This window comes from Dermacentor silvarum, chromosome 6, assembly GCF_013339745.2.
Source record: "Dermacentor silvarum isolate Dsil-2018 chromosome 6, BIME_Dsil_1.4, whole genome shotgun sequence".
In the NCBI taxonomy this organism is placed as follows: Eukaryota; Metazoa; Arthropoda; class Arachnida; order Ixodida; family Ixodidae; genus Dermacentor; species Dermacentor silvarum.
Window position 1 is genome coordinate 184,792,650 of NC_051159.1, and position 71,780 is coordinate 184,864,429.

The 71,780-nt window shown below is 47.7% G+C and overlaps 3 protein-coding genes across 3 annotated transcripts; 1 reads left to right on the forward strand and 2 right to left on the reverse strand.

Annotated features, from left to right (window-relative positions):
- Nucleotides 1-308: 308 nt before the first annotated feature.
- Nucleotides 309-39,428, reverse strand: LOC119457102 (alpha-(1,6)-fucosyltransferase). Its single transcript, XM_049669211.1, has 7 exons — nt 39,253-39,428; nt 33,871-34,207; nt 26,022-26,286; nt 9,942-10,131; nt 8,531-8,695; nt 3,011-3,289; nt 309-547 (listed from the first exon to the last, which is right to left on the reverse strand). The coding sequence occupies exons 1-7, from the start codon at nt 39,426-39,428 to the stop codon at nt 334-336; spliced, it is 1,626 nt and encodes a 541-aa protein (XP_049525168.1). The 3' UTR covers nt 309-333.
- Nucleotides 39,429-50,296: 10,868 nt separating this feature from the next.
- On the reverse strand, nt 50,297-53,218 carry LOC125946464 (androgen receptor-like). Its single transcript, XM_049669956.1, has 2 exons — nt 53,105-53,218; nt 50,297-51,421 (listed from the first exon to the last, which is right to left on the reverse strand). The coding sequence occupies exon 2, from the start codon at nt 51,320-51,322 to the stop codon at nt 50,567-50,569; it is 756 nt and encodes a 251-aa protein (XP_049525913.1). The 5' UTR covers nt 51,323-51,421; nt 53,105-53,218; the 3' UTR covers nt 50,297-50,566.
- Nucleotides 53,219-59,021: 5,803 nt separating this feature from the next.
- LOC125946372 (uncharacterized) lies at nt 59,022-67,862 on the forward strand. Its single transcript, XM_049669212.1, has 2 exons — nt 59,022-59,175; nt 66,915-67,862. Exons 1-2 carry the CDS (start codon nt 59,022-59,024, stop codon nt 67,649-67,651), a joined length of 891 nt encoding a protein of 296 aa, XP_049525169.1. The 3' UTR covers nt 67,652-67,862.
- Nucleotides 67,863-71,780: the final 3,918 nt, after the last annotated feature.

Below are 71,780 nucleotides of genomic sequence, written 5' to 3' on the forward strand. Positions count from 1 at the left end.
CTCAGTAATTCTTTGGGCACACAGATTGTTACAGGAGAGCTGATGCTGGAAATCAGCCGCCGGTGGGAATGGAATACTGCTTCTTCAGGTGGCAAGTGGAGTTACGGTTCACATTAATTCAGATTTTCATTATAATTTCCATAATTTCAATTAAAGAAACAGTAAATTTTTTTAATGGTTTCCTTGGCTGAATTGTCTATTGGTCTCATGTGGTTATGACCTACACATCTACTCTAATTCGTCTGCTATATGTCCACCTTATTTTTCGCCTAATATGCTTCTAAGACTTACTTAGTCTTATCTTTTGTTTCATTTCCAAGGACGGTGTCAGGTCTATGAGGTGAGCTTTGAGGCTGCAACGCGTAACTGCGGCACGGCCTTGTAGGTTGGGTAGAGCCCAGTAAGCACGGTGCCGGGCAATGTGCCAACGGAGACGCCATCCAGGAACTTCTTGCGGCGTGCCTCGCCAATGACCGAGTGGTCGCCCAACCTCTCCACAGCGTCCCCTTCTCGCAGCCACAGCTCCTTCGGGTGCAGGGGTCGGTGGCTGCGCGGAAGTAGCCTGACACACTTAGTAACACTTTCGGTCAGCTTAGAGCGCCAGGTGTCAATAAACGCAGCGAAATAACACGCTTAGAACGACTGAGAGTTGACAAGTTGATAAGGATTCATGCTACTTAAAGGCAGATGTGTAAACATGGACACAAGTAAGAACGAACGGGTGCTTGTATTGTACTGTTCAGAGACCAGAGCTCCATGACTTCTCAGGACATCTCAGGAGAGAGAGAAAAAAAAAAAAAAACAGGGGGCGGGGGGGAGGTTGTGGGATGGATCGATGGACGGATGCATGCTTTGAGCTTCTCTTTTGAAACGGGGTGGTGAGTTGCGCCACCACGCTCTTTTTCTTATTTTGCGTAATGTCTTACCTATCGTATTATTTTTCTTTTGCAGAAAAAAACTTCCTAGCGTCAAATTTTCTGAACCATTATTGGGAACTTTGTTTTTGTACGCTTCCGTTGTTTGTGGTCTCCCTCGTTTAACGCGAAAGCGTTAAGGGCCCCGTGTCGCGGAAAATTCGGTGTCCACGACGGCGTCTTTGTCCGTAAGCGAAAATGTCCGTACATATTTAGGTACACGTATGTGCCACGCCTTCTTATATGACATGCGGTATATGCGGGTTATATTGCCACACCATCCTATCATTAATGTTGCTCATACCTTGTTTTGCATTCTTGGCAAAGCTATTCCTCGGAATTTTGAGAATGACAATCCATAAACAAATGTCATGAAACAAAACACCCACAGTGCATGCCTTTTATTGTAAATCTTCTCAAAAATATTAAAACTACGAAACAAAAACGGAAACCAGAAATTTATGCAATTTTTGGGGCGCGGCTGTGCAATATCTCCGGGATCGCCCCACGCAAGAGGCCACGTTTCTACCAGAAAGCTGGCCTTCGGGCATAGCGTTCGCCGCCAGTGTTTCCCGGTAACCATTACGGTTGCTTAAGCTGCAGTTGTCGGGAAGCGTGAGAAGCAGTCAGGGATCTTTGAATGCTATCGCGTTCCACTCTTGAAAGCGAAGCTTAAGCGTTCTCCAAGTTTGTCTGCCACCAAAATCTCCAATAGAATTTTACTAATCTTTATTGCAGACATGTTTACTTTCGCCCTGCTATAAGTGAACCCGAGAAGCCAAGTGTAGTCTAAACCGACAGCCGGGCAGAAATCTTCGCACTCAGTGGGCGCCACCGAGTGCAGCGCCCAAAGCGGCAAGCAAACCAAGCGGACAATGTGTTTTCCTCGCAATAAACTTCCAGTTGCGAGTCAGCGCTCGGACTATGTCGTCCCTCCTTTGTGTCCAGTTTGTTGCGTTGGAGCTGTAGGTAAATATGCAATGGCAGAGACTTGCCGCTACCGTTCTTTGCAGTCAGCGAGTGAGATCTGGTCATGTTTGTCTGTGTGAGCGCGACACCTCGCTTGCGTAAGAGAATGTTTACTTAAATTTACACGGCATATAAAACTACGAACTCTATTTCGTTTAACTGTCTAATACTTTGCTATCGCTATAAATGTTTCGCTTTTCGGGCAAAACTGCTACTTCTTTACAGAAATAATGCGCATACTATGCGATCCAAAAGCCAGGCATGCCACAGGAGAGGGTTAACACGAGCGACCATTGCAATAAATGCTTTAGTCATTTCGAGCGAAGGAAGAGGCCAGAACAGCTACCCGTGCAAACAAACTAGAGTATGTGATGTCAATGAAAACTTGTGTGCTGGTGAGTTGCGAAAAGAAAAGAAGCGGAATTACGCTGACTACGCGTTAGCCCTGTGCATGTTCTCGGGCTTTTCGCAGAATTTCCAGTATTAATAACAAGACATAGAGCCCGATAATGTGTGCATAAAATCCGTGGATTGTCCAGCAATTGTAACATGCTGTGCTGTGTGGTGTTTCGCATAACTGGTAAACTTCAACGGGGTGCGCACTTAGGCTGCGCTCGTCGATAGCCGTCTGAAGAGACTTGTATTTAGTCCTGCTGCCGAAAAACACTAGCCACCGTAGTGCCAATGCGCTGGAGTTTGCTTTCGCAAAAAAATGTTTGCCGCGTATTCTACACAACGTACGTCAGCACGCACTTGTTATCCCAAAGCTGGGCTCTTATTGCACAGTTTTGGGAGATAATATATCGTGATGGATGATTATACTAAACGGCGCACGAAATGGTTTTATAGGTTTGCAAATACTTTAATTTTGTCTTTCGTGTAGTGCACTGAATTGAAACCAAATGAAATATGTAACGTAACAACATGAACCGCTCTGCTCCTAATTGTAAAAGTTAATTGTCATGAACCAAGCATTTCAGCGTGAAGATTGCTCACTTTTGGGTGCTATTGGATTTTAAGCTGTGCGCCGCTCTGCTGACTGAAAAGAAGCGGAATGGTGTTTACAAGTCAGATCAAGCTGGAGCGTTGCGAGAGGCAGGGCTCACACTGGCTGTCATCAGGCTCACCTGTAGATAACCCTCCTTGCCGGGAACTGGACAAATGCGTAGAAGTAGTCAACGTCCAGCGACACCAGATGCGCCGAGGCATCAGTGCGTCGCGCCTGCATGAGCTCGTAGACGACGCGGCAGACGCCCGACGAGAGCGTGCACACCACCAGGTCGCATTCGGACAGCAGCAGCACGTCCCTGGCCAGCGGCAGCAGCGAGCGCAGCGAGTAGCGCGTGCGGGGCTCCCGCGCCGCGGCCGAAGCCGCTTCGTCGCCCACGAACGAGTAGTTGGCGAACCTGCGTCGAACAGAAGCAATTTCTTTCCTCCTTTCCGCGCCACTGTCACGCGAATGATTTTCCCTTTCAACGCCTTTACTTTGGCGATTGGGCTCTCAATTCAGAACCAGTACGCTGAGGGAAAACAGCTGTCCTGCAAGTACAGCGGCGGGTTACGCTTGCAGTCTTTAGTGTATTTCAGTGTTTGACCTTATAATGACCGACGCAATATTATTATTATTTTTTGCTACGCTGGCTTTGACTCCAAGGAATCCGATTAAGCATGGAATAAAACACACAGCCAATAAAACACATAGCTTTCGAAAGGCTGGAGCGCATTTTCAGTTGTGTATAGCTCAGCAAACGAATTACTAATAAATTAACTACTATACTAATTAAGCTTTTAGTCAAAAATCCTTTCATAGCTTTTTTGTGTGTGTGCAAATGTCCTCTTCATGGCCAGAAATAAAGGCAAACGAGTTTTATTTTTCCTATATGTGGTACTGCACTTGGGCTTTAGAGGCTTAAAGCGAATGCATTCATACCTAAGACTTTCCTCAGCTACGACAATATTGTGGTGTGATAACTGTACATTGATGGAACAACCAATATTCCTGGGATAACTAGGAATTGAAACAATGTATCAGTGCGTCGAGGCTGATCAAGCAACGGTAGTAACTGCGGAGAGGAGAGGAATATCGCATTGCCGTCCATACTCTTCAAATAAACCCTTTTACACCCATATTAGTTTGCTGGAGGTGCGGGTTACTTACACACCTAACTACGGAATCTCTAGCACCTCAACCTTGTCGCCTTGTGTGACCGCAACCTTCGTCTCGCGATATGCCCTGAGATGCCGTTTTGGCAACACAACGTTTCTCCAGAACTACCGATGAGGACCAGGACGAGTTGCTCGTAGAACACTGCACGGGCTCGGGCTTACCCGAAAGCCCGGGCCCGGGGCGTGCTCTACCCGGCCCGGGCCGGGTCCGGGCCGGGTCCGGGCCGGGTAGAGCTGTTTTTTCACGGGCTCGGGTCGGGCTCGGGCACGACATGTGCTTTTTGACCCGGGCCCGGGCCGGGCTCGGACTTTCTGGTGGTGTGCATGTAACGTGCAGCGAGTAATCCTCGTGCGTCTCGACTCAGAAAAACCTGTTGCCCCGGCGCAGCTGGCAGCTAGCAGCGCTACTCCTGCGTACTTCCCTTTTCTTCTTCCGTCATATTTTGCTCTGTTTGAACAGAATGTAAAAGTCCAGAAAGACCGAAGTCGCCTCAAACCAAAGGATGCCCTTGTATTCTTTACCTAAATCAATGTAATTAATGCTTTCATGCGGTGCTAGCCAGTTCGCGACTTGCTGATTCTTCAAAGGCAAATTGGTAAAACGATGACTGGTAAGATAATTCGGCACGCGGCTGAGATATGGCATTGCGTCCATCCATGATTGCACGCATGTTCTCAACCAGCCGCCTAGCAGCACTGCATTACACTTCACCATGGACGAACGAGAAGCTTACTTTCCCCATTTACTCCATCCATGCGCTGCGCTCACGACCGGTCGTGGCTGCGCTTCGTCTATTGACCCTTTTCGCGGAGCAGTTTGTTTTAGAGAAACGAGATGGCGCTCACGGCGGCGCGCCATACCTCTCCTCAGCGACCGCGCACGAATACGAAACCATTACCGCTTCTACCTTGCTTCTGTGCGATCAGCTGTCGGAAATGCAACGGAGTTTTCGCTAACACACTCTGCTCCAATCATGCTAGATTGAATCATGTGGATTGAAGACGTGTGCAGTAGCTGGCTGCAAAAATATAGTGACTGGCATGTTAAGGAATAGAATGAATCTGTGTGGCCAAGTTCGCGGACCGCTGCTGCAACTGTCCGAACGTGTTACCAGCACTTCGTGATGTACGGCTTTCCTCGAGGATACAGAAATTTGCTCATCCGCCAGCCTTGTATCGCTAACCTTAAAAGAAAGGGATTCATCCCAGGAACGTCGGCAACAGTGAGTACCGCTCGTTAAACAATGACGAAGGGAGTAGCGCCGCTTCCTGTCATAGTAGGTTTCGCGCGCAGTTTCTGAACACATCTACCCCAACTGGCACGGAAACTTACTCCCACTCTTTCACCAACGTGTTAAGAATAAGTGAATGGGTGCACACTTGAATATATGCGCACTATATACGCACAATAAATGACGGACTACACCGATGGCGCACGAATGGTCGCAGCTGAATGTTTCGTGATGGTCCACAAGAGTAAGCGAGTTACTAGCTGTAATATATATTTGCTACAAGGTATTACAGTGTACAAAACAGCTACGTTTCAAGTCTTGTGCGCAGCAAGAACAAATCTATTGGAACTGAGCACACCCGCGAGCGATTAGGCAGAAAATAATCAGATAGTGGCCGCACCGAGGAACTTCACTGAGTCAGAAACTGACAAGCCACTGCTTCAAAATATTTGCTGAATAAAGAACAAAGAGCAAAACAAACTAATCCTGACTGAATTCATGAGCGGAATGTTTGGATAGCTTGGAATACATATTTAGCCCCGCTTTTAGAACAAGCACCATATACGCTGCTTGCACCGTTTTGATATAGCTTAATCAGCTCCGAAAGCGTTTTTGCATGTTCTCTGAAGCTGTGATCAAAGCTTCGTGTCGTCCACCTAGTCACCGTCTACGATATCGCCGAAAACAGAGGTTTTCTAAGCCGCGCCGGCGTCATACACTTCCATTGGAAACAAGGAGGCAACGGGGGCAGTTGAGGCAAGCAATGGACGCGTCACCACGTGATCAAACATGGCAGCGCCCACGGGATCGCCGCGAAAAGGGTCAATAGTGTACTAGAATACGGTTGAGTGGAACGAGCGGCTGGGGCGGCGCATGCTTTGCAGTGACGCGCCCGACGTGGAAAACTAGTGTGGCGGCGCTGCGATAGAAGTGGATTGGGCCGCATCAAGGTGAGGCCGTGCTGGCGATACTGCTCGCCATTCGTACTATACTTCGCGCGCTGGTATTTGCGTTCAAACCGCTCAAATGGTGTTCAAAATTGCATATGACGTGTATTTATGTCTTAAGAATAAATTCCTTTTATTCTATTCTTTATTTTATTTTTTAATGCCGCTCGGTAATCTTTTTCGGTATCGGGCCGGGTTCGGGCTGGTTTTGAGTCGGGCTCGGGCCGGGCTCGGGACTAAGACAAAAGGGTGGCGGGCCGGGCCGGGCGGGTAGCGTAGATTATTTTCGGGCCCGGGCCGGGCCCGGGTCTCGCCATAAAACTTTTGGTCGGGCTCGGGCGGGCAGCCCAACGTAAAAACTGGCCCGGGCCGGGCCCGGGCTGAGAAAATCGGCCCGTGCAGTGCTCTAGTTGCTCGAGTGCTATGAACGTGTCTGCAGATATAACTGTTGGGACTCCATAGCTCAGCTGTCACATTTGTTTTCTCTCACGGGAACGGTCCTTGTGTGGCCACCCCCAAGGACAAGCTAACTAGTACTTGGTATAGCTTTGTAGAGGAACTTAAGAATTGTTTGCGTGATTCAGCTAAAAGAGACAATCCCAGCAGACTCTGACTCAGAAAGCTCGACTCCCGCGCAGGCGGAGACAAGGGCGAGGACAAGCGCTTAACGAGAAAAGTTTACATTCTCCTCGTCCTTATTCTTGCACCCAGTGAAATTGCGTCATGGATCGTAGCCTATAAACGAGGATAACGTGACGAGAGTAGCCAGCGTGGACGCCTGTTTGTTCTGCGACCAGTCGTTAACCACACGACGTATCGCCTATGCGAGGAACTGCTTCGATGTCCAGAAATCGGCCACTGAGGTGATGACATTCCCCGCAGAGTGTGACCGCTTCCGTGTCAATTATCTGTTAACGCAGTGAACGTGGCTAACTACCGAAATACGCTGTGGTCTACTTAACCCACATACCGACTGCGCTTCAACTTCGAACAATGGTTCCGTTCCACTAATCCACCGGCAAGTGACTACAGCGATGATGACGATCGGAGCAGCCATCTCATGTCTCCCGACTCAACGATCGCTTCGAGCAGCCGCGTGGAGACGTCTTCTGTGCCACACCAGCCAAATGGTCAACTTTTTCTTTCTACGCCGTGGCCGACCCTTTTGGCCATCGATCCGGCCAGGGCCTAAACCCGTCTGATCGCAGTATAACGACATCGTCAGCTCCACGATCTCTATCGTCGTGGCGTCACTCGGAGTCACGACATCCGGAAGAATACACGGTGCGGACGATGTGGGTGTGGTCGCTGGATATCGTTTGCAGTCAAAAGATACGCCAGGTATAGGGCTAAACTAATTTGCGTACTTGTTGACCTTGTGCCTACTATACATCTATAGCTCTTATGGATACTAAATCAACTGTTGCCGTAATCAGCCTTAGTTTTAAAATGCACTGCTACGAAAACTGACGTTCATTTGGAAGAATGTTGCAACGTTTTGTGGTGCTAGACAGTGGACGTTGTGTACTGTCTGCGCAATGCAGACGTATCTTTGTACAGCAAAGTATTTGCCACAGAATTTGAAAATATTATTGCTATATTGACACTCCAGGCGCATTTTCGGTGGTGCCTGATGTTCTTTTTAAATAGACGTAAATACAATAGTACGATGGCCGGATTTTGTCTATGTCTCTCTTACCCTCTGTCATTTCATACACCGACTAACGAGTATCGCTTGCGCCGCCAGCTTTCCTAGACCCAGTTATTCTTTTGCAACCCTTCCCGTACGAAATTGTCACTAAAAGGTGGTTCCTCCGAGTCTCCGAGTCAAGGCATTAATAGAGAGTTTTAGCGTGTCTGGTATTTCGGTAAACGTAAGCGGACTGGGCGTTTCACCGGATGAGTGGAGGGGTAAACGTGAACGGCCTGCATGGTGAGGCCACCTGGTGGCGCAGAGCTCAACCAGACAAACTCAGCTAATATTGCGAAGCAAGATACGCATAGTGTATTTTGCTTTGCTGCTGGCGTAAACTTTTGGCACCAACCCGATTACGTCGCTCCCTAAAATTTACACCAGCAGCAAAGTAAGATACACTTGGTTACTGCAATATTACCTGTGTTTGGTTGAACTCTGCGCCAGCAGGTACCTTCCAGGCCGTTCACGTCTGCGCCTCCGCTCATCTGGTTAAACGCCCAGCTAGTTTGCTTTTACCGGGATACCGGACACGCTAAAACTCTCTATTGACGAAATGCCGCCGCGCCATCTATAGACGGTGAGAGCAGTGGCATGATGTGAACGTACCTGTGGCGCAGCTCGTGAAACACGTCCGGCTCGTCCGTAGCCACGAACACCCTTCGAGGGACGTGTGGTCCCGCGGCGGCAAAGAACGCCTCAGCGTGTTCCATGTACTCCTCCGATTCATGGAACGACGCCTCGCTCTCCTTGTCCGTGCGACGCACATGCAGCCTGCGCATCGCCAAGCGGCACATCCGTGTAGGCGCACGTGCACAGGTCATTCGCTTTGGCCATTGTCTTTTTTAGAAAAGTCTTTAGCTTATCACTGCTATTATTGCAGTACACGGAAGCAATCCAATGATTTTTACAAATGGTTGTCAAAGTGTTAGCGTGCGTTATTTGCCCCGCGCGCAAACGAGCCTAAGACGAATAAGTAGTAAAGTATGGTGATAGTATTCGACAAAGGAGCCGAGCAGGCAAGAGGCTTCTCTGCTGCATCGCCTCCGCGTGGGGGCCGGGTCAGCGCGTAATGGCTATGCGAGCTCGGACTCGCCTCGTCACCCTTATGTGTGACTTGTAAGATTCACCGTGACGTTGAGCACTAGTTCTTGGAGTGTCGTGGACTCGTTACAGAGCACGAAAGGTTGATTGAAGCCCTCGAGCGTCTAGGCTCTCCACACGTTCATGTGAGCGACATCGCGTTTCTGCGTGGGCACTGGACATTCAGTAGGGACTAAAGCCCCGGGGAAAAAAACTAGTTTTTTTTTTCAGGGGCTTTAAGTAGGGACGTGCCTAGATTCCTAATGGAGCTTTTCATTGTTGTAGACTTAGCGGAGGCAGAGTTATTTCAGGGTGTTAATGCGTCGGGGGAGGGCCGGCGCGGCCGTGTGCACGGGATGGCTCGCAGGTTGCGGGATTTCTTCCTGTTCCGCCTGGCTGTGCGCGTCATCTAGTTCGTCCCCTTTCGCGCTGCGCCTCTAGACAGCGACGAACTTTCCTGAAGGGAAGCGCGATCGGGCGGAGCAATTGCCGGCAAGTCTTGTAAGGCCGCCTGCAGCCAACAACATACTCTTCCTAAATGTTATCATAGTGTAATATAGTTTACCTACATTTAGCGGAGCCTGTCGAAGGTTACGTTTAATAATGCCAAGAGTCCGATTAGAGGACCTCAGAGTGGTGTGTCTGTGATGATTGCAAGTTAGATAATTATATGTGAAATTTGCTGCTTTATACGAGAATGGGCTTATGTGCTCGTATAACTTTTTTTTTAAATTTCTATTTATGTTTCTGTATCGTGACTTGGTCTACCTAACGACGTATACTTTCACTAGCTGTTTGTGAATTTCGATGTACACCACACGAAACTAATAGCCAAGTATGTAACAATATTTATATGATCCTAGAACTTAATTGCAGATGATTGCGCTATAACTACGAAACATATTTTATTTTACCAGTTCCGCGTGGCGCAACTCACCCGACAATGGGTGATTGGAACTGCAACTTTCTCTTGGCTTGAGAGATGAGCTCCAGCAACCTCTTGGAAGGACGCATGATGTAGGCCATCAGCTGACCGAACCACCAGGCGTATGGATCACCGTGCAGTTCAACCAGGGGGTCGGCCACGTCTCGCGGAAGCTCGAGAAGGGCAGCGCGGTTTGCCGACACTAGAGTGGAGCGAGACAAACTTTGCAGCAACCAAATCAAATCAGGTTTATTTTTTCCGTAAAGAAATGGAGGGAGGCCTGAACAAAAAGTGAAAACTAGTTCACTTGAAAAAGGCCCATGCCTCCGTTTACATGACAGACAGCAATGGTGACCAGGAAAAAAAAAGAGAAAAATGCACTTAGGGAAAAAATGCACCTAGTAATATAATTCAGTTGCAATTATTATACAAGTGTGATACAGATATAATGGGATGCAAAACAACATAATACAATAATATAATGTAATATTTCACTGTAATTTAATATTATTACAGTAATGGGATGCAAAAATAGAATATGAAGCACATATTGTAAATCAATGTAACTTAAATTAAATTATGGGGTCTTACGCCCCAAAACCACGATCTGATTATGAGGCATGCCATAGTGGGCGACTCCGGAAATTTTCGACCAACTGGGGTTCCTTAAGGTGCACCTAAATCTAAGTACACGGGTGTTTTCGCATTTCGCCGCCATCGAAATGCGGTCGCCGTTGCCGGGATTCGATCCCGCGACCTCGTGCTTAGCAGCCCAACACCATAGCCACTAAGCAACCACGGCGGGTTCAATGTAATTTGAGACAATTGTACAAAATAAGTACAATATAAGTAAAAGGTGTCCTACAAAAAATACACGGTGCATAACAAAAAAGGCGCGTAAACTTTTTTTTCATTCACATTTTCTATTTCAATCTCGTTCACACGCAGATAATTCAGGAGAACAGGAAGAGTGTGTCGGAGCATCTGCGTACCATAAGATGTTCGGGAATACGGCACGCTCCAAATATCTGTATGACGTTTAGGGTAAATGCGTGTCTTCAATGTTAAGTGAGCAATATAATCCAGCATGTGCGTAGAAAGGCTCACCAGCTATGTGTCGAAGTGCTTTCTTTTGAAGCGTATGCAGACGGTTTACGTTTTTTAAAGTTGTTTTTTGCCCCAAACAAGCAAGCAATAATTCAAGTGAGAGGAAAACAGCGCGTAGTAGATAAATAATTTTAACTCTAGACGGTAGAAAGAAATGTAATTTTGCTAATATGACGACAGCTTTGGATATCCGAGTAATTATATGGTTGATGTGGGTATCCCAGGACATGTTTTTATGAAAGCATACTCCAAGTGTTTTAACTGAGTCAACCACTTCCACAGCAGAATTGTTAAGAATAAGATTTCCTGTTAGCGCGGCGGCCGGGGATTGCTTTGGAGTGAAAAGAATGGCTTTGGTTAACATTTATTTCTAATGAATTATGAATATTCCATGTGCTCAAATTTTCAAGGCATTCATTTATGTCAAGTTGAAGCAATTTGCAATCAATATATGACGAAATAAAAGTGTTGTGTCATCTGCGTACATGAAATTGGTTTGGTTTCCGGTGTGGTGCAAGTGATATCACTGACATAAAAATTGAACAACAATGGCCCAAGAATACTTCCTTGGGGAACCCCAAAGACAAGCGCTATTCTGTCGTCCATGCCTAATTGATCTGGGTACTTCTGAATTGCAGATTTTTATTGCGAATGGCATTCCTGTAATTGTAAGTCCAGTTTTCTTTCCGGCTATATAACTGTAACGATCCCTAGGATAGTGCAGTTTAGAAATGTCGTCCTAACATCGTTTACGGCGCTCTTCAATGAAAAAAAAATCCTTTAAAGCTTCACGGCATTCATAATCTTCCCAAGTGAATTCTATTCGCATAATTGAATTGCCATCGTATATGAGTTCAATCCGAATTTTTACACTACTCCATTGGGAACAACACAGTTGGTGGAAATCGATTTCATTTTTTCATTCACTCATTTTTGAAGGCGTAGCATCAGCACACGAGGGACGAAGGACGGTGGAACACGGACGCTTATTCACAAATAAAATTTTATTAAAGAAGCACTAGGAACCAGGAAATGCAAAACAATGAAAAAAAAAAACAACAACAATATTTACCGGATAATAAAACATTCACTTGCGAGTCAGCGTCTGTGTTGTGTGGTCACTTGCACGCTGCTACTAAGTTTTCAAAATTTACCAACTCCACAAGCTCTTGTCTGCATTAAACTCCGTGTGCATTACCACAGAAAGCTACCGAACAATGTCAGTTCTTCTCAGTTGTCACATTTTGTGTCTAACAAATAATATCACCATGCATATGCCAGTTACAGTCCTAGCGATAAAATAGGTTCACTTCGTCTTGTGTCATATTTCTTGTGCAGTTCCACAATCTAGTTTAGTGCTCTCGCCATATCTGAGTATCATGCGTATCATGAGTAATTGTTACGATAATGTTGCCATACGCCAAAGATACGCCAAACCTAAGCAGCACATTACCTTCCATGCTTAAAACTAACCCTAAAAAATTTTCGCGCATTGGTAACTTTGAAGACGATAATATAATAGTGACCTTAATGGTGATGCTATACCGGCCAAGCAGTGTCCCGGAGTACTAAGTGAAGTTTTCGCGAAGCATTTTTCGTTACCCAGCAATTCCACTCCGCCACACCTACGACCATATGCCCATGATGAAATGTTCCCTCTCATTATCAGCTATCATTATCATTATCGCAAGCATCATAAAGGTCACTAAAACCATACTGTGTGCCTGGGTAGTGATCAGATTAATGTGAAATTTCTTCAAAGCACAGTTTGCTACACATCAATCATCTTAACTAAAATTTTCCAGCAATCACACGATGGTTTTCTTCCATCCGAGTGGAAAGTCGGGAAGGTAATTCCAACCCATAAATTGGGCAATAAGCATTCCCCTCTAAATTATACACCAATTTCTCTCACAAGTATACCTTGTAAGATACTGGAGCATATCTTGGCTTCTCACCTAGCTACTTTTTTGGACTTTACTGCCCCTGCCACGATTGCTAGACCAAATCGAAGGAATCGGACACGCGTTCTACGCGGACGATGTTACAATATGGACGGAGCAAGCGGGCTCCGACGGCTGGATGGAGCAGACACTCCAAGCGGCAGCACTCACAGTGCACGAGTACGCGAAGACCTGTGGACTCAGCTGCGCGCCGCAGAAGTCGGAACTCCTCGTAATCCAACCAGGAACGCCCCGCAAGCAGCCCCCACCAGACATCTGCATCCAAATTGACGGCACCACAGGCAAGCCGACGGACACATGTAGAATTCTCGGACTCTTAATACAAGACAATGGCAAAGCACATGCCGCCATCGCCAAGACAGCGCGGAGAAGATCCTAGCCATGCTGAGAAGGGTTTCAACTAGAAACAGAGGACTCAAGGAAGACGACGCCCTCAGACTAGTGCAGGCATTCATAATATCCAGGATAACATATTCGGCCCCGTATCTCAATATAGACAGGACTCAAAAGAATACACTCGATACCATCACCAGAAAGGCCACCAAGCAAGCCCTCGGCCTACCCATCTCTTCGTCGACCCAGCGCCTTCAAGCCATGGGGGCACACAACACAGTCGACGAACTCATAGAAACCCATCTGTCTAACCGGCGACCCCGCCTGAGCCAGACAAATCATGGCCGCGCGGTGCTGGATAAGATAGGGTGGCGCAAGGAGAGAGCAACAATCAAGAGGTACATCCCAACTGAATGGATGACGACAATCACCACCAAGCCCGTACCCCGAAACATGATGGCAGGGGAGACGCCAGAGCTCAGGCGATTAATTCCAAAATGCAGCGATTGGAGGGAGTCCTATACGTGGATGCGTCCCTCGTCAAGGGCAGCAGCAAAGCAGCGGTGGTGGTAACCGACGGGTAACGGTTGATAAACAGCGCTGCAGTCAACACCAGAGAGTCAGCGACAGCAGAGGAAGTGGCCATAGCCCTGGCACTCGTCCAACCGGGCGCCAGGGTAGTGGTTACCGACTCCAAAAGAGCTTACGGCGGCTACAGGAAAGGGGTGATCTCCTCAGAGGCAGCCGCGATATTAACGAAGAAAAGGGCACCGGAGCGAGCCGTAGAGCTCGTATGGGTGCCTGCCCACACAGCGGTAGCCGGCAACGTCATAGCCGATTACCATGCCCGAGCGATGACCCTCCGGGCAGGGCAGGACGCCGACACCACCAACCCGGTGCTCACGTACAAAGAGATTACCTCCGAGTATAGGGAGGATCGGCGCACCTTCCCCGGGCCGCACCGCACCCTGAACAGGGAACAACAAACAATCATCAGTCGCATTCAGGCGGGTTCGCTTACCCACCCTGCCCTGATGAATCCGAAGAGGACATTTGTCCATTTTGCAAAAATAACACAGGCACCCTCGCACACATCCTGATGGAGTGCACGTCACTCAAATCCCCTATACCCCCCATCCCCCCTCCGTCCCCCACTACCCCACCCCATGAGCGATGGGAGACCTTACGGTCCAGCCCCGCCCTGTCGATCCAGCTTGCGCTGGCGGCTAGGGGCCAGGAGCTGCTGGCCGTATATGGGTCCCGAAACCAGGGAACCACCCCGTCCGTCGTCTGAGAAGACGCCGTCATTTTGAGCTCAATAAATGTTTTCTCTCTCTCTCTCTCTCTAGCTACTTTTTTGGAGTCACTTCATATTTAGCACCGTCGCAGCATGGGTTCCGCAAATTGTACTCGTGTGAAACTCAATTAACACTTTTTGTACACAAACTAAACACCATTCTTGACAATAGGTCCTTGGCTGACTGCATTTTTCTTGACTTTTCTAAAGCCTTTGACAAAGTGTGTCACAAACTGCTAATTTATAAATTACGACTACTTGAACTCAATCCCTGCATTTTAATCTGGATTGAAAGTTTCTTGCTAACCCCTCTTAGTTTGTTTCAGCTAACGGCGCGAATTCTGAAGAATGCACAGTTTATTCTGGTGTACCGCAGCGCTCAGTCCTCGGTCATCTTGGTTTCGTCACTTATATTAACGATTTACCATCTTGCATTTCCTCATCCGTTCATTTATTTGCCGATGATTGCATAACTTTCCGAGAAATAACAGGTCCAAACGACGCCGCTCTTCTTCAAGCTGACATTAACGCCGTCTTTGAGTGGTGCAATACATGGCTTATGAAGCTAAACATTAAAAAATGCAAATTCATGCGAGTGTATAGAAAGATTACTAGTTTACTCATTTATCACTTAAATAACGCACTACTCGACACCGTATCTTCATATAAGTACCTCAGAGTTCCCATCAGTAGCTATCTAAAATGGGATACTCACACCTCTCACGTTGTCTGCAACGCTAATTGCATGCTCGGAAATCTTCTTCGTAACTTTGCAAAATCGCCTTCGTCTTTCAAACTAATGCTATATAAAACACTCATTCGTTCCAAGTTAGAATATGCCGCTTCGATTTGGGATCCGCATCATAATAATTTGGTGCCTTCGCTAGAAATGGTGCAAAATAATTCGGTCCGTTTTATATTTTCTAATAACAACCGAATCGCGAGCATCACGCTAACCTTAAACTTGCTTCTCGACGTGCGATGCTTCGCTTAAGCCTTTTTCGCAAACTGTACCCTACCTGCGCGAATACTTCCTCCCCATTACGTTTCGCGCCGTCTGGATCATGCTCAATACATTCCGTTGTGTAAAACAGAATACATACCACGCACATCAAATGATTGGAATTGCCTTCCCAAATTGGTAGTAACAATTTCGGATCATGAAAAATGTGTGACTTCATTAACCAATGCATTGTAACATCTTGTTATATTCTGCCTATTTATAGCTATTATTGTATGATTAGAAACTCTGCACTGCTTCTTTGTATTTAAAATTTTGTGGTTTTTCTTTATTTTATACCATTCCCCGCTGCAATGTCTGTTGACCCTGAGGGTATAATAAATAAATAAATAAATAAATAAATAAATAAATAAATAAATAAATAAATAAATAAATAAATAAATAAATAAATAAATAAATAAATAAATAAGTCAGCTCATTTTCGCAAACTACTCGCTCAAATAACTTTCCTGTTTTATGCATGCAGGAGGCAGGCACACGAGATGACTTTTGCATAATTACGTGATATATAAATCACCGCGCCCACTTGGCAACAGCAGAGCGACTTGATGCGTTAGAAAAGGCCTACCAACGTATTTATCAAAGTAGAGCGGCTCAGACAAGTTTGTCGCCTATAAAATCTTACTTAAAATGCATAAGCTTTTATATGCAGTCTTGTTTTAGATTTTCTGTAGGCAGCTTGGTGAATGTGTTTAGTATCTGGAACTCATCTGTACTGGTCTGCGGAGACTTCAATGCGCGTAACGTTATGTGTCGCGGAAAAGTGCGCAGCCGAGAAATGCAACAGCTCTCCGTCGTTTCACAACGCCTCCTTGGTGGGCACCGTAGATATAGAAACGCATTGCTGCGATCATTTTTCCGGTTCTGGTAAAGCTGACGCGATAATGCGATGCGCGCTCAAAATATATCAACTGACAGAATTTTCGTCCTTGCATAACTAGCAGAGTGGGCAAAAATACGTATTTTAAGAGCATTCCATATATATTAAGTGACTCTTTTAAGACTTCTACGAAACAAGTCCCTGTTCTAAATGAATACGCAGCATTTGACGGTGAATACGAATATCTAAGGGCCCTTAGAAGTCGGGAAGAACGTTGCGGACGACTCGAGGAATACAAAAAATGTACTAAAACGCTCACACAGGCTCACGCATACAGAAATTAGACTAGAGACGATGCCGTGAATATTGCGCAACATTGTTTTCTTTCACACCAGTTCAGGGAGTATGGTTCGTTGTCCGCTCTTTCCCAGTTACGCAGAGTCACCTTTTCCGAGCCCTTGAAATAGCTCGCAGCGCCTCATAAACAGTCGTTGCTGACGTCAGCTGATAACCCGACCAGGAGTTTCAATCACTTGCCAACAGTTTACAGGTTCCGTAGCACTCGCAGACAAGAAAGCTAGACCATGCTTTTCACCACCACAACCTCAACTTGATTGAGAGTTCACTTTAGATGAGCTAACATGTGCTCTTACGGTCTGTCGTACGAAGACAGCTGGAGGGTAAGGCGGCGGTACGTATGTGACGCTAAAAGAATCAGCAGAATGGACCCTGGTGGCTAAAAGAAACTCTACCGGATTCATGGAAAGTCGTTCGTGCTATGCCAGTCCTGGAAAGACTTTGTCTTGGCTCCTTCCGACCCGTAAGCCCCACAAACTGTCTCTGTAAGGAAGTGGAGAAGATGGTGGACTGTCGATTGCTGCAAGGGCAGTGTGAACAAATGAGGGTGCTTTCCGACTACATGGCAGGGTTTGGATAACGGCGTTATATACTATGGATACGGTGTTTAAAGTTGTCACATGCGTTGAAGATGAACGCATATGTGGAAATATAACAATCGCACTATTATTAGGCATTCAGAGGGCATTCCACACTGTAGTCGCATAGATGTGCTTGCTAGTATGCTAGAGCTTGGCCTATGTGGCCGATCTCTGCGATGGATTGTAACATTCTTGAGTGAAAGAAAATATTGTTACGAAGAAGAAGCAGTCTGTTACACAGGCTAAAGCAGCACGACCAAAAGGGAATTTTTTTATTTTTTTATTTTTGCCCAAATCCCCAAAGGGATTTTAGGAGGGTGGAAGTACAATATATCAGCGTACAAATGCAGGCAACAAAACAAAGCAATACGGAGTACATTGCCTATACAAACAACATCGGTTTGAATAAACGTGGCAAAAAGAAATGAACGAGGTCACATTTCAACTTGTAGCCCAATCAACAGATGTTAGCACCAAATAAAGACAACGAAGGCTGAGTAACTTCTGTATTAGTCCAATTATTCCATTCAATCACAGTCCTAAGAACAAAGGAATCTTTAAAACAATTATTTTTTACGCGGAATGGTGTCACTGTTAGTTGATGCCTTTGTCTTGTGGCATACCCGGAAGAAAATGTAATTACATCAGAGATGTTAATGTTTTAATGTACATTCACAAGCTGATATAAGAATTTTATTCGGGAAATTCGATTTAGCTCTGTTAGTGCAGGCAAGTTAGCTTGTTTTAGCAGTTCTGTTACTGAGGTACGGGATAACTTATTGTAAATGAAGCTAATTGCCTTTCTCTGCACCCGTTCGAGTGCTTTGATGTTAGTTTGCGTAAACGGATCCCAGATAATAACTGCATAATCTAGTAGTGGGCGTATAATTGTTTTGTACGCTTTTAAGAAGGCTGAACGCCTTCTTAAAGCATGCCACCGACAGCTGATGGCACAGAACATCGTCATCCTCGTTTCAGTTCACTAGTCTTCTTCACTGCGGAACTACGCCGCTGGTCCCGGAGGTGGGGCACTGGAGGCGGGCACGTAGGGCTTGAAACGAGCAGCGTGAGCAGCGTCCGTATTATTGCGATAGCAATTATATGGACACTCCAAGCGCATGTCTGCGTCGCCGTCACCGTGAGATTCCGTATAAAGTCCAACGGAGATAAAATCGTCGCCGCGCGCCGTACGCTGTGTGTGCGAGTGAAAGCGTACGAGGGTGAGCCGGCAATCGCGGCTCAATGTAGCGCACGCGAGGGAGGAAGGCCGGAAGCGCGTGCGAGGCCTGGGGGCTAAGCGATGGAGAGCGAGGGTTGCGTTCTGCTCCGTCGGCTGCTGCTCACAGTGCGGCCGCGCGGGTGCCCTATCTTGAAAGCGATCTGCGATGCGCGCGAAGTGCGCGCCCGTGCGGGCCTCATCTTCAATGCGATCTGCAATGGAGACAAAGTGCATGCGCCGAGTGCTGGTAGCTTCGCTGGCGCTCTGCTTTCGACGTTTAGTTCGCGTTGAAGCGAGAGTAGAGACATCTTGAAGGTCAATTTGCCCGCTGCTGCTGGCGCGCTTTTTCACTCCGGCCTTTTCACAGCGAGTTTCCGCGGTCATCGAGCGAGATGTGTTCATGTCTATCTATGCGCGCGTGACACCGTGCTTGTCTATTTAGTTAGCAATCGAATCATATTGCACAACTTTATATGGCCAATAAACTACTATCCTTGCTTCGTATAGCTCTCTACCGCTATCGCAATCGATGCCTTTCGTGCGAAACTGCGACTTTCTTGGTTGAACCGACGATCCACCCGGGTCGTCAACAGCAATCTCACACGTGACATCGGAAAGTTGTCGTAGGATCCTGTATGACGCTGAATAACGCGACACGAATTTTTGTGAATAACACGCGAGACGGCGATCACAGGAGCACGAAGGAACCAGGTGAAAACTCGACGTGGTGCTTGCCGTAGCGGGACATTTGGTGAGTGTTTGAAGCCGCGAGGCGGACGTGCACAATATGACGCGCTTTGGCAGCTAGGGAAATTGCATCGCGAGCATAAGCGCTCGGCGACTGCCGTGCATTGAGATGTACACTGTCCAGAGACAAAGCAAGATCACAGCCAAAGATTAATACAGCGAGTAAGAAGCGGGGTCGTGGCGGGATGAGTTATATGCAATAGTGAAATACAGTAGAACGACGCCCCAGTCGCCATAGAATGGTATTTGGAAGCGCAAAAAAAAAAAAAAAAAAAAAAAACACGGACACGAGAAGAAACGAAGACAAGCGCTCTTCGTTTCTTCTCGTGTCCGTGTTTTTTTGCGCTTCCAAATACCATTCCATGATGACATACCAACAAACCCACATACCAGTCGCGGTGGTCTGCGCAGAGACATACATAGCAAGCATGTCGGTGAGTGTTCTCTTGAGGCGTTCGGTCAGGCCGTTTGTCTGGGGGTGATAAGCAGTGTCGACTTGGTGCGCAGTAGAGCATGATCGAAGGATATCATCGATTACTTTTGACAAGAAGTAGTGTCCGCAATCGGTGAGGAGCTGCCAAGGAGCGCCGTGTTGCAGCATAACATTGTGTAGAAGGAAATCCATAACGTCCCCGGCGCAGCAGGTGCGCAGGGCTCGTGCAATGGTGTAGTGGGTGGCAAAGTAGGTCGCAACGGCAACCCATTTGTTGCCGGCAGCTGACGTAGAGAAAGCACCAAGTAGATCGAGGTTCGGTAAGAATGTCGATCGGATGCAGAAAGTCAGAGGGGGGCATGGGAGGGGGCTTGCAGCGTTGGCACAGGTCACAAGCGTTGACATATCGGAGCACAGAACGGTAAAGGGTGGGCCAGAAGAAACGGCGCCGAAATCGGTCGTACTTGCGGGTAACGCAGAGATGCTCAGCAGTAGATGACTGTGCACCAAAGGTGCACAGGAACGACCAAGGGCGCTATAACGTAATACGATTCCAAACTGTTTTGATTCCAAACTCCTGACGTCAAATTTACGTAACCACTGACGCAAGCATCGGGCGGTGACCCGCAGCGTTGTCCGAACCCAATCAAACACTCTCCTCGTTTAAAGGAGGTCATCTTTGTTCGCTTTCAAAACCAATAACATTGTCTACACTCAGCGGTTTTTCTTATCTAATTGGCTGAGAAGAGGCGAGGAGCACGCTCTAGTGGAGAGGGTTTCGATGGGGCCGAGCCAGCACAGTGAAAATACCGTAGATAACCGCATGAAGAGGGTGGTGCCGAGTTCTCCGATTGGTCCGCTTCGCCTTTCTTAGCTTGCGGTGGCTGGTCAAAAATCGCGGCGGCGTTCAACGGAAGGATAAGAATGCCGCTAAAACGGATCCTCAGCAAGGAAGAGATGGCAGAGCGATGTCGTATGCATGCCGAAAGTGCTCGATAACGTTTTACTGCCACGCAAAAAGGTTTATCATGCGCAAATAAATACATGCTCACCGGCAGGTGCGAGTAGCGAGGGCCTGAGCGATTGGCGGGCAGCCATCTTCTATTTCTTTCGGAACGGGCCAGTCTGTGGCTATTCAGAAAAATTTTCAGTTTTGTTTGGCATATTAAAGGGAAACTGAACAGGTTTTAGATTTCTAAAAAGTGACGTTTTTCTGAAGTGCAGACACTTGAAATCCCCGGTACGAAGTTTTGTTTTTCCATCATACAAGTAGTGGCGGCGTAATTAAGAATTAAAATCGCAGCTATATGCTCCGGCCACCGCGGCTCGCGGAGTCAGCCCGCGGCGGCGGCGGAAGGGGAAAGCTAGCGGAAATGACGTCAATATAGGGGTCCCAGGCACCCGCGCGGAAAGCGTGTGCAGGTTTTGCGCGTCAGTCGGGTTGTATCCGTGGCCTTTATCGCAAATGATCAAGATCTCCACCCTGCGTTTCCGGCTAACGCTTCAAAGGACTGTTACCGCAAGGAGAACTCCGTCTAAGAAGCATACAGTGTCACCATGCCGTCCTTTTGCGCTGCTTACGGCTGTACGACCAGCGGCGGCCGAGACGACGTCGTCTTTCACAATTTCCCACGGCAGAAAAAACAAGCTGCTCAGTGGATCGCAGCGGTGAAACGAATCAATTTCAAACCTTCAAGAGCCACTCTTCTCTGTTCAAAACATTTTTGGGACAGTGATTACCATCAGAGTTTATCGCTGATGCGTGCAATGGGAATTCTGGTGAAATCTGCTCGACTAAGGCCAGGCGTGGTGCCATCGATCTTCGGTCATAAACGAAATGAATCGCCGCCACCGAGAGCAGCCTTCTGTGATACACTTTTTTTTTTTCTGTCTTGCAAGAATTTCGTTTACTTCCTGGCAGCACAAACATTCTTCTTCTATTTCCATCGCACTGCAGTGCATGCAGGAACACCTGCCGCAACAGAAATATACGTCAGGTAGAAAAGACACCTAAAATAAAGCTTCAATCGGATACCTAAGTGCCCATATGCCTGAGTGCTTACATCACTTGCGGATTGTTCAAAAGCGTGAAACGACAGGAGTGGGCTTTTACCTCTGATCGTTTCAACACAAACGGTAATCGAGGGCCAAAAAGCATAAAATAGAACTACAGTAAACCGCAGTGATATGCATAACAACGTGCAGTGGCACGCTTTTTTGTTTTTCGTCAAATTCCCGCACGACATTGCAAGCAGCCCAAGCACGCCGTCGCGGCGTCGAACGCTGCTTCTAGCACCGTGGGTCACAAAGCAGCACAGCTATACTGCAAAAATAAGAAACATTCACTTCCGTGCGGCGCATATTTGTCTGGAACGTCTGCACCTTGTATTGTTATCTTAGTAACTTGGTAACTGCAAAATGCACTGTGCTGACAGTGCGTCTCCGCATTCGCTGCAAGATAGAATACAGCAATGATTGCACGCATTGTTTGTTGCGGTCACAGCACAGCAGAATGCATCTGTGGAAGTAATATCTACACTGAATTAAATTATATTGCAAATACAATAATTTCCATGCGATGTGTACCTTCAGGGCAATTCGGCAGTCGCACTTTATTACTTGCAAACCAGCAACAGTAGAATGCACTGTGTATAAAACGATTCTCTCTACTGTGTACAAAACGAGTATTTCTTTCTGTATTCTGTTATAAGGACGCCCGGTATGAAATAATACAATCGCACTCTGACTGCTAAGGCAATGTCGAACGCTGCTTCTAGCACCGTGGGTCACAAAACAGCACAGCTATACTGCAAAAAAAAAAAAATCACTTCTGTGGGGCGTATAGTTGTCTGGCACAAATGCCGCAATGGCAAATGTCGCAATTAGGTCCTCGGATCCGGCGGGCTCCGGCCATTCCAACTTCTGCGCTGGCGATCGCGCTCGTGCTTGGCGTAGGTGTTTCTCGTTGTCGGGCCACTGGTTCAAACGCGTATGGTGTCACGCCAATCACCCCTAAGTGATCAAAATTATCCATAACAGCAACTGAACCGTGCGAAATCGTCTGGAAGGTAGTCGCAGTACCTGGTGAGAAGCTGTCACGTTGCGGCGGGCTCTCGTGGACCCATGGATTGACGTCACGGTGCGCTCCACCAATCATCGATGCGAGCCGGATGCGCCGCGCGCCGCCCAGTCGCAGCTCGGAGATTTTTTTTTTTTTTTTTTTTTGCTAATAACGCGTTTTTTGCTGCGCCATGTCAAATTTCTTGTCAATTTTCGTGTTCAGGGTGTTCAAAAGTATCAAATGGTGCTTATAACTCGATTTTTTGGAAACCTGTTCAGTTCCCCTTTAATGCATTTTTTTTTCGCGTACACGTCAATTTGACGTGTGAGTATTCGCGGTTTTGTGACGTCGCGTGACAGACAGGCGAAGTGGGCGTAGCCAGAAAACATTTGACCAATAGCAGAGGGCTAATGGTGAAAAGGCGTCGAATCAGGAATGATCATTTTTCTTTTGTGCGGTGTAATCGTGCATAATAAGTGTGTACGCGTTATATCAGATGGGCAGCTATCGCGGTTTTCGCGAGGTCGCGTGACAGACAGGTGAAGTTGGGAGTGGCCTGAAAATGTTTTGACCAATCGTGGAGGCTGATTGCGGAAATTGGAATCAAAAGAGTTTGGAATCATTTTACGTTACAGCGCCCCAAGAGGTGTTCAATGCCATCGGAATGCAAAATCAGGCTGCATAGGGTTCTATTGAGCAGACTGTATAGGTGAAGTGAACGATCAAGGGTGTCAAAGCGTAAATGGTACATGATGGAGCGTAGACAAGGATCGCGGCGCTGTTCGTTTTCGATACGGAAGGAGTCAGAGATGGACATAACGCAGATGTTGCTGTCGGTGTAACTGGCCTCTGGGAGATCCACTCGATGGCGAGACAAGCAGTCAGCGTCCTGGAGCAGACGTCCGGATTTGTACACGACTGTGAACGTATAATCTTGCAATCGTAACGCCCAACGACCAAGTCTCCCGGTAGGATCCTTCAGCGAGGACACCCAGCATAGTGCGTGATAATGACGAATTACACGCAATGGGCGACCAAACAGCTACGGGCGAAATTTCTCGACCACCCAAACTAGTGCAAGACACTCTCGTCCGGTGATTGAGTAATTGCGTTCGGGTGTCGAGAGAAGCACAAGCGAGTACGCACACTCGTCCACTCTGGATCTGAGCGAAAACAGCGCCGATGCCGGGTCCACTAGCATCTGTACGGACTTCAATGGACGCAGAAGGGTCGATGCGGGCTAAAATAGAAGTTGTAACGAGTGCAATGAGTGTGTTGAAGGAGCTTCCATAAGAAATGGGCAGCCTTTCCGCCCACATAATGATCGAGCCGATGTCGATCGTATTTAGCGTAAGTGAGGCTTTCTGAGCTTCTTCATTTGTTCTTTCACATGAACAGATCAAAACAATGTTCATATAAATACCTAGGTGTTCATTTCACGAGTAATCTCTGTTGGTCCACCCACATACAGAAAGTAACAGCCAAAACATTGTGCACATTAGGATATCTAAAGCGTAATTTCCATGGAAATGCTGCCACTACGCGTAAGCTCGCCTATCAAACATTTGTTCGTCCGCAACTCGAGTACGCATCACCCATTTGGTCACCTAATCACGCTTATTGAATTAATTCCCTCGAATTGGTTCAAAATCGTGCCGCACGTTTCATTTCCAGGAACTACAACCGTCACTCAAGCATAACAAACATTAAATCATCGCTCTCCATTTCTACATTGCAATCAAGGAGAATAATCGCCCTAATCTGTCTATTCCACAAGAGAGTCTATAGCGTCAATCATTCAACGCTGCCTCTTGCACAACCTTACCGCACCTCACGTCGTTTTAAACAACCCTCTAAGCTTCCAACGCATTCCTGGTAGAACCGTTGCATTTAATTCATCGGGTGTGCCGCAGGCTATCATTCACCGGAATGGTCTTCCTGAACACATCGTGACGATCCGTGATCCAGCTAGTTTGAGGGACGGCCATTTTTGCAAAATACTAATGCGTTATTAACTATTGTATAATGTTGCGTTTACTTTTCAGTGATGGGTACTGACAGTCCATAAGCATTGTTTTGCATAGTCATGTTACACATGCTCTTGACATTACCCCTATCTGTGGAATTCCCCCCCCCCCCCCTCCTACACAATGCTCCGATGCTGGAGCCTAAATAAATAAATAAATAAATAAATAAATAAATAAATAATAAATAAATAAATAAATAAATAAATAAATAAATAAATAAATAAATAAATAAATAAATAAATGTCTCTAAGGCTCTATAATGTTTTTTTTTTTTTTTAGAAATAACTGTACTTCTTCTTTCTGGGGTTTTACGTGCCAAAACCAGTTCTGGTTATGAGGCACGCCGTATATAGTGGAGGGCTCCGGATTAATTTTGACCACCTGGGGTTCTTTAACGTGCACTACAACGCAAGCACACGGGCGTTTTTGCATTTCGGCGCCTCCATCGAAACGCGGCCGCCGGGATTCGATCCCGCGAGGTTAGTGTCAAGGTGTGCCGCCGGCTACATGTCCGATATGGTCATTTTCCTTCATGTTCATAACAAAAACAACAATCGTGAAATAAACACAAGCATGTTAGCGTGCACAAAGTTCACGTACAACAGTACAAATGTCCACACAACATAAATATCCACACCCTATTATAGTTAAAAAAATACAAATGTTCTAAGGCACTTGGAAATGAGGTCTCTCTTTATTGCCACTTTCCAAGCACAACACTCTCCTACTCGGACACAAAAGCCACATAAACACGAAAATGCAAGTAAACACTTAAAAACCAATATCTATCATTTCAAAAGAAGAGCAACAATACGAGCAAGAATAATAATAAATAGATGAAATAAATCGTTATCTGATTTAGTAAGTTTATCATATATCTGATTCCTCCAAGAAGTGAACTACTCTGTTTATTCGCACTCTCTATGCATGAAAATTCACTTGTGTACATGAACATTAAGTTTTTGTTGCCAGCACTACAACACCGCGCAACGACAGAGCCCCAGAACGCCCCGTAGCCTCCACGGTGCTGCTCACAACTTGTGAGACAGAGCATAGGAGAGCGTTAGAGGCTAGTGGTGACAATATGGCGTGGTTAGGCTAGGGGAGTACACGAAACCAACTTACGGTTCTCCCCGGGCCATTGCGAGCGTGGCTCTGTCCTGGAGGGGCAGGTGAAACTCAGTGGCTGGAAAGCCTCGTGCCAGGCCGAAGGCGCGTAGTGCCAAGGCTGCGAGTCGACAAGAACGGGCCGGCCCTGGCTAACGCCCTGCGCTAGGCACCACAGCACGTCGTGGATGGCAGAAGAGAAGCCATAAGGGTTGGAAAGTCGGCACACCAGTGCCCGTGAGCAGTTGCCCCCGTTCTGGTTGCGATCGATGGCACGACGTACCTGCGTCCACAACAACATTAATGCCTTATCTTATTGAGGTGTCTATGTTGGCGGTGCCCTTGGCGGTGACCTTGCAGTGATCTTGGCGAAACTGCGCCGTGACGAAAAATGGCCGACGCCACAAAGAGTAAAAAACACGACTAGAAATGCTCGGATTGACATCACGTTTCTCAGGGAGGTTCCTGTAAACAAAGTAAATCAGTGGCTTCAAAAAGAAAATTAGGTAAATTCCGATCTGGGTGGGAATCGAACCTGGGCCGCTGCGGTGCGAGACGAGCACGCTTCCCTGAAGCCACGGCTGTTTCTTTCTTTTTTTTTTTTCATTGCTGACTGACATTATATACCAACAAAACAAAATAACGCCAACAAATCACGAAAGATAAAACGTGTCAGCAAAATGTTTACTGGCACGACATATTAAATTTTTTTCCCCGTATGACGTTCTAATGCTCCTGGGCCTTCACAGTTTGTGGAAAACTAGAACGCAGTTCAACAATGCTGACTTCGTAGTTATATCTGTACACGATCACTTCATTGGAAGTGTAGTATGGTTTAGGAATGTCCATTGGGCACTTCCTGAACAGCCAACATGGATGGAATGGACGAATTGGCAGCATTGAAGCCCCGCTCTTCTTCTTTCTGGGTTTTTTGTGCCAAAACTAGTTCTGATTATGAGGCACGCCGGAGTGGAGGGCTACGGACTAATTTTGACCAGCTGGGGTTCTTTAACGTGCGCTACAACGTAAGCACACGGGCGTTTTTGCATTTCGCCTCCGTCGAAATGCGGCCGGCGCGGCCGGGCTTCTATCCCGCGACCTCGTGCTCAGCAGCGCAACACCTGAGCTAACTGAGCCACCGCGGCGGGTATTGAAGCGCCGGCTGCTCCACGGTTGCGGCTTACTAAAGATGTGCCTAGTGCGTGCCTGATTGAACACATCACGTGGTGAGTGAGTGAGCAGAACTTTATTAGGGTCCAGTGCAGACGCGGAGGTTGCCCCGCGCCAACCGGTTACTCCCACGTGAGGACCGGCAGGTCTAGTTAGGGTGCCTACATGCAACGCCGTTTTAAAACGGCGTTGCATGTTGGCTCCCTAGATCTAGCCTACCGGCCCTGTCGCGGGCGCGCTGGGCGGCCAGGATGTGGTCTTGAAGTTTTGTGCTGTGCAGAAGCGCATCCCACTCGGTCTTGCTGTAAGTCGGGCCGAGCGACCGGCACTCTCAAATCATATGTGCTAACGTAGCGGTCTGCCCACAAGCGGTGCAGGCGGCGTCAGGGAATTTGTGCGGATAGATTTCATTTAAATATGCTAATGACGGATACGAATGGATTTGAAGTAAGCACAGTGAGACTGCCTGTGCACTGTTTAGTTTTGAGTGTGAGGGCGGGAAAACTCTCCTCGCCATGTAGTAATATTTGGTAATCTCGTTGTGTGTATTTAAAGTATCTTTATCTTCTGCGTCGTCGTCGGCGCTGGAGCCTTCGCCCATCTCTAGAGCAGCGCGGTCGGTGAGCGTCCGCGCTGCTGCGTCGGCCGACTCATAGGGGTTCAGGGCGACGCGCTTTACCGAGTCGGCGTGTGCGGGAAACCAGTAAATGGTGTGATGGACGATCCCATCGCTTTTGTTCAAGATCCTGGCCGTTTGTATTGATATGCGACCCTTTTGAAAGGCTCTGACTGCCGCCCTTTGAGTCACTGTGCACCTCTCTCCACACCGACCATCTATCTCCAGCAGCTTTTACCCTGGTCATGTCTTTCAAGGCCCTTCTAACTTCATCGCTAGTTATAGAAGGAGCCTCTGTATCCTGTTCATCACTATTTCGAATGAAAGTAGCTTGGCTGCTCTGGGTACTGTACAGCTCAGTATAGAATTCTTCCGCTGCATTTAGTATGTCATCGAAACTGCTGATGATATTACCCTGCTTATCTTTCAGTGCATACATTTTGCCTTGTCCTATGCCTAGTTTTCTTCTCACTGATTTCATGCTGCGTCCATATTTTACTGCTTCCTCAACCTGTTCCACGTTATAATTTCGAATATCCATTACTTTCTTTTTGTTGATCAGTTTCGACAGTTCAGCGAATTCTATCTCCTATCTCGAGTTTGACACTTTCATGTTTTGCCGTTTCTTTATTAGGTTCTTTGTTACTTGGGAAAGCTTACCTACTGGTTGCCTTACCTCCTAATTCAATTAACTAATTTATTATTGCGATAGCAATTATATGGACAGTCCAAACGCATTTTAGTTGTCACCGTCGTCGTTGCCGTGATGTTCCGTATAAAGTCCAACGGCGATAAAATCGTCGCCGCGCGCCGTGCGTTGTGTGTGCGAGTGAAGGCCTGCGAGGGTGAGCCGGCAACCGCAGCTTAATCTCGCGCACGCGAGAGGCACGGGGAGGAGGCAACGAAGACGGGAGGGGGGGTTCTGCTTCCGCGGCTGGTGCTCACGGAGCTATCTTGAAAGCGATCTGCGATGGGCCACAGTGCATTCGCCGAGTGCCGGTAGCTTCGTATGCGCTGCGCTTACGACGTTTAGTTCGCGTTGAAGCGAGAGCCAGCGCGAAGGTCAATTTGCTCGCTGCCGCTGGCGCGCTTTTTCACTCCAGCGTTTTGACTAGCTCCCGCGGTCATCGAGCGAGATGTGATCATGTTTACCTGTGCGCGCGTGACACCGTGCTTGTATATTTAGTTGGTAAGCGAATATTTAGAACTTTATACGGCCGCTAAAACTACTATCCTTACTGCATATAGCTGTCTACTAATTTGCTATCGCAATCGATGCTTCGCCTTTCGGGGGAAACTGCTACTTTTTAATGTTTCGATCATAATACCACCCGGTTCGTGGCCTATCCCCCACAGTGGGTTTGTGCCATTGATATAGGCAGCATCATCATCATCATAATCATCATCATCATCATGATCACCACCACCACCATTCTTGTCATCCTTTTTTATAATGCAGGAAGCTTTTTATCTAAGAAAAATTACACTTTCTTAACGTCGCGTGATGTTCAAGCACAAATTATTTTCATTACTGAAACGTTGTTATCTACGTCTATTCCTTATGTAGAACTCGCATCTGTCAATTATTTGAACAGTTACAGAAAAGATAGGATAAACAAATCGACAGACAGACCCCAGGCACTGTAGGAGTCGGTCTAAGCGCCGTTGTGCTGAGCCGGCAAGACAAAATGACATTTCTAGATAAAACACCCGCACTGGGACGCGACCCTTAACAGCCAGCGTAGTTGTAACTGATTATATTATCCCTATCTTGTTTTCCTACAGTCGTACCAGAGTGCTGTCCAAGGTGTTTCTTTTTCTTTTTTTTGTTTCTATTTTTTTTTTTGCCACTGCTTTCACTGATACCAACCGGTCAGTAACAGTTCGGCGCATCTCATTGCTAAACACCATCTACTATCGCTTTCTGTTTTTGTCCAACCAACTTCTTAAGGCTTTTGTTATTATTAAATAATTTCATTTTTTGTACTGTTTTTCTTTCTGCCACTGTATAGTTGGATGCGTGCTCATCAGTTTACTACGCATCTGAACGATTCTTTTATTAACAACTCCTACAAACTAGGCCGTGCTTTCGTGCTTCTGCTATAAGGTTTATTTTTATATATTGCTTTATTTTCCGTTTTGTATGCAGCGTTTATGCTCCAGTTTAATGCTATCTCACTTGTATCTTCTTGCATTGTGCTGCTGAATCCTTGTTTGCGACGTGTTTCTCGAAAAACAAAACAAAACGTGTACAAGACTAGCCGTCGTAACGTTAGGGAGAGACGCTGACGGTCATGGTGGCGGATATGGAACACCCTTTCAACCGCAGGCGTCGCGCTAGATGCCGCTGGCTTATTACAGCGGAGCTGTATATGGCTACCCTCCTATAGATTTTATTGCGATAGCAATTATATGGACACTTCAACCGGATTTATGCCGTCGGCGTCGCCGTCGCCGTGAGGTTCCCTATATATAAAATCTTCGCCGCGTGCCGTATGCCCGAGCGGAAGCGTGCGGGGACACGCGCTATTACGGAGAGCGAACGCACTCAATCTCCCACGTGCAAGCAAGGAAGCGGGAAGCCAGCGCCGAAGAGAGCGGGGGGGGGGGGGGGGGGCACTTCTACTCTGCCAACAACCGCGCTCGTCACTCGCCCACACCGTCTCTTATCTCCACACGGCTCTGACCTTTATGCGCCGTGCATTCGCCGCTCAGTTTCCGTTGAAGCGATAGACCGCACGTACCTTTGCCGCTGTGGCGTATGCGCTTGCTGCCAGCGTTTTGACAGTCGTTGTCTGCAGTCATTCAGTGTAATCTATTCATGTTTGTTTGTGCGCGCTCACACCACGCTTGTTCATTCAGTTAGTAATAGTCGGGCCCCATTTTCCAACGCACGCTACACATGCAATGCTACCCGGATCGGCAGTGCAGCGCTACAGGTGTGTCCCTTCGCACGCGCTGCCCACGGGAAGCGCTTCTCATCAACACCACCGTTTCACACGCGCCTTCTCGTGGTCATCGAGTCTCTCTTCATGTCGGTCTACTTGCGCCGCAGCACACCTGCTTACTTAATCAGCTCATGTTTACTACAATTCATATTGCTACCAAAGCCGCTCACCTTACTTCGTATGACATTGCTGTGTTGCTATCGCATTCATTGCTTCGCCCTTCGGGCGAAACTGTGACATTTTTTTCAATGTGCGCGCCTCAACACTCCCGCGCCCTTTATGAGAAGGCAAAACAAACCAGTAAGACATGTGCTAACACCTGGCGTAGCAAGAGGAAGGCTAGCAAACCACCCAATACATAGAGTTTCATACAATAATTAATATAGGGAACTCTGTCGCTAGTGTCTACGGGAGCTGCAATTCAACCAGCATTGGAATTATGGGAAGAACATAGATTTGCCTTAAGTTCGCTCCTTCTGGCTTTAAACGTCTCTTCGACTTTGCAAATTCGTCATTTTAACGCGACAGCGTTAAGGGCCCCGTGTCGCAGAAAATCCGGCGTCGGCAACCAGCGTGCGATGCGGGCGGGTGGCAGAGAAAATTATTCCCAACCACCCCGACCGCGCAGGCCCTCAACGTGGTGCAAGGTTTTGGTGAACAGGAATTGAATTTCTCACAGTGAAATCCGTCAGGAAAATAGTAAAGTACGACTTTACCATTTGGCGTCGCATTCGCTGTCGGACTGTTTACCAATCGGCGTCGGATTGTAATTTAAAATGTACGAGAAAACCTAATTCTGCTACGAGGAAACTCAAACACAAACCCCTTTTCCAGCATTTCTACCAGACCTACAGCCGCGCGTTGCGATGCGAACGGGTCCCCATAACGCTATCGCGTTCTACTCTTAAAGGCGAAGCTTAAGCGTCCTCCAATTTTCAGTAAATGACTGTGTAATAAATATTTAAATAAACATAATTAAAATTCTCCGCCGGCAAGATTCGAACGCAGGACCTCTAGCACAGAAGCGGACTACATTGAAACCATTACGCCACGGACGCATGCATCGACCAGCGGCACCCTTAAGGATTTGTTGTGGGCAAGCCGGCGTCTTGCGACGCTTGGCGCGTTTCAATTTGGTCACCTCGGCAGGTTAATTGAGCCGCTATTAGTAGCGACTGTGCGTGTTCGCAGAGCATTCTACAGACGCGAAAGGGAAAAGCCCCAAAACACGTTCATTTTCGTAGTGACTCGCACAGTGGTCTTTGCGTAGTTCTTTTACAGCTCCGCTGGTAGCCCACATTGACAGAGTGGAATGGCTGCGATTTTTGTCTGTTTCTTTCACATAGGCCAACACCTTAAACTGCGAAAGCAAAAGTTAACTGCAGAACGAAATCGACTTATTGGCTTGTCCTTTACCACGATTCAGTACGTTCAAAGGCGCCAAGATATTTGACCTCACTTTCACCATCGCGAACCCGCAGCATTAAATTGGCCCCGTAGAAAGAACGCTATACTATCTGCAAAATGGCTCCGAGAAACTCAGCAGCTGTAAGCGTGCGGGCAAAGTACCAGCTCCCTCCCCCCCCCCTCCCCCCCAAAAAAACATAAATAAATAAACAATCGAACAGCGTTTATGGTCAGTAGCTAAGCACTGGAAAAACTACCAATAATATCAGCGAATAAAAATAAAAACGGGAATAATTGCTTATATGATACAACAGCATACTGTTACTTAGTGGACGCAGCTTTGCGCGAGCCGTTGTATGCAGGTCTGTTATTTTAACTTTAGTATGCTAACATACTTGACTTCAGTCAACCAAGAGAACAGGCTGGCTTCAGGAAGGGATATTCTACGATGGACCATATCCATGCCATCAATCAGGTAATCGAGAAATCTGCGGAGTACAATCAACCTCTCTATATGGCTTTCATAGATTATGAAAAGGCATTCGATTCAGTAGAGATACCAGCAGTCATAGAGGCATTGCGTAATCAAGGAGTAGAGGAGGCATACGTGAATATCTTAGCAAATATCTACAAGGATTCCACAGCTACCTTGGTTCTGCACAAGAAAAGTAGAAAGATACCTATCAAGAAAGGGATCAGGCAAGGAGACCCAATCTCTCCAATGCTATTCACTGCATGCTTAGAAGAAGTATTCAAGCTCTTAGACTGGGAAGGATTAGGAGTGAGGATCGACGGCGAATATCTCAGCAACCTTCGGTTTGCAGATGACATTGTCCTACTGAGCAACAAGGGAGAGGAATTACAACAAATGATTGAGGACCTTCATCGAGAAAGTGCAAGAATTGGGTTGAAGATGACTATGCAGAAGACAAAGATAATGTTCAATAGCCTGGCAAGGGAACAAGAATTCAGGATCGCCAGTCAGCCTCTAGAGTCTGTAAAGGAATATGTTTATCTAGGTCAATTACTCACAGGAGACCCTGATCATGAGAAAGAAATTTACAGAAGAATAAAACTGGGTTGGAGTGCATACGGCAGGCATTGCCAAATCCTGACTGGGAGCTTACCACTGTCGTTGAAAAGAAAAGTGTACAATCATTGCATTCTACCGGTGCTAACATATGGGGCAGAAACTTGGAGGTTAACAAAGAAGCTCGAGAACAAGTTAAGGACCGCACAACGAGCGATGGAACGAAAAATCTTAGGAGTAACGTTAAGAGACAGGAAGAGAGCGGTGTGGATCAGAGAACAAACGGGGGTAGACGATATTCTAGTTGACATTAAGCGGAAGAAATGGAGCTGGGCAGGCCATGTAATGCGTAGGATGGATAACCGGTGGACCATTAGGGTTACAGAATGGATACCAAGAGACGGGAAGTGCAGTCGAGGACGGCAGAAAGTCAGGTGGGATGATGAGGTTAGGAAATTCGCAGGCGCAAGTTGGAATACGCTAGCGCAAGACAGGGGTAATTGGAGATCGCAAGGAGAGGCCTTCGTCCTGCAGTGGACATAAATATAGGCTGATGATGATGGTGATGATGATGATGATGATGATGATGATGATGATGATGATGATGCTAACATACTCGGAGCTATTATCTCGAAATTTTCCAACGATTCCAGTGAGCCTTTTTCTTTCACTGACGCCCCTCGAAGGCATACACACCTTGTTCTTGAGCTGAAACAGTGCTTGGCGCTTTCGCTTCAGGATGCCGGTCTCGTGCGCCATGGTTTTCATTTCGGCCGAGAGGTGGCGCAGCCTTTCCTTGGCGGCCACTGACACGGCGGCAATACGGCGGCGCAGCGCTTGGGGTGCTTTGGCTGCCACCGTGCGCAGCTGGTGGGACAGGAAACGCTGCAGTTCGTGCGCGCTCAACTGCGCGTGGTTGTAGAGGGCCACTGTGCTGTGGAAACCTATGAGCCGGCCATCGGGCGCCAACCGCACGCTGCTCACCAGGTCCTGCGGGCTGGTCGTCGGCTGCACGAGGCGCCGCAGGCGAGACCTTGGCACAAATCAACAGCAACGGTGCAATGCTATTAGCAGTGCATTTATAGCACTGAATCGTACACCTGGATGCGGTCATACTAAAGTGCTTTGCTGCTGTTGGACGAGTAGTTTTGTTGGTACCAACGTTAGAAACAATTATGCAGACACAACGCACATCTTGGAATCCATGTGAATTAAGCGAAGCTTTCAGTGAAGCGCCCATTTCGTTTGTTCGCCGTAAAGGTGCGTGTGCTCTCGCGCACCCGTGCTGCGCAATGTGACAATTATTTTGCCCAATTTCTTCGTAATTATCCTGAATGTAACGGCCGCTTCTTTGCCGATCCCATGCTGTGGGCGTGCGTTATGCTGTGGAACTCACAATCATCATCAGCATGCGGCGCTCATACCATATATAGTTCGGACGCACTTCCCAGCCGACCCCGCATTTTGGGTATGTGCCATACCATGAAAATCATTACACTACGCCCGGCGGTCCTCTGAAAGAGCTGACGCGCGTCGGCGCGACATGTACCGCCCGCTTCTTGGCCAATAATCCCCGGTTGTGGGTATGTGCCATAGTATGGAAATCATCCAACACGCGGCATCTGAAAGAGATCACATTGGCAGGACAGAAGACTGCGTGCGATTGTGGCCCAATGACTATAACATAGTCGAATAACTCTCTTCGTTGTCAATGGTATAACCTCTCGAACCCCGTGCACATCCGTCCTTCTGTGAAACAGGGACGTCCTATATGTCCCCGCTCCTCCTCGCCCTTCTCTCAGAACCATTATGTTTGAGCATATGAGCAACGTTCGAGGTGTTCTGGGTAATGAAGTAAAAGTGTTTGCATACGATGGTGATATCGCATTCTTCTGCAAGCTCAGCATCGGTAAAGCTCTTCTATATCATACAGGACACTGTCTCCGGTGCGCAATTGAATAAAGAACTCCGACCTACAGTTTGGATCTTGTACCATACATCATCACATTATGGTGGCATTAAATGCGCTTGTGTGCCGCCTAAATATCTTGGTGGCCCACTGCATGCCTAAATGTTAAGTGCACACTACTGGAGAGAGCGCGTTCCAGCCCTCGAGCGCTACACAAATACCTTTGTCCCGCACCGCCTTTCAATATTTGAAAGAGCAGAAGCCTGCAACTGGTGTTTGGCAACCAAAATTTTCTTTGTAATTCAGTTTCTCCACTGCTGCAAGGTTTCGCATTCAATGTTCTCACATAAATTTTTAAACATTAAATGGTCGTCCAGTCTTGAACCTATAAGATGCTATAAGATTTTTTCGACCAGTGAGGACTGGAGGGTTAGTTAGGATTGGTAAATTTGTATGTGCGACAGTTAGTTTCGCGGTTTGTCTTTTTTTCGGGATAGCCCCCATTCGATATTACGAGCCTTCTTGCAGGTTAACCTGGTTCATGTCCTGCCAGAATTGGTGCCGTCTGCGAATTTCCTTTCTAGACCTTGTTTATGGGGGTTCATGCGTGAGACTAATTTTTCAATTGCTTTTCTGACCATTCGTTTGTCTAAAAATTATTTGTTCACTATGTCGGGAAAAATATCTTTACAAAGATTTAATAACGATGTAGTTCCCGCCACCATTTTATCGATTAATATACATCAGGTTACCAGGACATGATGTACTTGCAAGAGTGCACAATGCCCGTTCGCATGCAGACTTGCACGTAACAAGTTACATGTAATTAATTACATGCAGTCAATTATATATTTGGTAATTTGGTAATTTGCATTTTCCTTTGTTTACTCGATAACGCTCACTTTTTCCAGTAATTAATTACTTTTTTCAGTTACCAATTGCAGGCAACCAGTTACTGTATTGACGAGCCAAGCTGTAATAAGATACGCAGCTTTGAGAACCTGGGGCCGTATTCTGAAACGATCCACTTCGGCGATACTATCATCTTGGCCGCGCTGATTAGCTGTTTTAGCAAACTTTGATGAGCTGATTGGCTGGTTGAGCACGACGTCATTCAATTTTGCTCAACCAGTCAATCAGCGCGCGCCTGAGGGCGTTATTGTCGCCGAAGTAGATTGTTTCAGAATACGGCGCTTGAATGTTGCGAAAGGTATACAGTAGAACGCCCGAGATCGTACCATGCAGCAGCCTCACTAACGCGCATGTTCAGACAGGCAAACCCGGGGCTCAGTATTTGTTTCCTCATCTTAACGCTCCACAAGATGTTGGCTGATGAAATGAAAATGTATTGATATGTTCTGATAGCGAAGGCGATTTAGGACGTTAATGCCAGGAATACGGACGATTTTTTCAGCGTTTCATTGGCCCATCCGGGAACGTCTTCAGCAAGTCTCAGTAACAAAAGCACTGCGCTTCATAAAGGACCCATATGCTGAGTAACCACAATATTGTGCGCAAGATCCGTATACGTTACGACAACGCCCTACCTCCCAACGCGCACATCGAGCGAACTGCCTAAGCTCCCTGTCTTCCCCTCTCTTTTACCTCCACAAGCAAGCTTTTAGTGTCGCTGCTGACGTATCAACAAAAAAAAAAAAAATGACGCAGTTTCGCCCGAAAGGCGAAGCATCGATTGCGATAGCAAATTGGTAGAGAGCTATTCGGAGTAGGGATAGTAGTTTTATCTGCTGCATAAACTTGGACGATGCCGAGCTTACTAACTGAATTAACAATCGTGGTGTCAGCGCGCCCAAGCAAACATGCATAGATCTCACTGAATGACCGCAACCAACGACTGTCAAAACGCTGGCAGCAAGCGCATGCTCGCGCGGTCTATCGCTTCAACGGAAACTGAGCGGCGAATGCACAGCGCATACAAAGGTCAGAGCCGTGTGGAGATAAGAGACCGTGCGGACGACTGGCATTCCCGTGCAAAGCGCAAAGGAGAAGTTGCCCCCCCCCCCCCCGTCCCCCCCTATTCCCCCCGCTTACCGCTTTGTTGCTTTCGCGTGGGAGATTGAGTGGCAAGATACGCCTTTGGTGCCGGAGCACAGCGCCGCCCCGCCTCCCTCCCTCCCTCCCTCCTGCCCATACCTCCACGGTCTTTCGCACGACGGTCACATTTGCTTTCCGCCGAGCGTTCGCTCTCCGTGATAGCGCGCGTCCGCCGCGCGCTGTCGCTCGCGCATACGGCGCGCTGCGACGATTTTATCGCCCTTGGAATCTATACGGAACATCACGGCGACGGCGTAGGCGACGGCAGAAATCCGGTTGAAGTGTCCATATAATTGATATCGCAATAAAACGGGGACGACGACCAACGAATGTCTGACAGTGGGCTTGTTAGAACCTCGCCACTCCGTCGTCCGCAGCGTCGCCGAGTTGCGGCAGCTTGCGCCGAGCTCGCGCAGCATAGCGGATGCGAGGAGGAGAGGAGGCAGGTGGTAGTGGGATGGGGCTTAGCGGGGGAGAGGGAGCGGCGCGACGAGGGTGAGTGGAGCCTAGCGGGGGGGGGGGGGGGGGGGGTTAGGAGCGGCGTGGTGGCCACAGGTGGTGTGACGTGATTACTCTCCGATAAAACCCGCGGGCTCGCTTTGGCGGTCCCCTTTCTCGCAGTGGAAAAAGAAGTGACGTGGCGCTTGCCTAGCAATGGCGAAGACTACCGTCAGGACTCCAGAGGAAAAAGCCGCTCGACTGGAGCGCCGTCGAGAAACTGATCGTGAGCGGAACGTCGACAGAGATTCGATCCTGAAGCGAGAGCTAGGGAAGCTGAAACCAAGCGTCGCAGAAGTGAATATCCCCGAGTTTAGATTGATGGAAGCCGAGAGTTCGCGTAGGTGAAGAAATCATAGCATTCTCAATCTGGACTGGCATGCCAAAAAAATTATGTGTGGCTGTGCTATCGCGAACACCAGAGACCAGCGGAGATGGGGGAAGCCCAGCAAAAGTTAAACTAAGTGTGTAGTTTGCCACTACTTTACTAGACTTCCCCCAGCTCCGCTGGTCTCTGGTGTTTGCGATAGCAGAGTCACGCGCAACTTTTTTAAAGATAAGCAATGTATGAAGGGTTGCAGAGGACGCACTGAAGGGGACCAGGCGAGCTCGTTTTCTTTACTGCATCTATTTAATGGTAATAAAATTTCAGAGGAAAGTAACGTAGCAATTGTTGAATAATTACTAAATTATTTTCTTGGTGCAGTAATTGCTAACCGTATTCAATTGCATTTTAAGCGAATCTTTATAGGCTCACAAGTATCGGCGGCGGTGGTGTCACGCTGAAAAGTGGGTCGATCCTGGTGATAGTACAGAAAGAGTCCAAGCTCAATGGCACAAGCCTCTGTGGGCTCGGGGACCTGTAACGCGCCCTTGAACTACCCTTGTCACCCGTGGGACCCAAAGAGACATCAGCCCTTCCCTTGTCGAGAAAATGGGGGTAAGCGAAGCTTGTCGTCCGATTCTGGCGTGAGGGCGTCCGAAGCCCAGGCGAAACATCAGCGAAGCGCCGCCGACCCTGAGTTTAGGGCAAACAAAGCGGAACGCCTGCAACAGTGTCGTCTTGCCACAAGCTTCGCTTACCCCCATTTTGTCGACAGAGAAAGGGCCCTGTTTATTTTAATGAAGTAACCGTAATCGGGTACTTTTTCCTGTAACGTGTACAAGTCTAGTGTCACGTTACTCAAATAGTAAATTTTATACTTCATTACCAAAGCTGCAACATACCTGTCGGAGAAGGCGAGGTCTCAATGTTTTAACATCTCAATGTTTAAAAGCTCGTTATGTAAACATTTGCGGGCTCTATGATGACACCAGCATCAGCGAAAGATTGTACCTACGAAACTTTGCAGGCCTGCAGGTGTTTGCTCTTCGCTGGTACTGCTTTTTATGCATTTCTACTTGAAGCTTGCGTAATAGATCTGCTAATGTTGTTTTCTCTACTTCATCGTTCAAAAGAACGCATGGCTCTACAAACAGCCAGGACACGGTTTTCAAGCACCGGTGGCTCGTTCAGGAGGAAGAAAATGCCTGTTCTGCAGGCATGGTAGTGCGGAGTTGAGACATTTTCGTGGCACGAAGGTGATGTGGAACGCGCGAGTATGGCGATGCCTTACCAGACTGATGGTTCCGGCTCGAGCGGCAGAATGGCGTACAACTCCAAGGAAACCGTGTCAGCTGCCTTCCTCTGCGCTGACATAAAGTGACCGTAGAGCCAGACCACTGCACTGGCGCCCAATGCCAACGGTAGCAAGAGCACCAGCGGTGGCCCTCGCTGCGTGACGCGCCGCATGACACAACTCCGGCAGAGTGAGCTGCTCTTCTGTTCTACGCATCCTGGCGGGCCGGAAGAACGACCCCGTTGCGGGGATCCACAGAGGCCGCGCAGAGGGCTTGAAAGCATTTGGGACACGACCAAATTTCAGGCGCCTTTCATAGCATTTCCGCATAAAATGTTTCATGGAAATTTCGCTTAAAGGAGGACCGTGAAGCAATTTTCATAGTTGGGTACAAATGCACTCAGTCGGTAAGGTAGGTCCCCGCATGGGATAATAGACGGCCAAATTTAGATGCTCTGCGTAAACCATGCAATTTTATAGCAAGTTTTAAACACCTGCATTGCTATATATCGCAGCGGTGACGCTTCTTCCCATTTGAACCGCCTCTGCCAATTCTGCGCAGAATGGTTGAGTGATTTCTCTTGGCTTGCAGTGATCTGGTTGGCCTTTCTTGGGGTGTCATCAGCAATACTTCAAGCATGCCCCTCCTTAATAACTGTTTCTTAATAGCTTACCTGTACATAGTAACTTGCTTAGTTGTAAAAATAAAAGAACAAATTAAAAAAAAGGCACACGCCGAGGCACACGCCGCTCCGCGAGGTGGTTGCTAGGCAACGCAGTGACGTCATACCTCGGCGAGGTTTTGCGGCAGCAGGCGGCACTTTTTACGGTTAACTAGAACAGCTGCGCTGTTAAAAATTCGAGGACACCTAAGCACTTCTGATGAGTTGTGAATGCGAAAGCATTATTGTCCAATAAATGCCACTGAGTGGTCCTTCGAGTTTTGAGCTGCGAGTAATGTTTTCGAGTTTTGCTGCGTGGTATGTTATCGAGTTTCGCGATTAAATTGGTACGGGTTATTATTATTCTTTTTTGCAATTTCTACGTTCGCACCCCACTACGTGGTCGAGAACGGTCCCGTGGTCGAAACGTCAGTAAAGAGAGAGAGAGAGAGAGAGAGATTCAACTTTAATGGTGCCAGCAATTCACGAGGGCGGACGCAGCCTCCCTTCGCCTATAGCAGACGGCCGAGATCCCCTGGGTCTCAGCGGCTGCCTTGGCTAGCTGGACGGCCCAGACCGGGTCTTGCTGGGGCGCGATCTTGTACGCGTTCCAAAATAGAACGGAGGCGGTCCGTTCCATCGAGCCGTACACGATTGGTCAATTTGAACCGTGATGATCAAATTGACCAATCGTGTGCGGCTCGATGGAACGGACCGCCTCCGTTCCATTTTGGAACGCGTACAAGATTGCACCCCTGGTCTGAGCTGAGCAGCAGGGTCTCCCACTGCTGCCGACCAGTAAAGTCGCTCTTTTAAGAGCATCGAATTTCAACACAGGGGTAGCGCGCATGCACACGTTCTGCTATAGCTGAATGCGGCGCCTGATGAAGAACTCGGCCCGCACATACAAGCCTTGACGGAGCAGAGCCGACGGAACGGAAGCACCTAGTGCCACGCCAGCGCGCGAGGTGTTGCGTGAGGGGAGAGGGCATCGCCGCGACATGCTTCGGCCTCTTCGCTGGTTTTGCTGCGTTCTTCCGCTCCCTTACTTCGTCTGCGGTGTAGACGGCCACGTTTCGCTGCTGCCGAGGTTGCGGTCGCCGACGATGAATATGCTTCAGACTCCATAGCGGTACGTGCTGCCCGAGCCAGCAAGCGGCCGCAGCAGCCTGCTGCGCCAACGCCGCATGCCACCGACGTCGTACGCGACGAGAGAGCGAGGAAGCAGCAGTGGCCGGCGGGCGCGCGCAGCAGTTAAGCCCAGTGAGGGTGAGAGAGAAGCACGTCGCGGCGGTGCTCTCGCAACACCTGACGCGGCAGCAGGTGTTCCACTTCGCTCGCTCTGCTCCGTCGAGGTGCGCTCCAGACGTGGCGTCGCAGCCAGTGGTAATTTAGGTGCCGTTTCGCTGATACAGACGCCGGCTTTTTCGCTCAATGGCCATTTGATGCTTTCGCATAAGAAATTTAGACGCTTCCTTAACCTAGTACGCCTGAAAGCGTGGATCTCATGCTGTAGTTGTCTGTACACGAATGGTCGCTCTGGCGCACGCACATTTGTGCGCACGTGCGAGGAAAGGAAGAGAGCTTCTCCTGCTGTGAGTTATGGTATTATTTGGAGGCTTCCGTTGGACCCAGAGGGATTTCTTCTTCTAGTACCACAAACGAGATGGGTGAACCAGTACTTGCCTCCTTGTGCTGTAGGTGCGTTCTATATGAGTAAAGTGCAGTGACCACAAGATGCGCGCCTTCCACGTGAACTGCATTTTCAAGCTACGGTCACTCCATTAACGTGAATCAAAAAAGCTTGCAAGCTTGCAGTATCAAAAAAGCTTGCAAGACATTATGTTTCTGGGTGATGCTTCAAAGGCTACGCCTTTATCATCGAGTTGTTGATGTGTGACATGGATACTGAACAGTTGACCCATGTTGGTACTGGTGAGCAGGACAAACTTCGAGGCAGCCAAAAGCAGAAAAGTATTTGGCTCTCGTGAGCGCAGGTCTTGGAGTGATTTCAGTGAATATATAGGAAAAAATAATACGTGTGCGTAAGATTTTCACATGTCTTTACTCTCAGGCAAGAAAGACAATTTATTCAAAAGAAGTTTAGCTTATTTTGGGGCAGCTTGAACGAAGGCATAAAAAGTAACAAAATGAGAGACGGAAAGGAAAAACATAGAACTAATAGGGTGAAGTGTTCCACCTAATCGATGAATAGGAAGTTAAACGAGAACATGCTGAAATGAAGGGCACGAAACACAGCCACCTAAAAAAAAAAGAAAAGGTCAGAATAACCCATCTCATAATGACTATCGACGATAATGCGTTGAGCATTGAATCAATATAGCGACACAACGTATTGGCGCCGTCGAAACGAGTTATCTATGAGGCGTGTGCTGCAGAGGAACTCCTCTTTCGCGCTTCGATGATGATGGTGATGATTTATTGGCATTCTCTTTGAAAAGGAGCGGTGACAAATAGTCACCTACCTAGCCTACTTGAGTTACTCAGGTATGATGCACATGATTTTCACTCTAGTATTTTTGCATACATATCTCTAATATTTCTTCGCTTCCTCAAAACGTCCTATCTACCTTGTACCGCTACCTATGCCTGTAACGGATCCGGTCGTATCAATCTCCTTCCCTACTTTTTTTCCACCAATACTGTAAACGTCTCTTGCTTATCTCGACTGCTGACCGGCTGATGCTTCCTTCCACTTCAAATCCAAGCGCTTCTGGAAGATGTACGTTACTTACGGGTCTCACTGTGTGAATCTCTTCGCATTCCATTAAGATGTGCCGCAAATTTGCTGCTACATAGACATGCCTCATCTAGTAGCGAATATTTGCTCCGGTATGTTTTTCGGTTACTCGTATATCGTTACGAAAGCTGCTCGAGCCTCAAATATGGCAAGGTACAGATTTTCCCTTCTAATTTTTTTCTTTTAATTCTCGCAAATCTCCATGGTCTTTTCTGTTTCCATTATTTCCATCCAATTGCCTGTCTCTGTTTCCCATACTTACTTTATTATGACTCTTGGTTGTTTATGTATACTTTCAATTACCCTGTACTTGGTTGCCAACTTTTTTGAGCTCTTCCTCGATTGTGTGTCCACGCTTTTCAGGTACAGATACTTGTGCAGTTTAGCCGCCCATTTATTTGATCCGTGTTCCCGAGTCTTCCTTTTAAACTAATTTTGCTCTGCGCTTCTCTGACTTTAAACGAGGCCTAGTCCATGTCACCCTGCACTGCCTTTTGTTTTTGCCGTGGGCTCCCAAAGCCAAACGCCCTACTGATCTTTAGTGAACTTGAAACCCCGACAAGATATCCGATTTCAAGCGCAGAATGGTATTTGCGAACGTTAGCGCTGTCTCACCCTCGCTCCTCGTTTCCAGATTCCACGCACCACCTCATACTTAATGCGGCCAACACTCGGCGTCATCTAGCGCCGCCGACGCGAAGCCTGCGCGTGAAATGCATGACGCGCCGGTGCGTGCGAACTAGAGTGTACTAGGCAATAATGGTCGAGTGGGCCGAACGGCGCTCTCCCGCTGAGGCGCCGCGTGTGGAAAAATTTATCGAGGGCGCTGCGAGCGAACTGGATTGGGGCGGAGACGCGCTCCGCGGCATATTCAACGTACTTTCGCTGCGGGCGCCGAGGCCGATTGCGCATAGTACGCTCTTAAAATAGCGCTTTATTTCAACTGCAAAATTATGTTTAAACCATTCTGCCAAACATATATACTTGAAGCATGGATAATAGAACGCGACGTCTTCAATTTTGCTGTCGTTGTCAAGCGCGTCGTCTGCTAGCGAGCCAGCTTTCGCTACTCGGACACTGGCGGACGCCCAGTTTTTTTCGCAGAACGTCGGTGCAGTACAATTTGTTTTATGTTTTAGTTGCTTTGGTGCCCCCATGACTCTTGACGGCCGGTACCAAATGCAGTTTTAACCAAGTGAACTGCTGTTTTTACCACTGTCTTCTAAATGTAACTGGTATCTCTGCAACATGAAGCTACGTAAGAACATTTTATTATTGATATCGTGTCATTTTACGCGCGCTTCTTGTTGGTGGATATTGATCAGGAACAATGATCGAAGAAAACAATACTAGAGTGAAATAAATTAAGTTTAATTATTAACTGCGTGCCGCGAAGAATGGCTAATGTATTTCTAGGCAATTAAATCAAAGGGTACATAGACTTATATTCACGATATATGTGTAAGGGAAAAAATAACGAATAATCTAAATGCACTAATTGAAAAAGTGAGAACTCTCGACCGGAATAAGCGCACATGTGTGCAGTAACAAACACACTTATTAGTGAATACTGCACATAAAACTCTCATTCGCAGAAATAATATGCATAGCAGGCACAATATATATATGCAATTGTTATACCGTACGACGCCGAATAGTCGTTTCCATTCGAATGTAACGCATAACGGCACCATTGAAGTCTCAAAGGGGCGTGACCGATGCAAGTGAGGGCTGGTTTTCCGAATGATTGTGCTGCCGGGGAGTCATGGGTGTTGCGCAGAGGCGCAGTTCCTGAGAAAATTAACACACTGGTAACGCATAAGTTCTGCTTAACAAGTTCCTCGCTGTCATTCAATATAAACGCCCCCGTTTGGGGGCAGCCTGTAAATCTGCTAACTTGATACAGGCAAGGAAAACTTTTTTTGACAGCCTCACCATGTTTGCAACCCATTAAAACTGGGTGCCCCATGTGGTACCACACTTATCTTCAATGAGCGCAACCGATCTGCACATATCTCTACGTGTATGTGAGGTATGCCGTTCCTTTAATTGTTTCATTATGGTCGTTATGATAGTGTACCGGATAACTGAAAGCAGCCGTTTATAATATACAAGCTGCTGAGTTGAGCGGTCATACATTTGGGAACGGCATTACATTTATGTGTGAAATATAGGATAAGCGTAACATGTTTTTCTCGGAAATCAGACTCGAGAATAATTTACAACTATTTTGTTTGCACAAATAGAATAAAGCCTTGAATGCAACCGCATGCTTTTCTCTCTCTTTTTTAATTTAAATAAATTATTGGGTCTACGTGGCAAACCCACGATATGATTATGAGGTTTAGTTTTCACCACCTGGGCTTCTTTAACATGCACCTAAATAGAAGTACACGAGTGTTTTTCCATTTCGCTCCCGTCGAATTCCGCGACCTGGATTGAACTCGCGAGTTCCATGAAGTTTAGAAGCCCAACGCCGTATCCACTATATAGCGACTAATTAGGCTATCACGCCAGCTTTCTTTCTTTCTTTCTTTTCTTTTTTTTAAATATTTACAAGGAACAAAATTTACACGTACGGCATATACGGCCAAAGAGGAGCATATAGAATGACTAGCGAAATCTGTTTTCGGCGCTCAAGGTCCTACCGCAATAAATGACCCCGTACCAATTACTCCGCATTCTGTTACGCGAGGAAGGCGGAAACTTGAATAGAATGTTGCGCTGCAATTTACTCTTTCTTTATCTATAACAATGCTTCCCGTAAATCTGAGTACAAGGTGCCGGATGGGGCAGATATGCTGTATACTTGTTTGAAGCGGCAAGCAGGAAGGTTACTTTTGTTTCTTCGTCTGCGTTTCGCAAGACCTACTGATGGAAAACTATATGCGCAACAATACACACGAGAGATACATGCTGCCTGAAGAACTGAGAAAAATGTTTGTTGTTGTTGTTGTTGTTGACCTGAGAGGTTGTGGCGCATACCCACAGTGGGGGATTGGCCATGAATCGGGTGGTTATATTTGGTGCATAAATACAAGGGAATTAACGAATGGAATACTGGAGTTTAGAAAGGAAGATTTTGTGAGACGAGGAGAAGAAAAAAAAATTAAATAATAATAGGTTTAAAAAACGAATAAAAGAAAACTATGGTGGGAAAGGTGACAATAAGTTTAGCATGGTAATCGATTTGATTCTATGAGATAATTTTGGATTGCCAAGCAAGCATTTCTGTGGCTGAACCCAATAATAGAGGCTCCAAAAGATAGAATTACAGGTTCTGATAAATCTAGGCCAATATTGCGAAGCGGGATTTCCAGTAGTCTTTTTCTTATTGCAGAAAAACGCCGACAAGACAACAAGAAATGGTCTATTGTCTCCGCTTCGCCACAGAATGAGCATAATGGTGAGGGGACCAGACCAGACCTGTGTAAGTAAAAGTTTAACGTAGGGATACGGCAGCGCAGCCTCGTGATGGCAACTTCAATTTTCTGGCTTTGGCAAAAGTCTCTGTGCCAAGGGTATAGAAGATGTCTGTATTCCAAACAATTGGTTAGAGCAGAGCCTGACACTGCCTGCATAATGACACTCCTGCGAAATCTAGCAGCAGTGACATGAGCAGTCAAAGGACAATACGGAAAAGTTGGTCCGGTTATCGACGCCTTGGTTAGTGAATCTGCTATTTCATTTATAATAAGTCCTTTATGGCCAGGCACCCAAATTAAACGCAAACTTTTCAAATAACCAGGTATCAAGAATGAAACGTCCTCAATACGCGAGAGTCGCAAGAAGCGGTGAGGGATGAGCACAATGATAATGAATCAGTGACTATCACGGCAGACGTAATTGATGGGTCTAATTTGCGTAGAGCCAGCACCACCGCCATGAATTCGGCTAAAAATATGGGTATAAAATCTGGCAGCCGAAGAGAAAATGTCCAGTCGAGAATAGGGGAAAATATACCAACACCTGATTTTTCCTCACATTGTGAGGCATCTGTCGCAATAACGATATTTGTTTGCAGGCTCTGCAGATGATCTTGTAATAGACCATCTAGAATGCTATGTGGAAGTAATTTTGAATTATTAGGAAAGATGTCATCGAATTGAATGTCAGTGGCAACAGATCTGTCAGGAATCGGAATTACATCACAGATGCGCACGTCCAAAGGGTCAAGTAATTGTTGCGTGAATGTAATTTGGGGAATATGTGAACGCGGCCAGTTTACACGAAAAAACCAATCAGGTTGGGAAATGAATATTGTTTGAGAACGTTTCACCGGTGTTTCATAAATTCTCAAAAACGTCTGTACTGTCAAAAGACGGAACCTACACGAAAGAGGAAGAACACGGGATTCGAGATAAAGAACACAATTTGCAACAAATTTAGGAAGCCCTAGACACAAACGCAAACCTTCTCTTTCTAAGAGGATCAAAGGGCGGGAAGTGTAAGCTGGAGCTCCAGAGAAGAGTGCGCAACCAAATTCTAATACAGGACGAACGTACATGCGATATATCATTAGAAGTGTATCTCTTCTCAATCCTATTCGACGATTGCTCAGCCTGCGCAAAATGCCAATTGCACGGGTACCTTTTCCAGTCACATGATCTATGTGTGGCCGCCAGTTGAGAGAGGCGTTATAAATTATTCCAAGGTACTTAACCGATTCTACCTGTGGTATGTCTTGCAGGTGGTAAGAGAGAGAGATATGCACTGGGTCATTTACCGGAAAAACTAGAATGGCACATTTGCTGCTATTGAGTAAAAACTGATTAACATCTAGCCAGCTCTCCAGGGCACAAAGGTAAGTTTGCAGTCGTTTATATATCGTATGAATGTCATTTGCAGATGAGAAAAACGCAATATCATCTGCATAAACATAAGTTGTGACTTCTTCGTGATGGGGAATTGCGCTCATGAGAATATTAAAAAAGTTGTCGCAGTTTCACCTGAAAGGTGAAGCATCAATTGCGATAGCAAATTTGTAGAGAGCTATACGGAGTAATGATATTAGCTTTATCAGCTGTATAAACTTGGACATGCAGCAGCACCGGCAACGCGCAGAACTGTTGTCGACGCCGTCGGCGTTTTGCCCGCGTTCGCTCAAAATGCGTGCGGCGTTGGTGACTGTTGCCGGAGCCTGTGATATAAATAGGCACTTGGTGCCGCAGCTAAACGTCGCCTCCCTTCCCTCCCCCTTCCCCCCCTCCCCCACGGCGTCTCGCGCATCGGAAGAAGGCGCGTTTGCTCTACATATATGGTGATTGTAAAGGAGGAAAGAGACGCCTACTTCTGCAGCCCTTAAGGAAGCACGGCGCAGAACGCGCGTTTGTTCTCCGCCGTGCGTTCACTCCCCGTGAAAGAGCGCGTCCTTCGCGCCCTTTCACTCGCACATACAGCGTTCGGCAGCGCGCGGTCCCCGGCCTGCAGCTCCTGCGGGGAGCCGGAGACGATCGAACATCTCCTGCTGGCCTGCCCGGCGTACCTCCAGCAGCGGGGCCCACTCCTGCAGGAGTTCCGCCGCCTGGGCCTCCCCTGTGGCAAGGAGGAAGATCTCCTCTTCCCCGGCCGACACCACCTTTCTGCACTTCGAGGCGTCGTGGAGTTCCTTGACTCGTCAGGGCTCTCCGCACGCCTCTAAGGACATTTCTACAAGCGGGAAGGCCTCACGGCCTCCCACTCCACCCCGGGCCTGACCGGCCTGGCACAACACCCCTGCAGACTCTGCAGCACGCCAAGGCCTTCCATCTCGGCCTGATACGTGCCGCCTATGCCTGCCGGTTTTGCTTCGCCCAGCCATGGCGTCTCCACTCTATCCCTTCTTTCGCTCCCACTTACCCCTCCCCGTTGGCGCTGAGCCGTGCTCCCTCAAGGGCTGCAGAAGATAGCGCCAACCTTTCCCTTTCCCTCAAGAAAAGCGCCGGGGAAAGGACTGAACCTTGCGGTACTCCTCTCGTTTGTTTGCACCTAGAAGACGAAGAGCCACTTTTGTAGCAGTAGAATTCTCTTTCACTTAAAAATGAATGAATCCACGCTGTTATATAACCAGGAACACCACAAGATGTTAGCCGATTTATCAAAACTGTGTGTTCCACGGTATCATATGCTTTAGCGATATCAAGCGTCACTAAGGCAGCATATTGCTTATGACGTCAAGCAAGTTGTATCCGGCTTTCTAAGTCGACATGGGCATGCCAGATAGAGCAGCCAGCCCTGAAACCAATCTGACATGGACTAAGAATTGAATTATCGTTTACAAATTTCGTGATACGAAGGTGAATAAGCCTCTCAATTAATTTTACTACATTTGTTTGTAAAAAAAATGTGAAATGTTTGTTCTCCAAAGGGAACCGTAGAATAACATAGTATAATGAAAGCCGACACTGCGGCCGCACTGCACGCGCATCACCGAGCGGCATTAAAAAAATAAATAAAATAAAATAGAGAAGAGAAAGCAAGGAATTCTTAAGGCATAAATACATGTCATATGCAATTATGAACACCATTTGAGCGGTCTGAACGGAAATATCAGCGCGCGAAGTAGTACGAATGACCCTGCCGAGCTGTATCGCCAGCAGTTTCCAACGGCGCGACCTTGATGCGGCCCAGTCCACTTCGATCGCAGCGCCGCCACAGTATTTTTCCACATTGGGCGCCTCACTGCAAAGCATGCGCCGCCCCAGTCGCTCGTCCCACTCGACCGTATTCTAGTACACTCTAGTGCGAACGCTGAGAAACGCGTCATGCGGCTTTCGGGCTCCTCTCTCACGCTTCTTTCTGGACACGCCGCGCCATCTACTGGCACTACCGTGAAGTCCACGCGTGGCCTCCGAGACGAGAAGCGTGGCGCGCCGGTGCGTGCCTCGCTTGCCGTACACCCGATGGCACAGGGACACAAGTTGTTCCAACGGCTAGTTTGGAACCCTGTTATCTCAGCACAGGAGCCCGATGCGCTAGCCATTCCACCACTATCTACCCAGTGACCCAGGGAGGCGGGAAAACTGTTTGATATAAACATGCACAGTAGATGCGTGGATAGAAACACCATCCATCCATCCATCCATCCATCCATCCATCCATCCATCCATCCATCCATCCATCCATCCATCCATCCATCCATCCATCCATCCATCCATCCATCCATCCATCCAACCATCCATCCATTAATCCATACATACATACATACATACATACATACATACATACATACATACATACATACATACATACATACATACATACATACATACATACGTACATACATGCATGCATGCATGCATGCATAATAGGCCCCCGGAAAATGCGCGAAGTAGCCTAAGATTGCTTACGCATTAAAAGCTACAATTACCTTCAGCATTAGAGCTGTGCATTGATGCGTCCTACAGGGGCATTGGTTACTCGTGTTTTCAAACGGTGCCCAAGGAGACGATGAACTGACAAGTAAGCTGATCAATTTCCTTTTAACCTGGATAAGAGTTCGGCCGCGTTGTTATTGCGCCAGAGGCGCTCGTGGCCTTTTGTGGGAGGGGGGGGGGGGACTCAATAATTATAAACCGCAACAAGCACCTCCTGCAACTCCAGTCGTTGTATTGCCAGCATGACCACGATTAATACGTTTAACTAGAAGCATAGTCATACAAGCGACAGACCTTTACTAAAAACGCATTTTACGCAACCAGTTCGTACACTTAAAATTGCTGCTAAAACAAACAGCAGGGGGCTCAGGCCTTGCTAGTGACTGTTGGTATCCTAGGCTGAATTTAAAGAAACCTCGATCATACGCTGGGTGCAAAAACCCTCTTGCGGCAAGCGATAACGATGGAACTGGTGAAAACGCTCGGCTCCGAGCATCGTTCGGATGGCTCGCGATACAACGACCCGCGCCGTGTCAGGCCGGCTCCGACGGATCTGGATGGTCGTCGTCCTTGAGCGGGATGGTGCCGAAGTCCATCGACTTGGTCCGCTTCTGCAGCGACGCCAGCGAAGGCGCCGGCGTCGGCGGGGGCGGAGGTGCGCGGTCCTCGAGGCTCAGCCTGCGGGGTGTGATCGCCGTCGAAGGGGCGCCGCGGCGCACCAGGCTGGTGGCCGACTCGTCCTGGTGGAGTGATGCTGGCGCCTGCTGCTGCATGTTGCCCATTCCGCCCGCCGCTTGGCCCTCTTCTGAAACGCCGTCGAACGAGAGTTTGACACGTCCCTTGCCATAGAGCTCGACGCGCGCTTCCATGGTTAGGCTGGCCTTCTTCTTGAGGCCAGCACACAGGGGTATGGGCGCCGTCGTCGTGGCGTTCATGGCTTTGCCCGACGTACCGCCTGGAGGCATGAGCGAGCCACGACGGAGCTTCAGGTCACGTGAAATCTTGATGTACCGCTCCATCTCCTCCTTGGTGACGGACGCATCGCTGGGCTCCACCTCGCCTTCATGACCGCCGCTGACTGCCGCCGCCGGCTGCTGCTGCTGCTGCTGCTGCTGCTGCTGCTGTTGCTGCTGCGGGTGCTCATCGGGGACTAAGGAACCGCCGCTGCCTACCCCTTCGGCGGACGAGGCCTGAGCGCTGCTGGGCGACGCGTGAGCCGGCAGCGCTTCGTCGCTCACGGCAAGTGACTCGGACTTGGTCACAGGTGCGTCGCTCGCGCTGCTCGTCATGGCTCGTTCAGGCTGGCAGTTTTCCCTCGAAGGAATCGCCTCAAGTCCCGACTACGGCTCTCCAAGGACAGGCCATAGAACAGTCTTCTACCTGAGATTCTTGAAAATAAAACAGCGCAGAAACGTTGCGGGAGCATTGAAAATGTTTGCAGAAGTACCATCAATGTAAGCTGTAAACAGCAGCGGCTACATATGCTATGTATAGTAAAGATAAGCTGCGGGCGTGCCACGCTGAGCGTGAACGCGCAAGAGGCGGTCTTGCTTTCTCGTTTGTTTGCTTTGTAATTTGTACGCGTTCAAGCGTGGAGAGGATGACCATTCTTACATCTTCGTTCGTAAGGTTTATTAAACAGTCCGACTCATTTTTTTTTTTTGTGATCGATTGGGTCATGCACTCGCAAAGAAATATTGGGGCTGAGAGAGACGCCGTATCGCATGGCTTGAGAATAGTTTTGATCACTGGGAATTCCTTAAAACGCTCCTAAATCAAAGTACACGAGTGGTATTTTCTCTCTTCTTGCATTTGACCTCGTCGATGAGTGGTTGGCGCGCACCGACAGTGTACAACTCTGCGAACAGCAAGCTCGACCTTCCCGTAACTACAGCCCTCGACGCAAACTGTACGGTACGCGTGGTGTAAAAGCAGAGTAAATCGTTGGCAGTTAAGCCTCCTCATTTTGAGAGTTGCATGAAATAGAGAAATGCAAGTTATTTCACAGGGCTCGAGCTATAACATTCGAGTCTTCTGCGTGAAACTTAGAAGTTTGTGCTGTGCCTGGTTTCACAGGAGGTGTTTGAGTGTTTCACATGTATAGATAGTTTTCACTGGCGTCATCGTGGCCGCCATCTTAGGGTGGCTCGTTTAGAAGCTGCCTAAACAAGGAACGTGACAGCACCACAGCACGAAAGGCGCGCCTTGCACCAAGGAAAATGCTGGCTGTAAAAAAAAAAAAAAAAAAAAAAAAAAAAACTACACATGTGCACGTAATAATAAGTTGCACTGATGTCATCGTGGCCGCCATTTTTGGGTGCTACCACTAGGAGAAGCTGCATCCGTGGCCTCGCATAAAAACTATCTATAATCTGCATTCAACTATCGAGTGGTGTGACCTGTGCGTGTGGATACAATGCGGTTCTATGCATCCGATCCCACAATGCACTGCAACGGTACACACAAAAAGTTGCTCTCAAGAGCACGCGTTGTCTCTCTGAACTGTTTCGGTATTCGCAGAAAAACGCGATACCGCGCGGAAAAGGGGCTGCACCAGAAGGATTCGCCACTTGACCAGCAGGCACCATCTTTCAGTCAACAAGCAACGCGCTTCGCGATCTCTCTGTGGTGATTTATGATGTCAATCTGTCTAGGTTATATATAGTCTACAAGCGACATGTCACTTCACTTGCCGCTTACAATAATTTTGCACTAGTACTTAAATACCGACACCGCACTTGACCTAACTCACAGAACTGAAGCAGATACCACGGATATCATTGATGAGAGAATCTTTTCGAAGCGGGCCCATGCATGCATCACGTAACCTTAAGAAAGTTATGCGGCTTAAATGTATTCTCGGCAGTCACTTTATCGACGTCATAGAAGACGCATCTTGAATGCAAACAGTGTTCGGCATTGCTGATTGCGTACGTTATACATTGTACAACCATGGTAATATAGAGAGAATTGTCAAGAAGCACGGTACCTCTTATAACGAATCTACGTGGATGTTTGTTAATCATCTAGCAGGCCACAAATGGGCCCGAAAAGAAGCCACTCTGACGCACCTCGAAGGAAGGCGTGCGCTGAACGTCGAGCGTCGTCGGATGCTCCGTCGTTGGCATAACACGCAGCACAGGCCGCACGCCAGCGGCGTCTTCCGGCCTTTGTTTACACCGGCGCACTTCTTTCTCGTTGTCCTCTCGTTTCTAGCCTTGCAAACACTCTGGTTCGTGGCCTATTCGCAACAGTGGGATTGGGCTATTTTTTCAAGTCATCATCATCACTATTATAATTATCGGCGAATTCATTGACCTCTCATTCGCGAGAAGGACATGGAACGCGTTCTCTCTCTCTTTTTTTTTCGGCTTATGCGCCTGCTGTTGTTACTCTGTCCGTGCAAACTGCGTTCCTCTATTTTTTTTCGAAAGCTTGCCCTTAGGCATAATACAAAGTATATCAAAAATACACGAACAGACTTGATTCATGCAAAAAGTCTAGAAGAGAACGATGATACGGTTCATGAATCCAACGTTCAAGGTCGGGTGGGCGGCCAGGCCCAAGGCCTATTGCCCGTAGGTGGCGGAGACGGCTTAGGTGAAGTCCTGGGCACGTGCATAATAGGTGTGTCACTGTGACATTTTGAATCGTAGTGTCACAAAATGGGCATGATGTCTCATAGGGACCGTGGTACTGTTGTGCCCAGAGAGCGGTCACAGACGGGGTGAGTGCGACCCCGACACGCAGCCTCCGTAACGTAACCTCCTCTCGGCGGGTTAAACCACCAGGGAGGTCTGACCCACACGGAGGTATAAGAGCTCGTGTGGTACGTCGGAGGTTTTCTTTTTCCCGGAGCAGTTGTCCGCAGGCGTTTTCAGGAAAATGCGGAAGTGGGTACGTTATGTTCTCAGGGTGGGTTGTCAAATCTGCTTCAAGTAGATCCGGCAGGGCTGCTCGAGGCACCCACTGAACGCGTATCATTAAATTCGTAGTGGCAGCAATACGGTGAATGCTATCTGAGAGAAGAGAGGACCGAGATACCCTACGTATGTCGTGGATGGCTTGAGTCGAGTTCGTGCGAATGATTAGCTGAGAATATCGAGCAGCTTGAACAAAAGGGAGCAACGCGGCCAAGCCGTCCCGTAGGCGGCAAGCTCGGCAAGATATAAGCCGGCGGTGCAGGATCGGCAACATACGAGCACGTCTGGCCTGCCTCTGGTATCAATGGGCACACGAGAGCTGTGTGAATCGTAGTACCATTAACACTGACGTTAGTGTATGCTACGAGAGTCCAATCGTCTTGATTATCATCGGTGCGACGAAGTCGGGAAACTTGAGCGTTCGCCTGGCGAGGAACCGGGCTATGCAGACGAGCAAGAGGCTTATTGTCACTTAATTGTACCCTGTTCCAAGGAGCTACATCGGGTGTCGTAGAAGCTTGGTTGTCTATTTAATGTCCCATGTACCGGGCAAGTGCAGCAGCCGAGAATAGCTTCGATGGCTTAAGGGCGTGCGCGCATCGACACTGGTGCACCAGTTCGTCAAAAGTGTTGAGTTGGGACTCGGCCTGTAAGGTTGGCAGCGGAGTTAGACGTGGCAGTCCCGTTATGGCACGCATTGCTTCATGATTAATGGCCTCAAGGCGAGCCCATTCTGTTTTCGTGAAGTGTTGAAACTGGGCTCCGTAGACGAGTCGTGCTTGCAATACTGAACGGACAAGAAGGCGAACCATGTCGGTGCGCGCTCCGCCAGATTTCTTCGCAATCCGACGTATCAACGGTATCGTTTCTGCGGTTTGTTGCTTTGCCTTCTTGACCCATGGTCCCGCAGATCCGGAGGCATCCATTTCAAGGCCGAGTACACGAAAAGTTGAAGCCTCGTGTGGCTGCTGATTTAACAGAAGAGGCCGCAGTACCAGTAGACGGCGCCCATACTTGTTCGCTACTGACATGTACGTTGTCTTGTCCTTGGAAATTTCAAGCCCTATCTGATTTTTTAGAGACAGCAGCATGGTTGTTGCCGCTGCACGCAAATCATTTATTTTAATTTTTGTTTCACTGAAATTAAAAAAGACAAAAAAAAAGCGATACTGAGAAAGGTGTCTAGGAAATAGACAGCAAAGAGGCAGGACAGTATTTAACTAAATATATAATGAGCTGAATCATTCTTAAAAAGAATGCACGAAGTTCGGCACAAATAGAGAGAGAGAGAAAAAGCCTTTCAGCCCTTCCACTGGGGTGGAGATGGAAGACCAGCGAAGCTGTACTGTGGTGGAATTATGTATTTCCAATTATGACTATTAAGATGTGATGGTGTAATTGGTTATTTGAACTATTAAAGAATGAAAAATATATATGATCCGGTGGTTTCCATTTATTTAGTGACCACAGGGACCATGGCCTTATTGGTCGCTACGGTACACCGCCATAGGGTGTACGGCAAAGGTTGGCACGTTCTTCATAAACACGTCACCAACGCCGCGCGCGTTCGGTGCGAACGCGGGCAAAACGCCGCCGCCGTCGACAACAGTTGTGCGCGTTGTTTGTGTGAGCGCCTACAACCGCTGTCAAAACGCTGGCTACGTGCCGAACGGCTAAACGCCGTTGTCGACACTCTTGGGGGAGAGGCGGGCGATAGCCCAGAGAGAGTCGGCGGCAGAGGCCGGCAGGGCTAGAGAGCCCACATGCAACGATGTTTTAACAACGCTGTTTTGAAACAACGTTGCATGTAGGCTCCCTATGCAGGGCTGCGTGCATGCGCCGCAGTGGGAGAGCGGGTACGCGCACGCGCACTCTAGGGTGCCTCGATGCCCTCCTCGCCCACCACTCTCCTTCCATTGGGAAGTCGCGTTTGCTCTCCGCCGTGCGTTTTGGCTATCTTCTGCAGCCCTTGAGGGAGCACGGCTCAGCGCCAACGGGGAGGGGTAAGTGGGAGCGAAAGAAGGGATAGAGTGGAGACGCCATGGCTGGGCGAAGCAAAACCGGCAGGCATAGGCGGCACGTATCAGGCCGAGATGGAAGGCCTTGGTGTGCTGCAGAGTCTGCAGGGGTGTTGTGCCAGGCCGGTCAGGCCCGGGGTGGAGTGGGAGGCCGTGAGGCCTTCCCGCTTGTAGAAATGTCCTTAGAGGCGTGCGGAGAGCCCTGACGAGTCAAGGAACTCCACGACGCCTCGAAGTGCAGAAAGGTGGTGTCGGCCGGGGAAGAGGAGATCTTCCTCCTTGTCACAGGGGAGGCCCAGGCGGCGGAACTCCTGCAGGAGTGGGCCCCGCTGCTGGAGGTACGCCGGGCAGGCCAGCAGGAGATGTTCGATCGTCTCCGGCTCCCCGCAGGAGCTGCAGGCCGGGGACGTCGCTCGTCCCAGTCGGTAGCTGCGTGCTGCCGTCCAGCTGCAGCCGATGCGGAGCCGGAGAAGGAGCGAGGTCTCCCTGCGAGCCAGGCCTCGCTGGGGGAGTGGTCGTGGGGGGCATCCCAGTGCCACCCGTTTGTCTGGGTGGTGGGTCGCCAGGTGTCGCCGCAGCCTCAGTCCTGTGAAGTCGCCCTCCGTCACGGCCCGACTGAGGGGCACAGTGGTGTGGTGGGCGTCCTTCGCCAGGGTGTCGGCTGCCTCGTTGCCCGGGATCCCTACGTGGGCGGGGATCCAGTGCAGGGACACCGGGTGGCCTGCGTCCTGCAGCGCTGTCAGCCGGGTAGACAGCAGTGCGACTCCAAGGCTGGCGCTTTCTGGCCTCTGCAGGCCGAGGAGGGCTGCCCTGGAGTCGCAGAGGATGGCCGCTGGTACCCCAGGAAGCTCCTCAGAGAGTAGGTCGACGGCCAGGTGGAGGCCTGCCACCTCCGCTGCAGTCGAGCTGGCGTGTCTGGGCAGTCGACACTGCCTGCTCTTCTGGCTGAGCCGTGCTACCTCAAGGGCTGCAGAAGATAGCGCCAACCTTTCCCTTTCCCTCAAGAACCACTTATCCGCCGTGCGTTCGCTCCCCGTGAAAGTGAGCGTCCCTCGCCCTCGCGCGCGTTCGCTCGCACATACAGCATACGGCCAATGAGAGTTTCTGTTTTCTATTGCCGGACTCGAAGATCGAAAGGTGAGCCTTTAAAAGCTTCGCTGTAAAAAAAAAAAAAAAAAAAAAAGAAAAAAAAAAGATGTAGAAACTAACATATGACGCCGATGGAGTACGGCTAATCGCTTTCATGACTGACCGTCGGCGAACACGTGAGAACGCATGAAGGTGCGGCGATGAACGCCAGCCCCAAAATGAAAGCAGTTTGCGCTCCCGCACCAGCACCAAGGGCTCTCATTTAAACAGGGCATAATAATAAAGGAAAATAACTTTCAGATGTCCATTTAACTCAAGTTCAGGTTCAAGTTCTCCACAGACTCAAGTTCAGGAACTCAACTGACCAGATTCCTCTCTTATAATACGAAATGAGCGGACAAAATGCTAAAGAGCAAGAAAGATTGAGTTATTTTTTATGAATATGATGTCACAAAAAAGAAAAGAAAGAAGGAAGAATACTGAGTGAGAAAGGGGAGTCCGTTTTATTCGCGCAGTTTCGTGCAAAAGCAAATTGCGCTGCGCTCTTGAAAGTGCGTGGCTTAAATTTGGCGCTTGTCTTCGCCTGTTCTCCGGCCCGTCCTAAATTGCGCTGTTACATTTTGGATCAGGCGGGATCAACTTGCCCACCTTTTTGGTGCGACGAACATGTAACGCTAGTTCGCGTGCCGAGCTCCGATCGAAAGCAATGAAGCAACAGGATGCCGTCTCAAAAGTTAGAGAGAAAACTTTGCACTCGGCCGCGCAACGCTTGAAACAGCGAAGCTGGGCGATCGTAGCCCAGCATTTTCCGAAAGTGCGCGCGAACTTTTCACTTTATTACTCGTGATGATGATAATTTCTTTTCGCGCTACTCGGACTTACGGCCGTCACTGCGCGTTGCATAGCGCAGCTTGCAACTCCGACACCGCGTTCCAATGCCGACACCACGTTCCAGGAGACCCGCTCCGTGAATGCGTTTCTCTCTCGCTCTCAGCAGCGTGCAAAACCTCTTCACCTCGCAGAGCACGAGCGTACGAACGCGCCAGCTGTGGACGAAGACGACGACGTTCGAACGCAATCATATGGTTCGCATAAACTCATGCTCTGCAGGCGAGAGTTTATGAAGAAGCCGTGTGGAACGGCTGTGCTCGGAATGCTCTCTGCTGGAAACAGCGTATCGGCCTCAGGCCGAGGATCGTCGACTCCGTTTCTGAATGAAGATGCAAGCTATAAAGTTGTCCTCCCGCGTCTACCAACCGGTAACGATGTGCTGAATTCCACTTTTCTTCATGCGGACTTGAGTGGCAGACCATACCGTGCTCCCAACTTCCGAGACGCTCTGGTTGAAGTAGTGAATACTGCAGATATTATAGGTGTCGGACAGTATCAGATGAGCCATGTATGGATGGTTACCTGCGCTAGCAGTGCGGCGAAACATAAACTCGTCAGCTCCGTGTCAAAGGACTGAAGTGCATGGTGATAGATCCGGATACTAAAAATATCAAGCTCAAGTTACTATGGCTTCCACCTCACCTTGAAGCTCGACGTGTTGAAGAGGCGTTCCAGGCGTACGGTCAGGTGAAGTCTGTCGAGAGAGAGGTGTGGAGATGCACTGGTATGGAACAGTGGGTGACGACAAACCGGGAGGTTTCCTTGGTGCTCAAGGATACTGTCACCGTAAGCTAGATACCACACATTATGTCCATTTATGGACACCAGTGCCTGGTACTTATCCCTGGCAGGCCTCCGCTGTGCCTTCGTTGCAAGCGTGTCGGACATGTCCTTTGACAATGCAGAACGGCGAGATGCTTGCAGTGCCACCGATTTGGTCACTCGGTGGACGCCTGTGTATCGACCTATGCCAATAAGCTTCGTTCTGGGCAACATAGCGCAGAAGAGCCACAACTGGACCATCTCATGGATGCTACAGAGATAGTCGATGCCACCGGAGAAGCCACATGCGGCATCAGGACGAAGAACAGGAGTCTCCAGAGCCAATGCCGAGCAGCCGCAGCAGTCCAAGCGAAGCTACTGGCAATAACTCGGTTTGCACACATGACCCAGGAAACCTTAAAGAAAAGCCCCCTGATGGCGACAAGGAAGAAGAGTCAAGCGAGGAAACGTCCGGCACCGTGCAACGATGAAACAACGGGGAGTGCAGTACAGGCACCCGAGTGCTCCACGGGTTCCCTCCCCTGGTGATGGTGTGCCGCGGCGGTTTTGTCAGCGAAGTAAGGAGAGTGCTATAAAGAAGTGCAAAGGGAGCAAGACTACAGATTTACTTGTGGCCAAGGGTAATGAAGAGCTTTAGGTGAGCAAAATGGCTACCGCCTTCACCCTCCCCTTATGTGTAGCGACACTCAACGTGCATGGGCTGCGGAGTATAAGGCGTCAGTAGCAGTTACTCCACGTGCTTAGGCAGCATGAAAGTGATGTTGGTGCAGTGCAAGAGACCAAGATTTCTTCTACTACCAATGTCAACCTTGCGCTGCAAATTTTTCAACCAGATCACGAGGTGTGTGTTAGCCAAGCGTGTGGTGCTTCCGCTGGATGCTTTTTGTTAGTTAGAAAGGAGTTGAATCACGCTTCATTGTCGCTACGTGTTTATGGGGAAGGCCGCTTTCTATGTTGTGACCTCTCTTTTCGTTCCCGTAATTGGCGGTTTATTTGTGTCTATGCTCCGCTAAGAGTGAGTGACAGGACGGCTTTCTTTCTGTCTCTTGCTCCGTTGTAGACACTGACAGAGATTTGGTAGTTTTGGGTGACTTTAACTGTGTTTGTGATCCTAGAGATCATTCATACCTAACAAAGCGTTATGATGCAAGTGCAACTTTGCTTCAGCAATTACTGGAAGACCACAATCTAATAGACGTGGGAGCCTACACGCCTTCTTGCGTGCGGTTCACGCACTTTCAAGGCGTCTCTCATGCTCGACTTGATCGTGTGTATGTTTCGACAGATCTCTGGTCTCACATTCACAACTACGCCGTGAAGCCTATATTTTTCACAGACCATTGTTTAGTAGCTGTTTCATGGCATCCCAGAAAGTATCGCAAGTTTACTCCAAATTGGGAATTGTGGAAACTTAACACAGAACTTTTACGAGAGGAAAAATTTGTAAACAAAGTGAAAGAATTATTTCTAGAGATAACGCAATCTCGAGAGCTCCCATTGTTCGCTCAATGGGAAATGTTCAAACGGAGTGTAAAAAATGAAGCGATTGCTATTTCATGTGAGCTAGCTGCCTCAAAGAAAAAATGCAGAAAAACATCACCTTTATAATCTACTTCATAAGTTGCACGCTTTCGAAAGTCAGGAGCCAGGGTTGTATAGCGACGAGATACAGTTCGAGCACAAATACAGAAATGTGAGACGGAAGCGTACAGAGGAGCAGTGGTGCGTTCACGCACAACTCGTTTCACAGATGAGGAGCCCACAAAAAGGGCTCTTGGTGATATAAAGCGATACGCGCTTTCCAAGCAAATATTACAAATTGAATCTGGTGGTTACATATATACAGAAACGTCGCAGATAATCACCATACTTGAAGATCACTATAAAAATCTTTTCACTGCAGTTACGCTTCAGTAGGGTTACGAAGCAAAAACTGATCAATTTATTTCTCTTATGCCACAATTACAAGAAGATGATCGAGTAAGCGTTGACGAGCAAATAACTCGAGAAGAAATTAAGCTTGCAGTTGAATTTCTGCAGAAAAACAAAAAGCCTGGCCCTGATGGCCTTAGTGCCGACTTTTATGTAAAATTTCAGGAATTCATGTGTTACTTTCTTGAGCGGCTTTTCAAAGACTCCTATAAACACGGGGAGCTTCCTCTGTCTTTCTATCAGCGGCATACGACCCTAATCCCAAAGAGCACTGATAATGAAGTATTAGAGTGTAAACGGATATAGGCCGATATCATTATGTAACGTCGATTATAAAATATTTGCAAAAGTACACACACATAGGTTGCAGACAGTCATTGCTAAATTAGTAGGTGACCATCAAACATGTGGAATTCGAGGACGCTCTATACAAACGAATATTCATATCGCACGTTCAGTCCTTGAGTGCTTAGAAGATAGCATGGATCAAGTAGCTCTTCTTCAGATTGACCTCGCCAAAGCCTTTGATAAGGTTCAGCACAGTTTTTTTGTTCTGATTACTACGACATCTGCAGTTAGGTGATGCATTGTATAATGGTATAGCACTTTGTTATAAAGAGTGCACTACAAAGTTAATTATGAACCGTACCCTCTCAGGTGTAATACAGGTACAGTCATCCGTCCGTCAGGGTTGTCCGCTATCGCCTTTACTTTTTGCAATATTCTTGGAACCTCTTTGCTTAAGCGTGCTTTATAACTTGTTGTGCCGTGCTACGTGCCTATGATCGAGGCGACGGGAGCTCCCACCTCTGCGCGACAAATCAAGAATTCAACGCGCGGGGAGACTTCGAAAAGCACCCATCTTTGCCGCGGCGAAGCAATAGACGCGTGTCATTTCAAGCGGCACCAGGCCTTCCCCCCGTGGAAAGAAGAATACGACGCGGGTGACGCCAGAAACCGCCAGTTTGGGTCCTGTCGACGAGTCGCCAAGGGGACGCGACGACACAATACGGCGCGGGCGACGTCAGCAACCGTCCTGTCTGGCTCCTGTCGACGAGGAGCCGCCGCCAAGGGGATTTAAGGAAGAACAGGCCCATTGTGAAAGAGAGAGTCGCCACCGGCCGCCCCGTCGGTCTGGTGCGCTCTTACCAGCTCTTACTGCTTTTACTAGCTATCACCAGCTAAGGGCAGCTATTGCCAGCTATTACCTGCAATTCCTGCTATATCTGTACATATTTGTACATATTGTATAAAGCTTTCGTCTCCTCTTCGTCTGCTTCAAGACTCCGTCTCTCGTCCCCGACCCCGAGTCGCAATAAACTCAAGCATCAAAGGATACAGGTATGCAGATGAAGAAATTAAAGTTCTAGCTTATGCGGATGACATTGCCTTCTTTTGCGTTGATAAGCCCAGTATTACTGAGACAATAAACACTACCTTGCGTTTCTGTGAAATGGCAGGAGCTAGTAAAAGTATACTAGTAAAAGTTTGATAAAAGTAGAGGGTTTTGGCTAGGCATGTGGGCTCTAACTCCCTCTGTGTTCTCGAATATTCATTGGAATCAGTCTTCGTTGCGATTTCTTGGTGTGCCTTTCGATAACTTCCGTAATAGTGGACCTCATTGGACATCCGCGATAACCGCTATCCGTCGAAAGGTGACAACCTGGCAGGGACGTGACTTCTCCATTTTCGCAAGAGCTAAGGCGTTACTTCTAGCTTTACTTCTAAGCTTCTTTATGTTCTGCAGGTCTTGCACTGCTCTCGCATCTATGTTCAGGCATTCCACAGAATATTTGCATGTTTTATTTGGCAGTCATCATGGGAAGCCATGAGAAGGAATAATCTTTTTCTTCCACTTGAGAAGGGAGGTCTGAGTCTTGTGCATTTGTTTGTGAGACAATTGGTCATGCGATTATTTTACTTATTTATTTATTGATTTACAGTGCCTACAGCGCCCTTGTGGGGCATTAGTGTAGGGGGGAAGTATTAACATTTAAATTTAAAAAATACAAATACATAGCAAAATGCAGATTGGTGACATCTCATTCGGAATTATCCACAGAACAACTATGAAATTTCGTTTAAAATTAACAAAGGCAAAAAATAATGAATTGCTAGGACAAATCGCACAGATCGACCTGCAAGCACAAATCAAGCACAAATAGAAGTACAAATAGAAGCAGGCACAAATGTAAGCACAAATCGCAAGCACGAATCGCTAGAAGGAGCAGAAGAAACTGTAAACGATAACTTTCATGTGAGCCCAGGCTGAGATGAAATGAAACTTTGAAGGACAAGTGGAAATGTTGAAAGGGGAGCGGAGACAATTTCTTGCGGGAGTTTGTTCCATTGTTTAATTGTGCGTGGGAAAAATGAATATTTGAAAAGATTTATTCTGGTAGCAAACTCGCGCACTTTTAATGTGTGATCAGTACGGGCAGATATATATGTAGGCTCCAGTATGTAGTTTTCCTTTTCAATGCCCGTTAAACCGTGAAATATTTTATAAAACAAAGATAAACGTAAATATATTTGCGCCTATCTTCAAGAAGAGGCCATCCCAAGGTATTTCTGATTTCAAAAACCCTTTTAGAATAGTCATAGGCATCTGTGACGAAACGGACTGCTCGCGATTGCACACGCTCCAGAGCATCGATGTTAACTTTGGTAAAAGGGTCCCAAGTGCTACACGCGTATTCCAAAAGTGGGCGTACATTCGACATATACAGGGTTTCCTTCAGACAGGCCGGTGCTTGTTTAAAGTTGCGTCTCAAGAAGTTTAATGTGTTGCTAGCCTTCGATACAATGTAATCAACGTGCGCATTCTATGTTAAAGTGCTGGAAAAAATAACTCCTAGGTACTTATATTCCTTCACAAGGGACAGCTGTGTGGCATTCATGAAATAGCTTGCCGTCAGGGGCTGTTTTTTGTTTGTGAATCTTAACAGGTTGCATTTGGATAGATTGAGGGTCATGTTCCAGGTGGAACACCGAGTCATAACATTGTTTAGGTCACTTTGTAGCTGTTCGCTGTCTGCTTCAGATGAAATTTCACGGTAACTACAGCAATCATCTGCATATAACCTAACACGGCAAGACAAACGTTCAGTTAGGTCATTAATGAATATAATGAAAAGTAGGGGCCCCAAGACGGACCCCTGTGGCACGCGTGATAATACAGAAACGTCAGATGAGCGGGTACCACCAAGAATCACGCGTTGGCTTCTTTCTAAAAGATAAGCTTCCAGCCACTTCAGGAGGGCATTTGGTATGTTAAGATAAGTAAGCTTTTGTAGTAACAGGGTATGAGATACTGTATCAAATGCTTTTCGAAAGTCTAAAAATATGCAGTCAACCTGCATACCGGAGTTAATAAATGCTGCGATATCATGGCAAAATTCGATCAACTGAGTGTCGCAAGAAAAGCCAGCCCTGAAGCCATGTTGCGTTGGACTAATAAAGCTATTTTCTTGAAGGTGTGCCATTAAGTTTGTGTAAATGACATGTTACAATGTCTTACAGGTAACGCTTGTGAGTGAAATTGGCCTGTAGTTACACGTTCTCGCTTTTGTACCGGTTTTATGAATTGGGATAACATTTGCCTTCTTCCAGTCCGAGGGCAAAGCACCTACTTGGAGGGATATCTTAAACAGCATAGTTAAGAAAGGAGCTACAGACAATGCGCAGTTCTTTAGCACAAAATTTGAAATATAGTCATGACCGGGAGCCGAGTGAACGTTTATCTTTCGTAGTAATGATACGATGCCAGCTTCAGACAGCTCAATTTCCCTCATCTGTGTGAACACACTGACGTCATGCAATCGAGTAACCTCGACATTTGAGCGTGAAAACACAGAATGAAAATAAGCATTGAAAGCTTCTGCTTTTCCCAAGGTATCTGTGCCGTAGGCTTTGTCATCCATGACGTCAGAGATAGCGTCACCGGATTTTTTTTTTTTTTTGCTTTTGACATATTTCCACATTTCCTTAGGGTTAGTTTTCATTTTGTGTCCAAGATTGCAGAGAAACGTGTTATGTGAACTACGCATCATCTTTGCTATTCTTTTGCTCATTTCCTTCATCTTTGCGTACAATAGAGGATTCGGCGACTGGCAATATTTACGAAATATCCTATTTTTTCTGTTTATCATCGTACGAATTTCTTTAGTTACCCGCCGTGGTTGCTCAGTGGCTATGGTGTTGGGCTGCTGAGCACGAGGTCGCGGGATCGAATCCCGGCCACGGCGGCCGCATTTCGATGGGGGCGAAATGCGAAAACACCCGTGTACTTAGATTTAGGTGCACGTTAAAGAACCCCAGGTGGTCTAAATTTCCGGAGTCCCCCACTACGGCGTGCCTCATAATCAGAACTGGTTTTGGCACGTAAAACCCCATAATTTTTAACGAATTTCTTTAGTAATCCACGGTTTATCGCCTCGGCGCTGGGAAGTAATGACGCGTGAAGGGACATAGGTTTGTGTCAAGGACAATATTTTAGTTTTAAAAAGGTCCCACATTGCGTTTATATCTAGGCATGGACTAAGACGTATAAATTCTGGAAGAAAATTATCTAGTTCACATGATATTGCCGTATAATCGCCCCTTTCATAAAAAAAGACCTTGCGTGGCTGCGCAGAGCGACAATTCCTGGTCGCTCAGGACACCTTGGCGACGACATCATGATCACTGATACCAGGTATCGAAGTAACAGAAGACACAATATCAATTTCATTGCAAAAGAATAAATCAAGTACACTTGCACTGTTAGCCGTAACCCGCGTTGGCTTTTCCACAAATTGAAACAACGAATGAGCATTTATCATTTCACGGAAGGCCGTGTACAGGAGTGATGAATTGCCCAGCACTGGAATAAAATGCTGCCATGTTACATCTGGTAGATTAAAATCACCTGCCAAGACTATGTACGTTGTCTGTAATGTTAGCAGCATGTTGCTTAAATTTAAAAGGGGCTGCGGACTTCTGGGGTGGTCTGTAGAAAGAACCGAATGCCACAGACGAGCCATTGTTCAAGAGTACTTTGCACCCAACAAATTCAGTTGAGTTTGCTTCAACGTCAACCAGGGAGCTAGGTATTGTATTGCGAACGAGAACAAAAACGCCTCCCCCATGCGCATTTCTGTCCCTCCTGTAGACATTGTAGCAGGTTGGAAAAACTTCATTGTCATTTATTGTGTCGTCTAGCCAAGATTCAGATCCAAGTACTACATGTGGCTTTGTCGTTTCTAAGAGGGCGGCAAATTCAATAGTCTTATTTTTTAGGCTGCGACAGTTTACAACAATACACACACTGTCATCCGTGCCGGCTGGTTGTCTAGTAAATGAGACAAGCTTTTTGAGTTGCTACGTATTAATCTTGTCCACGTGGTCGGTTTCAGCATTATAAAGGAAAGTTTCCTTGCCAATTCTTAGTTTGTTATACTGTAGCCTGAAGTCCCCTTCCTTGTTTTTCGCGAACTGAATTAATTTTTGCCTCTCTTGTCGAACTTTGTTGCTATAGTCCTCACTAATAGCAAGATTTGTACCTTTCAGCCTTGACGCAACTAAGATAACGTGTTGCTTGTCTTTAAATGAAAGAAACTTAACTATGATAGGACTCTTTTTTGTTGACGTGTAGCGACCGAGCCTGTGAGCCCTCTCAACCGAATCAGCAGAAATAGAGACGTTTAATTTTTCCTTACAAAAATCAAGAACCTTAGTCTCTGAATCTTGCCAAGTTTCGGTGGCTGCATCTTGGAAGTAAAAAAAGATCAGGTTATTTCTTCTAGATCTATTTTCCATGTCATCTTCAAATTAATGCAGCTTGGAATACGTGACAACAAGTTTGTCGGTCTGCGCAGCTAATTGCTTCACTTTATCTTTTAACGGTAGTACCGATAACAAATTATCTTCAAGGGCGTTGAATTTATCCTCCATTTGCGAAAACTTTTGCTCGAGTGCCTCCTGACGTTTTGCTACAGAACGAAGTTCCCCAAGAATCTGTCTGCTTTTGTAGCACCGTAGGAATTGCCATGACGGCATTAAACATTTGTTGTTCTTGCTGGGAAGTCAGAGGGCCTGGATTTTGTTCTACATCTCCTGCAAGCTGCAGTAATTTGCATACATAGCGCGCACATAACGAACACTTGATTCTCAAGAAAAAAAATACTGCGCATACACACACTCAATGCGGAGTTGTGATCTTAAAAAGGACCTTAAAAATGTCCGTCATCCTTTCCTCCTTGCAGTTAATAGAACACGTCTTGCTTCACACCTCCCTTTTCTTTTTGCCACGACAAACTCTGCTCAAGAACTGGTGTTATGGGGCTTCCTAAAAGAACTCGTGGACACTATTTCATTTTTAAGAACCCGATTCACGTTAGAATATCTATTTAGCGTTGATCGAACATCGCTCAATATAGCACTTGTAAATAACCTTTTCCCTGCACCTATGTATCGAAAGCCGTATCTGTCTCTATTTGGTCAAGATGTTCTTTGCCGTGTTCGTCGAATCTGTATAACGCTAGCAGCGAAAGCATTTTTCTTTAAGCTGCACACTTCCACCCTGCCAGTTAAAACATGGCTTCATGAGAAAGGATTATATGTTCCGTGGAATACAAATTGTAGACTTTGTAGCCAACCTGAAACAATAGAACATTGCTTTATTCTTTGTCGTGATGCATTTTATTTTCGGGACATTTTGCAAAGAACTATCAAAAAAGAATTTCCTCTCACACCTTACGGTATCCGCTTCCTTCCTTTCAAAAAGACAATCAGTAATGCACCATATGATTTGTTTATGTTATTAGGACTGTATTCACTATGGAGAAGCCGAATGATCGACAGACATGCCGAGCCACCCCGTTCGACAAGGTCTGTCTTTGGAGAAGAGGCTGCTCAAGTGCGGAGTGTGGTTGCAACCTTTGACCCTGTTCCTGAATGGATTTCGTGTCTGGACGCTTGTGCTTGTTTACCTGATTTTTGAACTTTCATTGGACTGCCTAGCGTGTGTGAATTTGTTTTTCATGTGTGCATATATGTAACGCAACTAATTTTCGCATATAATTACTAATATTTCCATGCAATAAAGAAAAAAAAAGTGGCTGTATAGCCTAGAGGTTACGACGCTCGCCTTAGGACCGGGGGTACGCGGGCTGGAATCCGGCCTGGGCAAGAAAGTTTCTTTTCTTTCTTGGTAGTTTCTTGTTACGCACCACAAATGACGGCTGGTAATTTTAACAGCGAAGCTGTTAAAAGTCAGAGCCCTTCCACCCTGTGAAGAGGGAAGTCCAACGGATCTGGTGGGATTTGCTTTGTTGGGCTTTAGCTATCTATTTGCTATCTATTTGCTATCTATTTGCTATGTTGAATTTGGCTACAAGATCGTTAACCGACCTCTTCGCTACGTACTCGGGCAAGAGGCTTCGGTGTCGGCTCCGAGTAGCACAATGGGGTATTAGATGCGAAGCAGCTTATGGCGGGGGCTTTGTCCGTCCCTCCTGCGTCCGGCCGCGTCCCACACCCCCACAGCGCATGCGCGTCCCCTCCCCCCCTCTCTCCTTCTCTACGCTCCCCCGCTTTCTCTCCTCTAGGAATCCGGAGCGGCGCGCACGACAGGTGGTGCGACAGCTGCATACTCCGCTGGGGGCGCCACGGTAGTTCCGCGGTATGAAAATGACGGAGCGCGCGCGCCTCATTCTCTCTCCTGTGCAGCGTCGCGATGAGCGCTCGGGCCGCTGCCGCCAAAATATCTCCCGCTCATGCTAACCATCTCCCCGCTGCTTCGCATCCACACATGGTTCCCTTTAGCGGGAGATGGAGTAATTTTTTTAACACTTAAACGATGGCTATACAATGCTTGGCTCTGAAAGGACTGGCTCGGCGTCCACGGGCGAAGGCGTTCCTAGCGCGTTCCTAACGCTTTTGTACGACGTTCCCAGACAAGAGTCCTTGACTAACAGGGGTATTCTCTAAAAGTCCACCTAGTGGACTGTCCATTTCGGCTGTCGCGATTGGCTCCAGCAGCACGAGCGAGAAGGAGCTAGCCAGTCTCCTTCTCGCTCGAGCAGCTGGATCTAATCGCGACAGCCGAAATTGACAGTCGACTAGGTGGACTCTTACAGAATACCCCCCCCCCCCCCCCCCCCCCAAAAAAAAAAAAAAAAAGCTCCATATCTAGACTTTTTCATCGGGCGAGGAGGAAAAGGCGCGCGACGAGTCTTTCCTCCTCTCTGGCTTGTGCGAGCCGGCGCGGTGCGCCTTGAATGTGTTGCCGGTCGTGCGCTGCGAAACGATTTGGAGGTGTTTTAGCTAGTTCTGAGTGCAATTTACGGGATGTCAGTTTTTACGAGGTCGTCGAACAACCACTGTGTAGCCTTTAGGTGCAGCAGTCGCTGCAGTATCTGGAAATTTCTCTTGGATGTGCAAAAATGCGACGTGCATCATAAGCCATGGTGTGTATACTTGTTGTGAACTGTGTTGGATGTATCGGTTTTCACTCGACGAAGAGTTGCTGTAAAACATTTGCATCAGCCACCGGCATCGTTCTCGCGCATTTTAAGTCTAGTAGACTTCAAATCACTATGTCTACGTTAGCCTCCTGCAAGAGGCCGAAGGCTTTGCTGAACCCAAGGGGCACTGCGGTTGGCAAACCAACATGATACACTCAATTTCTTCGTGCTTAGATCGGCATTGCCTTTTTGCCCTGTAAGGCACAATATACAAAGGGGATCGCACAAAGAGAATCCCAACAGCTATTTGCAAGGACACAATTTCCGTAAGATGGGTGAATGCGTCGTAGATGACTGAACTTACGGGACTGAAAAAATAATAATAATAAAAAGAGTTTATATGTCCTCCTTTTGCGGCAAAATAAAACAGAACACGGGATAGCGACGCAACAAGACTTCCCATGGTCGTGCCGCATGCTTGGACCATACGCTATATAGAACCAACAGATCTATAACACAGCATTTAGTACTGCCTCGGACGCTCGCGCAGTCTGAAGCTGGTCGTTCGAGCACTAGAAAAATGTGATTCACACTGTACGGTATGCGGTTATTATTAATCAAACTATTTGCGGACACCTTGCCCGGCAAACAAGGTAGTCGCCCATTGTATCTTCAGGTAACAAGTTGAACGCTTGTCAAAGTAAACAGCACAACTTATTCTCCAGCAGAACGGTACTCACGCTGTTAGGATCGTCAAATGTTTCGTAAATACTCGTTGCAGCTAAACCAGAGCTTAGAATTACAGTGCTGAGAATGCTGCAGTAACGTAACGTTCGTGAAACGAATTTTCAAAAATACCTAACTGATATCTGCGGCTGATTGTAAGCTCAAACATACGCGCGCACCTCGCGCTGGGTGCTCCGTCCGCCCTAACGCCAGCAGAAACTCCAGCCGCTTAATTACTTCACACTTAAATTCCTTCACTACGCCTCACAGGACCATTCCCCACGTAGAAGACGCCATTTCATGCTAAATAGACCGCGCGAGTGCGATAAAATCCACCACAAATTGCCGCCGAGCGCATACCATAGCATACAACACGGGCGTTCGCCCAAGCCAGCATGCCGACTGCCCATAGATGGCGCCACTGCCTACGCAACGGCGGCGCCCATGAAAAAACGGTCTATACAACCAACGCTAACGCGAACTCCTCTCACACCCCACTCCTTCGTTGACCTACTTTTTTCGTTTTCGTAGACATGTGGGAGCCCGGATAGAGCCCGCGGCGCAGGCGGCGAGGCCGGCAGGGCGGCGTGCATGCGCCGCATTCGGAGAACGGGCACACACGCGCACATTCATGCGTGGAAGCCGCCTACCTCTCCTCCGCCACCGGTCCACTGCGCCGCGCTCCCTTCGCCTCCCTTCCATTTATCAGCAGCCCTGTCAATAGACGCACGCAGAGCAGCCGGAGCGCGCTTCAGCAGCCGAGGTGGAGGGACGCAAAAAAGCAGCGCCGTCGGCCGAGCCTCACTAGCCGAGCCTCAGGGCTCAACACTAGTCGGGCGCAGCTTCAGCAGGCTTGCCGCGCTAGCCTCGCAACCGGGCCCAATTCTTCTCAGGGGGGAACGTGGCATAAAAGGTCGACTGACGCAAGGGAAGAGAGATAGCGGGTGCTCAGCTGGCCGGGAGAGAGGAGGGGTCGTGCGCTCAAAACGATGACGACGCTCGAGCCACCATTGCTGATGATGATAGTTTTTTTCTACACGCGGACACGATACTCGGGCCCTTAACAGCTTTGCTATAAAAAAAAAGCATGCATGTGCCTGACCTTTTAGGCACTTGTCACAGTGAAATAGAGCTAAGCGATTAGAGAAGACACTCGGGATAGTTGGTGCTTATTACAGATTTGAGACATTAACTAGCGCGAAAAAGACATCAGACAACAACGAGAAGCACACAGTACAGAACGCTACACTTCAACTAATTTTTACCACATACAAACATAGAATTCATGGGATGCGCAGAATCTCTACGCAAGGAAACAACATTCACGTTTTCGTTTCCCCCTCTAACACAGGAGCTATCTGAACAAATCAATCGACAGGTTAATTCCCAGATACGAAGTCTTTCTTGGTGAGAGACAGGGACGGAATGCTTTCATATCTATCACCCGCTTTTCTGATACAAAACGCTTTGAATATTTCTATGTACAAAGCGCTTGGAAGAAGTGTAACCGAAAAGTTGTCTCTGTGTCTGGAAATGTTACCCAGCTTGAGTGCTCGGTGCCTCCTAAAGTTCATGAAGTGTTGAAATGTGGGCCAAATTTTTAGTGAGCCAAATGCAACACCTATCTCACTGATTGCTATTGTTAGAAATGTGGCAAGTCGCGAAGTTGATAATGAATAGAGAATGTGTATTTCTCGTGGGGTTGATTGCCTCCCTACGAAATGCCGTTAACGTGACGTTAGCAAAGCGGTAAAGCAATCGGTGCAAGTTTTAAACGCAAATGACCTTGCTCAGCTTGTTTCAGACAAAGAAGGAGTTTTCCACGATGATATGCTATGGTAAAGCTTTATTGAAAGAGTGTACCACGATAAAGCGAGCGTAGCAGTTGCTAAGAATTTTGTGCGAACAAATTCTGTAGCAGTGAAGGTGAAGAAGAGG

Coding starts and splice junctions, on each gene's coding strand:
- LOC119457102 (XM_049669211.1), bottom strand. CDS start 39,428: ATGCGGCGCGTCACGCAGCGAGGGCCACCGCTGGTGCTCTTGCTACCG. Junction 8,696..9,941: donor TTCCAATCACCCATTGTCGG/GTGAGTTGCGCC, acceptor GGCGATGCGCAG/GCTGCATGTGCGTCGCACGG. Junction 3,290..8,530: donor TTTCACGAGCTGCGCCACAG/GTACGTTCACAT, acceptor TGTTCGACGCAG/GTTCGCCAACTACTCGTTCG.
- LOC125946464 (XM_049669956.1), bottom strand. CDS start 51,322: ATGACGAGCAGCGCGAGCGACGCACCTGTGACCAAGTCCGAGTCACTT.
- LOC125946372 (XM_049669212.1), top strand. CDS start 59,022: ATGCGGCATCAGGACGAAGAACAGGAGTCTCCAGAGCCAATGCCGAGC. Junction 59,176..66,914: donor CGACAAGGAAGAAGAGTCAA/GCGAGGAAACGT, acceptor TCCTCCTTGCAG/TTAATAGAACACGTCTTGCT.